This window comes from Benincasa hispida, chromosome 11 (genome assembly GCF_009727055.1).
Source record: "Benincasa hispida cultivar B227 chromosome 11, ASM972705v1, whole genome shotgun sequence".
Classification (NCBI taxonomy): domain Eukaryota; kingdom Viridiplantae; phylum Streptophyta; class Magnoliopsida; order Cucurbitales; family Cucurbitaceae; genus Benincasa; species Benincasa hispida.
In genome coordinates, this window is record NC_052359.1 from 82468857 (window position 1) to 82531091 (window position 62235).

General features: G+C 36.7%; 1 protein-coding gene and 2 pseudogenes across 1 annotated transcript; all 3 read right to left on the reverse strand.

The window, feature by feature from the left end:
* Positions 1 to 28110: 28110 nt before the first annotated feature.
* LOC120091883 (AAA-ATPase At3g28580-like) lies at positions 28111 to 29602 on the reverse strand. The gene has a single exon (XM_039050040.1). The coding sequence runs from the start codon at positions 29596 to 29598 to the stop codon at positions 28153 to 28155; it is 1446 nt and encodes a 481-aa protein (XP_038905968.1). The 5' UTR covers positions 29599 to 29602; the 3' UTR covers positions 28111 to 28152.
* Positions 29603 to 39820: 10218 nt separating this feature from the next.
* Positions 39821 to 41008, reverse strand: LOC120090903 (annotated as a pseudogene).
* Positions 41009 to 51116: 10108 nt separating this feature from the next.
* LOC120090904 lies at positions 51117 to 53303 on the reverse strand (annotated as a pseudogene).
* Between the last annotated feature and the right edge of the window lie 8932 nt (positions 53304 to 62235).

The following is a 62235-nucleotide window of genomic DNA, read 5'->3' on the forward strand; positions in this document are numbered from 1 at the left end:
TCAGGTCTGGTAGTGGCATTGGCGTAGGGAAAAAGCCCATCTCCATCAATAAGTCATCGTTCTCCTTTTTTCTTGATGGACGTACATTTACCAACGTGGGCTTGCTACTCTCTTCGACTACTTTGCCCTTTTCATTGGTCAACGCAAGGCGTGATTTCTGCCTTTGTTTTCTTTCTCACTCCTTGCATTGTTCCTCTTTTTCCTGTTCAGCAAGTTTTTTTCCTTTCTTCTTTGTTAAGCGCTGCATGTTTGCTTGGCGCTTCTTCTCCTTCTCTTCCTTCTTCTTTTCCTCTTCTTCTGCCTTTTTTTTCTTTTCTTCTTCTGCCTCTTCTCTCTCTTCTGTTTCAAACTCTCTTTCAAACTGCTCGGAGGCCACCAAAAGGTGTTGTTCCTCTTCGAGCCTTCTTATCTTCTCGATTCTCGATATTTCATTATTGCAGTGCATCTCCTCATCTTGTAATCTTTTCTTTCGACTACCTTCTGCGATGATGAGTTGTGCCCTTGCCATTTTTTCCTTCTTCTCTTCTTCCACTTTTCTCCTCTTCTCTTGCTCTTCTAATGCGTCAATCAAAATTGGAGGGTTCACGGTTGACCCTTGCGGTGCATTCTCCTTGCGACACCGCATCAAGGGGGTAACATCTCCTTCTTCTCCTTCGTCAGTTGCAACTATTTGCATTGTTTCAGTTTGTACTGTTTCTGTAAGTTACACTGATTCCCCCTTGTCCTCCCTTACGGAGGTGGATTCACTGTCCAGCTCTGGGCTTGCAGCCCTCTTTTTCCTTTCTTCTTCCTTCTTCAAGCGCCTTTCCTCCCGCCTGTGTTCTTTTCTCTCACTCTTTTCTTGCTTTTTCTTCTCTCTGGCCTCCTCATCTTCTTCATCCTCCTTCTCTGCTCTGCTTAGATGGGATGGCTCATCTTCTCTGGCCTTCTTTTTCTTACTCTTCTTTTTCTTCTTCTCTTCAACCTCTTCAAGTTTCTTGTCGCTGACGTTTCCTCCAAAGCGACTTTGATGGGTCCTTCATAAGATTCTACTTGCATAGTTTCCTTTGGATCCTCGATGACTAGAGCGCTTCTCCTTGACTCCTCTTTCGTCACCTCCTCCGTAGGCAGTGGTTGGTTCACAACCCCAGCCTTAGGAAGTCCTTCTCCTTTCTCCAGGTTGCTGAGAATGCTCCCAAACACCTCCTTATTGTCTTGTCTCTTTTTCTCACTTTTTGAGGAGAGTGTTGGTGTTGGGAGTGGGGTGCTTTCAGAACTCTGTCCCCTCTTGAACTGGAGTGGCCTGGCTGCTAAGGGGTTTTGCTGGGGTTTTTGGCAATTCGAGGAATAGTCTGTGGCTGAGCAGTGAGACGACGACTGGCAGCAAGGAATGCTGCCTCTCGCATGGTAAGCTGGGTTGCCGAAGGTGATGAAGGTGAAAAAGATGGTTGGGAAGTTTGGTCTGCTATGGATGCCAGAGTAAAAGAAAACTGGAAATCGTTAGGGTTTTGGGAAGGAAGAAAAGTTTGGTATGCAGAGACGATTTAGGGTTTCTTTTTGCAAAATGAAGCAAGTAAACATCCTAAGACGAAGAAAACCCGCTCTTATAGGTTAGGCCTTGATGGGCCAAACGCAGATTCTGTAGTGGCAGGCCTCGAGCTACTAAAAAAGCCTGTCGTTTGCACTCCTCACATTTATAAAGTTGTAAAGTCGTACGTCCTTTCAACTACAAATTCATCATGTCCTTGGAAGCTGAAGCGATTAGACCTCTCAGTTTGCAAAAAGAATTTTCTTTGAAGTTTTATTCGAATGGGTGCAAGGTAAAGAATTAACGCAATGAATTCATCAATGAAAATGCATCTTTGCAGAGGACGGGCAACAACACATGTATTCCCACAACATACCCCTTAACTCAATGCATTTCTGGAGGACGGGTGCACGGTATTTCTACCAACGCATCACTACCTCAACATAGTGCATCTTTGCTAAGGATGGGCAAAGAACACATACGAGCGCAACACACCCCTCAACGCAATGTATTTGAGTTGGATGAACGCAAAGTGTATCTTGTTGGTACAAGACGCACCCATTAATGCAATGCATACTGGGTGTTGATTGTTTTGTTATTAAAATTTTATTTTTATTTCTATTATTATATTTTTATTTTCTTTCATCAATGCAAGCCATAAAGACCTTGCGGTAATTATTTTCTTCTTATTAACCAATCATTCACCAAGTTTGAGAATAACACATTTATGACAGAAAGTTAAAGAAATTAAAGAGAGTACAGAAATGAATGCAAGAGAATTAAATGAATCATAAATTCATAAAGCATTAAAAGATAAATGGAATGAAGCAGTAAATGACAAAGTTTGTAAATCAATAAAGACAGGAATTTAAAAGAAAGCATGTAAACTTAGAATTGAGATATGGACCGGAAGATAGTTTCCTTTTTTATGAACGCAATCCACACCTCCACAGGAGGTCCAACTTAACTGCCCAATGTCTTCAGGAACATTGCTCCTTTTCATAAGATCCCGGGGCTTCAGAATTACTGGGCAACGTCCTAGGTGTTCTATTTCGAAGTTCGGATGCAGCTGCGCCATTTGAACCTCCAACTTTTTTATTGAAGATGCCTGCGCCTGCATCACCGCATCATTTTTATCCATGTATTGCTTGAGCAGGGCCTTCAATGAATTACTAAAGGTGTTTGAAGATGAGGGTTGTTGATTGTGCGATTACCTTTGTTGACCCTGATTCTGATTGTGGTGAAAAGGTGGAAGGTTTCCTTGATTCCCTGAATTGTTATTCTGATGGTTACTTGGCCCACCTTGGTTCTGATTCCCTCACCAACCGAAGTTAGGGTGACTCCTCCAACCAGGATTATACGTGTTGCTAAAGGGGTTATTCTGAATTGCACATACTTGCTGCATGTTCGATGGGCACATTTTCGCTGCATGGCCTCCTCCACAATTAACGCAACTAATTGCGGCCACTTGTGCCGGCGCATTGGATTGTGCTGTTGTTTGGGAGAGGGCACCTTGATTAAGCACCATCGACTGGAGGATAGAGGTTACTGCGGCCATTTGGGCGGCCAAAGTAGTCATTGTCTCTGCAGGGACAATGACATTTTCATTTCTTCTTCTTTCAGAGTCTCTTCCTCCATATCCATCGTCTACCCAGTCATCCATATTCTGCGAGATACGGTCAAGGATAACCTTGGCCTCAGTATATGTCTTATCCATAAAACCTCCTGCCGCGGAGGCATCAACAATAGTCTGCGTTGATCTGTTCAGGCCATTATAAAAGGTCTCCATCAGAACGCAATCGGGTATCCCGATATGCGGACAATTTTTCACCAGCCATCTGAATCGCACCTAAGTGGTGCTAAAGGTCTCATTATCCATTTTTTCAAAGTTCAACACGTCCTTCCATCGCCTTGCATTGATAGTAGGAGGGAAGAACTTCTTCATGAACCGTTCAACCAACTAATCCCATGAAGTAATCTCATTTGGCTTCAGTGAATGAGCCCACCTCTTGGTCTCATCCCTCAAGGTGTAAGGGAAGAGATATAATTTGATACCTTCAAGGGTAACGCTAGGTATTGAGAAGTTGCTACACATTTCAATGAAACTGGTTAGGTGGGCATGTGGGTCCTCACCTTACAGACCCCCAAACTGCCCCGCATTCTAGATCATTTGGAGCATGACCGGTTTGATCTCAAATCTTGCGTTCTCCTTGACGATCGACCTTAAAATTCTGGGGGAAATTTCATATAGATTGGGTGCCGCATAGTTTCTCATCGGAATGTTGCGGTCAGTGGCAAGAAAAATGGGATCTTGCACTGGTCCTGTCTCTTATACACATCTAGATGTGTATAAGAGACAGGAATGTTGCGGTCAGTGGTATGGAAAACTGGATCTTGCACTGGTTGTCCCATCCCTTGATTTTCTGCAGGAGCCACATTGTCATTATTATTATCTGCCATGTTGGCCTTCTTACGACTTGCTCGGTTCTGGCGTGCACTTGGCGAAATGTATGCTCGATCTCTGGGTCAACTCGAATTCTGGGTCAGTCCCAGTACTCATTAACTGTCAGACTACTCTCCGCGATGAACAGCCAGTACAAAGAGATCTGTCTTGCAAAATATCACAAACATACTCAACAATAACCGTTACCAATCCCTGGCAGCGGCGCCATAAACTTGATAATAAAGAATTTATCTTATGTCATACAACGCATGGATGATTATAATGCAAGTTTATGACATATGTTACTACATCTAGATGTATGCGTTATTAATGAAATGCTGGTAGTATGCTATGCGTTGTCACAAGTTTCCTTGCATTGAAACCAAGTATAATTTCATCGCAAGTTTTTCGGAGTGATCCAAGGTCGAACACAGGGATTGCGTAGTTAATGCGTTACGTTCGTGATATATGCGATCGAAGGTTTTTCAATTAATAAAAAGTGTGTGTGTGTACAAGTATCTAAAATTGCAGTAAAGTAAAATATTGCGGTAAAGTAAAGTTGCGATAATAAAGTAAAGTGCATAAAAGTAAACCTAAGCTAATATGATACAAGATACATGATACTGAGTTTGAGACTGACTGTGAAGATTATACAAAGGGTCGTGTTATGTGGTGGTAAGTCTTTATGTATGAAACAGAGATAGAAAGGGTAATTAATATAAACATCGCAAGTTCATTAATTGCGTTAAAGATATAACTCTCGGTGATCGGCCGTGTTCCTACATCTCTGTGGTGAAACAGGGATGAACGTAATGAATGCAAGGTTGCTTCCATCTCTAGAACTACTTCTCACTTTAGTTAACATATTCTTCCAACCTTCTCTCGACAGAAGGAATGGCATCTTCACTTCTGCTCTCACAGGTGAAGATGCTGTCTAGCATGCTTTAGCTAAACATATTAATTTCTTTAGCACAGATTAATTTACTTGTTAGATTCATGCTAATTACCAAGGAATTAAGAAAACATCATGGAGAAAGTGATTAATGGAGGAACGGAAATAGACAGAAAGATGGAGATGAAAATGATCATGACATTCAATACTAATATTTAACGTCTGATACATGGTGCGAGACTAAGAAGATGAATACAATTGATTATAAAGAGATAGAACAAATACAAAAAAGTTCCAACGTCTTGACACAGATCTAGACGGTGGATTTGCTTACTGGCGGATGGAGTGAATGTAGAGAAGAGCTTCCCTCTCAGGCTTGCTCGTCCGGTAGAAGTGACCTTGGTACAAAGCTTCCACGGTGGGGATTGAAAGGATTTGCCCTGAGACTCACCTCTTGGCCTTGTCTCTTAAATCTTCTCCTATCAGACTCTTCAGACCGGTCTCTCTTTCAATATACAAATATGAAAATATGTCCGTATCAAGTATATTTTCCAATAGAATTTCAGAGGCTATTTATAGGCTTAGCTTTGACTCTCTGACTTGTGGACTCCACTTTATTGTTATGAAAATTTCGAAAATGGTGGAGTGAATATTCCTTCTGTTACGCGATTAATCCCGTCAGAAATGCACAACGGTCAGCTGTACATGTGTCTGGATCCTTCGCAATTGCATTGCGCTTTTGCATCTTCAATCGTTTGCCCGCATGCGGAGTTGTTTTTTAATTATCACATGTGGTTGAAGTTGCGTTGATTGCTTAGCTCTTGATCGATTGTCACATGCGCAGTCGTTGCGTTGACTGTCTATTCATTTTTGAATGATTGGCGCAATGTGATGTAGATGCGTTGTTCTTTTTCTCTTGAGCCATGAACGCATGCGGTGACTTGATTTCCTGCAAAACAAACTTGAAATATCCTTTTCTACCATCGCAATGGTGTCAGTGGGTGTATTAACGATAATTTATAATTCTTGCATTTCTTTTTGGCCGCAATATCTAAATAAAGCAGAATAAATAAATTTCTCTACAATTGACGCAACTTTCCTTCCTTTTGGCTGCAATATCTAAATAAAGCAGAATAAATAAATTTATTTCAAAATGTTATCAATGGACATACCTTGAATGAGACAATAGAGAAGTTTAACTCAATCTTAGGTCACATCGGTCAGTCTGAGTATAGGCATCAATCTGGAACATACAAAAGCATGCCTGATTTGACCTACTACAGACATGTTCATAGATCTAAATCTAACTGCAACCCCATTAGAACGTCTCCACTGAGCTCCTTGCCCATAGAGGGCTTCTATAATCTCTTGTTCATCTAGTGGTTGAGATAGAAATCGACCATACTAATCATCAAATTGAGCTAGACTGAAGGTTTCATTAATTCTGGAGGAAGAGAAAGAGACTTTAACACCTCTCACTAACGAGCCATCTCTGTCGAGGTCAATGTTGGCGTAGAATTCTCTTACTAAAGGAACGACAACCTCACTAGGATTAGCTACTAGATTTTCCCATCCTTCCTCCCATATTTCGAAAGTGATTTGAGGATAGAAATTTGGCTCTAAGGTCAAAGCTCTTTCTGGTACTAGGTTCCTAAGAGCTACCACTTGATGGTATCCACTCTCAACCCCTTCAGAAACAAACCTAGGGTTATTAGACTCGAGTTTTAGAGGAGAATCCCTACCACTAGAACTGGCAACTTTCTTTCCCTTCTTCGGCTTAGGACCCATGAAAAATATTCTAATTAAAGATCACAAAATAGGGGTTAAAGCCTAAGAGAATCCTAATTCACTCATCTAATAGATTTCTCAATCAAAATAATCTCACACCACTATTTGATTTAGCTACCTACAAATAGAAAAATCCCAATCATTTTATTTCTAATTATCCAAGATTCAACAATTCAAAAACAAAATAATTTCTTCCAAGCAAGTCATGCATCCATTAAGCAAAACTCAAATACTCATCAAGCACAACACAAATACAACCTAGATAATCATCAAAGAGTTTAAACAAAAAGGAATGCATTGCCTTGGTTTGGTTGAAGCCTTTGTTTGAGAGGAAGAGAAAAAGCCCTAAAAATGGGTATTTTGGTGAAAACCCCAAAAATTTCAAGGACGAAATCCTTGAAAAGTGATGAAAATGATGAGATTTGGAAGAAAAGTTGCTTGGATTTGGAGTTGGGAATGAAAATCGATGAGGGGTGGGAAGAAATTTGAGAGAAAATTAAGTTTGAGAAGAAGGATTTCGAATAGGGCCTTCTTTAAATGACTGAAACTGCTTTAAATTCGAGTTTTTGTCTCATAGCGTCGCGACGCTACTCACAAAGTGTTGTGATGCTACTCACACAGCGTTGCAATGCAGTGCCCTAATTTTTTTTTTTTTTTTCTGAAATAGAAATTAAGACTATCCTAGTTTTATTAAGAACAAAAAAGTAAAAAAATCTACAACTAAAATTAATTAAAAAAATGGAAATTAAAACTATAAGAAAACATGTTTTATTTTTGACATCTGGCTACCTCCCGGAAGGATAAATTTTTAACATCGATTACTCAACGTGACTCGTCTTTTACGCTTTTCAAGGTACATAAAAATTTTCATACTTCTCCAGCCTCTCTTAAATGAATCTATATAGCCTGAAAGGGCTATAAAAGAACTCACCCGTTGACGAGAACCAGACAGGTCAAATTTGGGTTTTCTAATATTTGGTAAAAAAAGAGAAAATGAGAAAATCAAAAGACTCAAATGACTCAAAAGAGTCGAAAGAAAGAAAAGACTCAACAAACTCATAAAGAAAATATGAGTAATAATCAAAGATGCAAGAAATACCAGGACAAAGTATGGCTCTAGGCTTGAAAGCCTCTAATTGTTTTACCTGAGATTCCTTAAGGTGTGGTACGGGCTAATACTTATCCTTACTTACTTGTGCTGAAGATAGCGTGGGATACATCATCTTCATTGTTGATCCAGGAAAGTTATTTATGCTTCATTTTTAGATTATGCAACAATAAAAGGAAGAAAATGCATCAGTCATGGTTAAGTTTATCCAAAAAAATCAAAGTTGCGCTAAGCTACTTCAAACACACCCGCTGACCGCATTCATGGGCAAAGTATGCCAAAGTTTGTGTCTTGTAGGAAAGCAGGGATCATCACATGCGCCAAATACTCAAACAATGCATACCTCAGGATTTCTGAAATCGTACAATAGATATTATGACATACGTCCTAATCGTTGACCATGATGCAACGCTGACATTCTCACCTACCTCGAAAAATGATAGCAACTAATAAGAGCGGGAGTTTTAAGGTAGACAAGTGCATAGCTATATAAATAGAGCCTCAACACTTCAAAGTAGGGGAACAAGATCAGAAAAAGCCTAACTTTGCAGGGAACCTTCTATTCCAAAATTTCCAATCCTTATATAGAAGGCCATCGGAGAATTAACCTAAGAAGGAAGTTCACCACTCAACTCCACTCATCACATCAAGCCGGAAAAATTTCACCATCAATATTTTGTGTCAAGAGATTGACATTGATCACATAACCATTCCATTTTATCTGTATTATCATGTTGTAGAACCTCATTAGCTAAGACATTAGCTAATTTGTGTATGAACTATTTACTATTTAATATTATTGGCATGTTCATCTCTATTCTTATCCATGTTCATCCATCTTTCATTTATTCACTCATGAGTCACTAACCCTTAGGGTAAGGGGGAAGGTTAATCTCATGATTTAATCCATATATTAAGACGCTATCGTGTTTTCTTAACATATGTTGTAAGGTATACTCACTTGCAAAAGCAAGGATGAGTATGACGATCAACTTCTTGAAAGAGACAAATGATAGAACCTGTTAAGCAAAGCAAGAAGTACTTCTAGAGATAGAAATAACCTTACGTTCCACAACACTTCCTTTTTCACATCATAGAAATATGACTAGTGAGGTAACCACCGAGAGGTGTGCTCCAATTGGAAGTAGGAACCATGATAGTATCTTCAATGTGGTTTATCAATTTATGAACAACCTTCCCCCTAGCCCATCCATTTTCATAGAATCTGTTCATTAGTTTGCCGCATCACTCATCCATTTACCTCCTGCATTTAGTAAGCTTTCCGAGACTTAATGTTGTATTGCCGCATTTTACTTATCACATCACCAAATGAATGCATCTTTTGACATCATCGCATGATTTACTAACTTTTAACACTATCGCATCAAATACCCATGTTTGACCTTAGGTCATCCTAAGATACTCGTTGTTAGGTTACACTTGGCTTACTAACGAGAAAACTTGTGATAAGTGCATGACCCTTAAGATTGATTGCACACAACCGTTATCGCATAGTCTTGTTAACTTCGAGATTAACGCATCTATTTACATAATAGCATGGTGCTGTGCCTAATTCCGGAGAGCCTAGGAGTCACAAGCATGGGAAGCATATAGAGCAAAAGTATCATCTCATCCGAGAGATTATGCATTGAGGAGACGTGATTGTCACACAAATAGCTTCAAAGCACAAAGTTACTGATCCCTTTACAAAGCCTTTCACGACTAAGGTGTTTAAGGGTCACCTATAGATTATGGGTCTATGGGACAGGCCATGTCTAGATTATGACTATGACAAGTGGGATATTTGTATTGGGCGCATATTATGCCCTAGTTTATTTTTTTTGTACTTTGTATTTTGACTATATTGTACACCCCACTAGCTTTAGGTCAAGTGAGAAATTGTTGGGTTGATGCCCTAAATCTTGTAGGATTCTATAGTTTGTAAATTTATTGAACAAACTCATTGTTTATTTAATAAAACATATGATATTTTATTCAAACTCATTGTCTATTTAATAAAATATATGATATTTTAGTCCATTTTTAGTTGCACTAACCACAAACCAATAAACTAACATCCAAGGTTATCTAGTAACTTAAACATATATGTAGAGACATACGTGTGGATCATGTTTAAGTGATAATTTAAATGGTCTGTAGTAGATGGATAAGGTTGGGTACCTTATCCTTGTGCACTACGAGTGTGGCCTGCTTTGTAGATGTTACAATTGTTGTAAAGTGCTACAAATGATCTGATCCTGATCATTCATGTATAGAGATGTGAGCGTGGATATTCTATACAAAGGAGTTTGTATAAGAGCGGACCATGAAATATTTAGTCTCATTATATAATACCATTCATAATAGAGACTAACATTTTATCAGGATGATCATAGGTAACATGACCTAAATCCTAAGTGAGTTGTGAATGTTGGGGATGATGCCCTAAACTCTCGTTGGGTCCTGTAGTTTGTAAACACCTGTATCGAACAAACACTTGTGATGTAATAATATATGATATTTTATTCACTGTTGTCTATGAAACATGAGATGTTTTGTTTTCTTTACCACAAACCAATAAACTAAGATCCCTGATTGTTGTAACTTAAGCATGTATGTGGAGACATACAGGTGGATCATGCCTTAAGTGATAACCAAAATAATTTGTAATATATGAATATAGGAGGGAAACTATATCCTGATGACACTATGGATGCAACCGCTTTATAGATAGTTCTAAGTGTTGTGACGTGCTACAGATGGTCAAATTCTGATCATTCATATGGAGACATGCGAGCGGGGGCGTCCTATACAAAGGAGTTTGTATAAGATCGGACCACGAAATGTATAGTCTCGTTATATAACGCCGTTCATGGCAGAGACTTCACTTCACTAGGATGACCATAGGTAACATGACCTTAATTCTGAGTGAGTTGGGAACTCCTGCCTTTGAGGGCGGTCCTTTGATTTGCATGGTGCGAGTGGCCAAATTGCTGATGACGGGCAGAAATGCACGTCATTATAGGCCTTTTATTTAGAATTATGAGTGCTATTAAGAAGAATATGCGACGATTATGTTAGGAATTCATGAGAAATGAGTTTGCGTCGATCGACACTAAGAACCTCAGCTAACCCACTATTATGCGTTCAATTGTTTATTTTTGTAGCAATCGCAGAAATCGAACGCATACGCGGGAGCAGGCTATCATGGAGACGATCGCATGTGCGATCGTATACGCTCGATGCATGAATATTGTGCCCATCTACCGCATGCATCCATCACATGGATGTTGCGGCCATCAAACGAATGCGGTCATTGCAGAGAGAATACGGTTACATAATGATGACCATGATAGAAGGGTGACCGCAAGGTTGGTGGAGTGCAACATGAACGCATACCTTGGGAGTATCAAAAGATGATGTTGACATTTCACCTTCCACGCCGTTAGCAGAAGAGATTCAGAAAAGGACCATCACGCCGCGAGTGTCAAATTCAGAGTAGGTCCATTAATGCTGTCGGCGATCAAGCTCTATAAATAGAAGACGATGAGCAGAATTTCCAATCATCCAAGTTTCTACCTTAGGGTGGATCCTTGTGATCCAGACCAAAGCATGAGAAGATAGCTTGAAAGTTCTTCATCTCCTTCATCCATTCCGAGTGACGACTGAAGCCTTCGTCGGAGTTAGAGCTCGAGAGAGTCAACTCCACCGCCCGTCTATGGCACCACCGGCAGCCTTGACACACATTTGCTGGAAGCAAGACATTGCTTCCAGCTGGTTCTTCCATTTCTCTTCTTTTCTTGTATTGTATTACATTTTGGCTTAAGAAATTAATACATTTTGTGATCAATGCATTTCTATATTTCCTTCGATTCCATCTCCATCTTCATTTACTTAATATCCCTTACTTTCATTGCATCATTGAGTTAGATTACAAGAGTATCGCATACTTAATCACGTGACATAGAGATATGAAGCATGTAGCAAACCACCAGGAGGTATGCGCTGCACGAGTGTTGTGAGAAAACCTTATTTGCTTAATATGAAGCTGTGGCAACGCTTGTCTATAAGCGGACACAATGCTTGTCTATGAGTACAATCAGCAGCAACTAACTGCCTGGGAGGGTAAGTGGTTGGTCGCATTTAGCAATGTAAGCAAGTGTTCACTAGAGATAGGAATAATCTTACGTCAGCCAGGTTTATGCAATTACCTTGTCTTATGAGTGCATCATTCATCATTTAGGCATACTTGGGAGAGTAGTCTAAAACCCAAATCTAAGACTCGAGAGAGCGGATTGGATCGCATAAGCAAGAATGGGGAACTTAGGAATAAGTTTCGTTTGCTATTACACAGCGTATGCACCCTACGGATAGGATATTGCTTGCGTCCAGAAGTAGGATACGGTGGTATGTGGTCATCTTGTTAATGTGTGGGAGCACATGAGTAGGAATAGAGACTTAGGAATAAAGCCTCTCGACACTATCGCATATACATCGCATGCGTCCTAGAATTAGGCACAAGTGTGTGTAGCATGATCACATAGCTTGCACTGGCTGGGGTTTCCCTTACGGTTAAGCTTAGTGTTGCAGTGAAGACATCCTCACCTTTTTAATTTATTTTTCCATGCATTTTACTACGCGTCAACCGTTGTCGTGTCTCTACCTCTCATTCATACTTCCACTGCTTTGTTTGTTAGTTAGGAGTAGGCGTAGTGCTTAGCTTATCACCCCCCATCATTCTTTTATTTATCAGCCGCAAACACAATATCACATCCCTTTTAGCTACAAGTCCCTGAGTTCGACCTCGGACCACCCAAGAAACTTGCATTCTCGTTATACTTGGTGAGAGCATAAGAAAACTTGTGACAGGAACGCATGGTCATTGCATATGAGATCAACACATACATTTCATTCCAACACATGACCACCGACGTATGAGAATAAACGCATAACCTAAGACATGCATCGCATAATTGCATTCTTCCTAATTTTACGTCACCAATTGCCGACTCAAACCTACCACTTTGGGGATTCATCTGGTTGGAGAGCTGGGAACTCAGTTACACAAGATGGAATTCACTCCTTCCTTGAAGTATGGGTAAGTAGATAGATTTCTCCCTTGAGGGCTGATTTTGAGGCTTGAACGATGTGGTGCCATACACCTTCTCATGGTTCGAGAAGTGTCTACTTATAGTAGGACTATGAGATATTGTTCATTAGAGGGATCGGTGGTACTTAAGGAGTTAGATGTAACTACTGGGGAAAAATGGTAAATTGGCCCAGCTGTACTTACGAGCATTTGTGAAGGGTTATCGTACTGTTGATTGGTTATATCCGATAGACACAGAAATATATCTGTGGTGAAAAGAGTGCAGCTGTCGGTCTTTAATGGAGTGCCTGGCAGTTAACGGATGGTGGATCTCATGGCTAAAGAGTTTAGCCAGCTATTCACGTACCGTTGGAGCTTCAAGTTATAGGTTCATAAGGTCCCCTTGGTAGCTCAATGGATTCAAGTTGAGAATCAATTTTTGGGTCAATTTGAAGTGTTCAAATTGACAAGAGGGAGTTTGATTATATATGATATAGTTGACATGATGTATGAGATACAATAATTGGAAGAAAATGATATAAATATGATTTATATCTAGTAGAGGAGAAAAGAACTATAGTTTAAATGTTGCATATGATGTGATATTAAAACTATAGGTTATAAATATAATATGATAAGTTAGTTATTATATTTATTTATAATTAAAACAATTATAAGTTAATTGTTGGTGGTTTTCACAATAACCGTGCGTAAAAAACAATCTCCCCACTTGTCCTAAAGCGAGTGGGATGTACATTATAACAAGTACAAAACAATAAACTAGGGCACTAAGGCCCAATACAAAAATCTCCCACTTGCCTTAGTCCAGCCATGGGCGGTCCCGTAGACCCATGCTCTGAAGTTAACCCTAAAAAACTATAGTCATGAGAGCCTTCGTAAACGGATTAGTAATGTTGTGCTCTGAAGCGATCTTCGTGACTATCATGTCCCCTCGATGCACTATCTCGCGGATGAGATGATACTTTCACTCTATATATTTATCATGCTTGTGACTCCTTGGCTCCCTGGAGTTCACCACAACACCACTATTATCACAATAGAGGGTGATGGGCCTAGACATGTCTGGAACAACTTACATATCAGTCAGGAACTTCCTAAGCCAAATGACTTCCTTAGCAGCTTCACAAGCTGCTACATATTCAGCCTCCATCATGGAGTCGGCGATGCACCCCTACTTAGTGCTTCGCCATACTACAACTAATGCTTTATTTTTATGAAGTGTATTATGGATGATATGCATTGATGAAATTGCGTTGTGCACTTAAGTTTCCTCAGCGGAATCCAAGTGTAAATTCCACTGAGTTTCCTGGTAAGTTCAGGGTCGAACACAGGGACTTGTGAAAACAGGTTGCGTTGGTGATTTTTAGGAAAGCTTTGTGGTAACCAAATAAATAGATTGTTGGTTTGTTGTTAATGAGAAAATAACAAATGGGGCAGATTTGACAAAAGTCAGCTGTATGATAGATGCACTGAGTATGCGATGAACGGGTTGAGAGATCTTTAGCTAGCGTTACTTGGGAATGCATCAGACTATGCGATCATGCTACAACCATGCACAACAAATCATTTTCCAATGCAAATACGATGCTCCTAAGTTTAGGACGCATGTGTTAAATGCAAAAGTGTCCATAGAGCTTATCCTTAAGTCTCTACTCTTGTCCTATGCGATGATGCAAAAATACATAAAAGCCAGGTGACCGCATACAATCATATCCTATCTCCAGGATGCATACGGTGCGTTGATAACAAATAGTGCTTATTCCTAAGCTCCTATCTCTTGATTATGCGTTCTAATCTGACTCTCTCGAGCCTAGATTCTAACCTGACCTTCCCAAGCCTAGATCCTGTCCTTAGACTACCCTCCCAAGTATCTCTAATAGACGAATGAAGCATACATAATACAAGATAAATGCATAGAATGAAGATTCCCTAGTTGTGCTAGCTAAATGCTTCCAACCCATTCAACTAATTTAGCTACTCATGCGTAAATAATAAAGAGTGAACAAATATAGAGAAGTGGATTCCATTTCGATAAATGAGTGGAGTACAAAATACAATGGAAGTTAAAGGTAGAGAGCCTGGTAGCAATTCCTTGCTGACCGAGGCTTTTATACTGTAAATCTCTATTCGGTTCCAAAGATGTTCCTGCTTCCACAGGCGTCGACCCTCTCTCTGTCCTTGAAGCTTCCGGCGCTCTCCCATGCTTACCGAAACGATCTGTCGGTACAACCTCCTCTCTCGTGTTTGCCTTAAAACGAAAGAAAACTATGAACAAAGGCGTGAACTTGTGGAACTGAATAACTGATCAACCCCTTTTCTGAAGGCTGCCCTTGGTATTTATAAAACATCTAGGGTGAAAGGTGGCTTCTCTCTCATGATTGTACAAATGGGACGGCTTTAATTCCTGACTGATGCGCCGAATATTTTTCACCAAAAAGCTGAATGCACTTGTGATCGTTATCGACTGTCAACTTAATTCGGATTCGACCGTCATCAGCTTTCTGTCCCATCGTGATTAATTAGCCTTTCACCCAAATGCGCCCATCATGTTGCGTTGACCAAGTTACGGCAATCCTTCTCGAGCAAATATTTGCGAGCATAATCATCGTAAAGCCTTGCGGTGAAGTTGTGCTTGACCAATGATTTCCTATGATCGCAATTTCCGCCTTGCGTCAACGCATTTTCTGCACAAAAATCAACTGTTCCTATGCGTTGAATGCATGCGACCGCAATATTATGAAATTGATGCTTAATGGATGCAATTTAACATATTTTATCAACGCAAGCTTGTTTAAGAATTTAGCATTATGATAACGTGAAATTCTGCCCATTATCAACAACCCCCTCTTTCTTTCTACTTTTTTAGTTCCATACACAAGCATGTAGCCCTTCTTTCTACGAAGATACTTGAGGACGTTCTTGACTACAGTCCAGTGACCTTGTCCTGGATTAGATTGATACCTACTGATGTCTGGTCTAATATATAGCATCGCATACATTAAACTTCCAACGGCATATGCATAGGGAACCCGTCTCATCTCCTCAACCTCTTAAGGTGTCTTAGGACACATTTCCTTAGAGAATGTAACTCCATGCCTGAAAGGCAGTAGGCCCCTTTTGGAGTTCTACATCAAGTACTTGAGCAACATCTTGTCAATGTACAATGTCTGAGACAACGCTAGTACTTTGTTCTTTCGATCCCAAAGATCTGAATACTAAGAACAAATTGAGCCTCTCCCAAATCTTTCATTTGGAATTGGGTCGCAAGCCAGTTTTTAACTACAATCAATAGATCTACATCATTTCCAATGAGTAGGATATCGTCTACATACAACACTAGGAAAACTACTGAACTGTTGATGATCTTCTTGAAGACACAAGGCTCATCAACATTTTGGTCAAAGCCATACGATTTGATCGCAGTATCAAACCGAATGTTCCAAGATTGAGATGCCTATTTCAGTCCATAAATGGACTGATTCAGTTTGCAAACTTTTTCTCTTGACCTTGGGCAATGAATCCCTCGGGTTGCACTATATAAATGGTCTTCTCAAAATTATCATTCAGAAAGGCAGTCTTGACGTCCATTTGCCAAATCTCATAGTCATAAAATGCGGCAATGGACAGAAGGATGCGGATAGACTTCAACATGGAAATAGGCGAGAAAGTCTTCTCATTGTCAACTCCCTCCACCTGGGTATAACTTTTTGCCACAAGTTTAACCTTGAAGGTTTGCATCTTCCCATTGGCACTCCGTTTCCTCTTGTAGATCCATTTACAACCTATAGGTTTTACCCCATTAGGCTGATCTACAAGATCCCATACTGAGTTGAAGTACATCGACTCCATCTCGAGATCCATGGCTTTTACCCATTCATCCCGGTCAACATCCTCTACTACCTTCTGATAAGACAACGAATCCTCAACCTTGTCATCGGCTACCATAGCTAGGATTTTCGTGAAATCCATATAGCGAACAGGTGGGTTTGCAACCCTCCCACTATGTCGAGGTTCCCTAAACTCTTGAAGTGGAACTGACCTACCAGATGAACTACCATCAACAACTCTTGCTGATGGAGCAGGCCCTTCAACAACTCTTGTTGAAGTTTCAGTAGTTTCATTGGAAAACTCAAGTAACACGATCTTACTACGTGGAATGTGCTCCCTCATATGATCCTCCTCCAGGAAGGTAACGTTCGTTGACACAAACACTATGTTTTCCATAGGATCATAAAAGTAACCTCCTCGTATACCTTTGGGGTAGCCTACAAAGAGGCACAACCTTAACCGTGGTTCCAATTTCTTTGGATTAGCCTCAAGCACATGTGCTGGGCAACCTCATATGCGAAAGTGACACAGAATAGCTTTACGCCTATTCCACAACTCCAAAGGTGTTCTTGCAACACTCTTGGAAGGAACATGGTTGAGGATATACACTGTAGTCTCCACTGGAAACCCCCAAAACGAGTCAGGTAAGGAAGCGTAACTCATGTCGACCGAACCATAACTCATCATCGACCGAACCATGTCCAACAAGGTTCTATTTCTCATCTCTGCTACACCATTCTGCTGAGGTATACCCGGTGCTGAGAGTTAGGAAACAATTCCATGTTTTATCAAATAGTTCTGAAACCTCGAACCTAAAAACTCTCTACCTCGATCCGATCGAAGTGTTTTAATCTGTCTATCCAATGCGTTTTCAACTTCAGCCTTGAACTCTATGAACTTTTCAAAGGATTCAGACTTCTGTTGCATCAAATAAACATACCCATATCGAGAGTGATCATCAGTAAAAGTGAGGAAATAATCATAGCCTCCCATGGCTTGCACATTTATCGAACCACAAAGGCCAGAATGTACTAACTATAAAGGCTCTTTGGCTCGATAACCTTTTCTAGTAAAAGGTCTTTTAGTCATCTTGCCTTCAAGGAAAGATTCGCACACTGGTAAAGAATTTTCCTCTAACTTTCTTAGAAGTCCATTCTTCACCAACCACTCAATCCTATTGAGATTGATGTGCCCTAGTCAAAGGTGCCAAATTTGGGCATTTTCTTTTGGAGAAACCTTTTGTCGTTTATTTTGAGTTATGACAGTTTTAAACATCTCTATGTTATGGAGGGAACTCGTTACTAACAGCCTTAACACATACAAGTTCTTTTCCAGATTTGCTGAACAGATTTCAACTCCATCTTTATGAGTAAACACTTTATTCAAATTAAAATTAAGAGTATAATTACACTGTATTAGACACTTTACAGAAATCAAGTTTCGCCTTAACTCGGGAACTACATAAACATCATTCAAAATGATAAACCTTTTTTATAAAGTCAACTGGAGCCTTCCCACTGCCATAGATGAGACGATGTATCCGGTGCCTACTCGCATCATCATATCTCTAGCCTCAAGCTACCGCTAGGATCTAATTCCCTGAAAAGAAGAACAAACATGATTGGTGGCCCCAGAGTCAATAATCCAGGTAGAATCATCATTCTCCACTAAACAGGTTTCTGAAACTAGTAAATCATATATACCTTGTTTTGCCTTAGCCTTTTCCTTTATCTTCTCCTTTATCTAGTGTGGACAATTCCGCATCCAATGCCCATCTTGGTTACAATAGAAACACTTTTCTTTACCACCGGGCGCTGGTCGCCTTCCCCGCTTAGCGACAGGCTATGGGTTAGCAGGTGCCTTCCCCTTCCCCTTACCACCCGTTTTCTTCTTCCACTTGGAAGCGTTAGAAGTAGAAGGTGTAGACTTCGTTCTGGAGGTCGAACCTTTATGGAATTTCTTTGATGACGAAGTAACATTTGCCTTACCAACCTTTTTCTCCTTACTTTTTAGCAAGAATTAGAATGTCTGCAGCTCGTTGAGGAGAGTTGTAAGGGTATAGTTCACTTTGTTCAGTATCGTATTATTGACAAAGTGCAGAAAGCTTTCTGGCAACGAGTGCAGGATGATGTTAACCTGACTGCCTTCATCGATGTGTGGCCCATTCATCTCCGCCACATTGAAATGGACCATCATATCCAGCATATGTTCACGAATAGAGGTGCCTTCCTCCATTTTGGAGTTGAAGATGCATTTCAGAGCTTCATGCTTGAGCTGTCCGGACGGTTGTCCGAATATCCCCTGTAAAGGACTCCATGATCTCATGCGTTAAGACCATAGGCTCATGCTTCTTGGCTAAAGCGTTGTTAAGACTAGCCAAGATATAAGCTCGGGCTTTTTCGTTTGCCTGTGTCAAACGTTCATAGGCCTCCCGAACATTTTGAGTGGCATTCTGAGGTGGAATAGGAGGACACTTCTCCGTAAGGACGAATCTCAAGTCATCGATGATCAAAATTGTTGTGATCATGTGTTCCAACTAGTGTAGTTCTCACCAGTCAATTTGTCGGTGCTTAATAGAGCCAATGTGGTTGTAGCCTGTTGAAAAATGAACAAACTTAATAAGTCTATGAAATACCACATTTTAACACCAATTTTAGTTTTAGCAAAATAGTTTCCATGTACCCTAAGTGAAAAGACATCTATTTCGCAATGATGCCCCGGTGAGGCAAGACAAACGTCACCGGTGGGGTGTTCAGATACCCCTTCACTGGGATGAGACACTCTCAACCATTAGGCAGAAATAACTCTTGTACCCTAATAGTCACCATTTTTCGGTATAAAACTATTAACTTGTAACAATTCCGCATAAATGTAACCCTTCATTTTCAGCCCTAGAGTCCCGCCCTAATGCGCCCACCGTAGGAAAAAAGCAGATTAGGACAAGTGATTAAAGCAACCTTATCCTATACAGGAGATCAAATAAAGAGTCGTGCAAAACTACCATCCTCTAGAGGGACACTCCCAGGGTGCCTCAAGGCGATGCACAGAAATGTTATCCAACCTAACGAGAGAGACTGTGGGATATGCTGCCGCACGTCCCACTTCCACTTACTATGAACATTATCTCCATTCACCTTGATATTGATCTACCTAAACACTATCCTTTAGGGAGACACTCCCAAGGTGCCACGAGGCCGAGGATAAATCTCACGGTGTGAACATAAAGGGAGAAATGTGAAGAGGTTTAAATGAAGTATCATATACCCCCAAGTACCTCCCACTGAATGTTCTACCTAAGGGTTCATTAACTTAGACCATCCGACTACTAATTTTATCTAAGTCAGTTTAATTTGCTAAAAACAACACTTGTCTTTGAAATTAAACAAGTTTAAGTAGTCCCATTAAGTTCTTTAATGGACTGTCCTCAAATTTGCATGCATGCATCAAATCTATCTAATTCACCTTTCCAGGTAGGTTCCCAGGTAGGGTGTTCTATTTCTGTCAGCTTAAGTGCCCCAGCCTAGACAGAACCCGCCTTAGACAAAAGGTCCATTATAGATAGATTTACTACATATTTAATCTTTTATTAGTCAATTTAATCCTATTAAATTGATTAAAGATTATACCTTATGTTACTAATCTTATTAGAACCGTGATCTTAGGTTTATCTTCAACAAGTTTTAAAACTCTTTTAAAACCATGATTCAAGCCAAAGTTCGCATGCATGTATTTCTTATTGATTTTAGTTCTAATTTTCTTTATAACTCTTATAAAAGAAACAACCAAAACCCATACACATTTTCATGCACAACTAGGTATTTATAACTCTTATAAATTTAACCTATGTGTCATGCTTCATGCAATGTTTATTCATTACTATGTATAACTTTTATATACTTGTAATGAACTAAGCACACATGCTTCCTTACACCTTTATACTATAACACTTATAATATAAAGATGATGCATGTCTATGCTTAATACATGCATAAATATAACTCTTATATTATATGATGCATGAGCATGTTCTTATGTACTTTAAGTCATACAAACTACTATATCATAACACTTACAATATAGAGATGATGCATGACCAATGCATAACCTAAGGTGGCATTTCAACTATATGACATACCATATGACATATAATCAAACATACATATTATGTACATTCATCAAAGATTAATGGACCGAGATGATCAGCCTCAAAATCGGAAATAAAATTCTATCAATTACATAACTCCAACGAGCAAACTGGTTCACAGGCGAACTGGTTCTTAAACCACCTGGGCGAAGCCTCCCTGATCGTTTAGTAAACTGGCTAGGTATCCACAATCACTTAGCTACGATCGAGTACCATTTACAATGCGATGAAGCATGAGGCACTCGATCGTTTAGCGCACCAAATTCAAACACACAAGTATAAACGATCGTTTAGACAAAGACGTTGTTGTGAAGAACGATCGTCTAGACGATCATAGAACAAGCGCTTAAGTAACATTTACTCCGTGATTGTGTAGTCAGGGACTAAGTGATGAAGCTTGCTGAGTTACACGATCGTTTAGTGCGCGCACGTTCACCTTACTATTGAGTATCCCATACTCAACGATCGCTTACCCTATCGTTTACATGATCAGACCAACACTTGGTCGTCTTCATCCTTGAAGTATAATGCAATTCCTTTCCTTGAAACTTCATCACGAGTAACTCACACTAACTCAAACTCTTTAAATTACAGACTCGATAGCAAGCTAATACGCCCAAAAATACAAGGGCTCTTACAATTAACTTTGAATGTAAAAGAATTAAATAACCAGAGGCATCATCCCAGAAAACTCCATTAATCCACATCCCGAAAACTATTTAACATTTAAACATAATGTAGACATGCTTCACCCACCAAGAATGTAAATGCTATTTTATACATCATTGGATTTGGAATATCAAAATCTAGCTCTGATACCAATTGAATGAACTCTTTTCAAAGAGGACTTATGAGCGGAAGCAAGATCGTTCCAAATTCATTGTGACAGAAATACAAGCATCCATAGTGAACTCCTGCCTATGAGGGCGGTCTTTTGATTTATATGTTGGAAGGTACCAATGCGCAGTGGAAGTGACCAGGATCCATAAGCACCTAAATTCATTAATTTTGGTAGAAAAGAAAACATGCTTCAACAGAAATAAATGGGTTTCATGACATACCTTTGAAGAACTTCCTCTAAGCTCGAATTCAACTGCAAATCTCCTCTGAATCTTGTTGTAGACCAGCCCAAGAGCTTTCCTACTATTCTCTTGGTACTATAGATTGAGTAGTGGGACTCAAAATAAGCTTGAATTAAGGAAATTTGGAGACTAACTCATTGTAGCAACTCAACGTGAAGAACAACTTCTTCTCTCGAATTTTTCAGAAAAATTGTTTGGTTGTATTCACTTCAAAATACTCTAATCTCTTCAATATATTGCAGACATTCATGCAAAGAGATTTGCTGCAAGAAATGCAGCTCATGCTTGGAGTTAATGAAGACTTAAAGTGGGTTGTTTAGTGAGCTACTACATGAAGACAATGGAAAATGCTTGATTTCCATTTTGTGTTTTTTCTTCTTTTTCAATTTTGATAAATTGATTTCATAAATCAATTTCTTTTAATAAAATTGAAAATATTATTAATTTTAGAAAATTAGTTTCTTAATAAAATTAATAAATAATTATTTAAATAATTTAAATAATTCTAATTAATTTAATATCAAATATTAAATTAATTTTACACAATACCATCGTCAAATATTTAAATCATATTTAAATATGATTTCTCCAGTTTCATTTAACTCCAATTTGAATACTTCAAATTAACTTATCATGCTATTCTAGAGCTAATCTATTTACGAGCTAGTAAGGGGATCTCACAGACTTACAGATCATGGGCTCCAACGATCCAAGATTAATCGACTAAACTCATTAGACCGATCTAACCCCCATTCGTTAACTAATGGGTGATTCCACTAAAGCCCATAGATGAACTCTTCTCACTGTAGGTATATTATGTCCACTCGATATAACCATGATTAATAAGTTATCCCTTAACAGATTGCTCATAATAACGGCTGGGTTGAATCTCTGTTTTACTCCCGAAATTACCTCTTGTTCCTTAAGTCCCAATGATCCCCTAATGAAAAATTGATTTGTGATCCAATCAATAAATCAAATCCCTCTCAGGTCAATGAGAAGGTGAGGCCTCTTGCTCAAGACCCAGAATCTGCACTTGAAGAAACAACCTTTCTACTAACCCTAATTAGGTAGGAGTGAATTCCGTCTTGCACCTTATATTCCCAGCTATTCATTTGGTCTTATCCTCAAAATGGTAAGCTTATTGAGAAGAGGCAGTTGGTCTACTCTCATCGTTTGCAGATCAAAGAATAATCCCGAACACACAGGAGTTCATAGTTAGCTCAGGATTAAGGTCAAGTTACCTAGGTCATCGCTTTGAAATAGTCAGTCTTAAATTGTAAAGAGCATTATAAAGTAAGAGTGATTGGTTTCGTGGTCCAATCTTGCACAAAACTCATTTGCATAGGACACCCCCACTCCTCATGTCCCAACATGAACGAATTAGGATCACTTCGTTTGTAGCACTTTACAACTCTTTGTAACAACTACAGAGTAGGTCGCATCCAATAGTGTTACCAAAATAAGGCACCCAATCTTATTCATATACTATAGATCATTTTGACTATTTACTCGAACCTAAACCATTTGTATGTCCCCACATAAAGTTCAAGTACGCATATAATAGTCAGGACTTTGGTTTATTGGATTTCTAAAAACAAAACAATATATTCAACAACAACTTTATTGAATTTTCAGAATAAGTTCTATTGTTTACAACCCACGAGTTTTAGGACATAAAACCCAACATTGTATGGGTGAGAGTGGCCAGGTCACCGACTTAACAAGCCTACGATTTTGGGGATTCATCTGATTGGAGAGCTGGGAACACAGCTACACAAGAAGGAATTCACTCCTTCCACAAGGTAGGGGTAAGTAGATAAATTTCTCCCTTAAAGGCTGATTCTGGGGCTTGAACAATGTGGCGTTACACCCTCTTCTGGCTCGAGAGGGGTTTAGTCATAGTTGGACTATGATTTATTGTTCATTAGAGGGATCAGTGGTACTTAAGGAGTTAGATGTAACTGTAGGGACAAAATGGTAATTTTGACCTAGCTGTACTTATGAGCAATTTGTGAAGAGTCATTGTAGTATTGATTGGTTATATCCAATGGACACAGAAATATATTTGTAGTGCGAAGAGTGCAACTGTCGGTCTTTAGTGAAGTGTCCAACAGTTAATAGATGGTGAATAATTTAATTAAAGAGTTTAATCAGTTATTCACATACCGTTGGAGCTTCAAGCTACAAGTTTATGAGGTCCCCTTGGAGATGTGTATAAGAGACATATATATAAGTTAGTTATCATGGGGGAGGGAGTTCCTCTTTTCTCTTCACCCACGTTAGTGGGTAGTTATTGTATTTGGTTTTTGAAAGATAGGAGAGAGTCTCCTTCTTCTGTTTCCTTTTCGTTTTTGATAGTGGGGGAAAGACAAAATCGTTCTGTAAGTTTGAGTTGTTGGTGAACAATCTCAATTCATCCTCTTCTCTACTAAAAATTCCTTCATTCCAAAACAGTCAGAGCCCACCACTCCTAGGTTCTCTGCCTGAAAATACCGAGGAAACCATTGTGATAGTGTTTGTGTACTTGATTGAGGAACTCTTGAAGAAATTCTTCAAGGTATTCGTATACTATTTGAGGGATTCTTGAAGATTTGTCTTCAAAGGTAATGGTTTTCTGAAATCCTAAATTTTTTTTTTTTTGTTAAAGCATGCTGTATTTTTTGTAAATGCATATCTTGTTCTTTATTTACTATAAAAAAAAATTACATTCAATGAAAAATTGATTTGGGACAATCTTTCTTCCGCTCAAGGTTCTCTCCTATCAAAGTTCCTTCATTACCTTGATAGATTGGCTCTACTGGATTATTGATGTGAATTTCTTCACCACTTAACTCAGTATTCTCAGAAAATGTATCTTCCAAAGATTCCTCGACTCTCCCAACCGAATCGGTGATCTAGGTAACGAGGTCACACAGATTCTGAACGTCGAATTTGACTTCATGTCCGAAATAAAACCTATTCTATTGGAAACTCGATGGTTTTTGAGCAAGATAAGAATGTTGTTGCACAAACACACAAGAGCAGTCAGAAAGTTCCTCAACTGAATTTTATGAGGAGTTACCTATATTGGTAGAAGGAGATAGCATCGATGATGGAGTTTGGTTGGGCTTCTCCTATGTTGGGTAGTATTCGCGTTCAAGACCATGTGGAACTTGTATCTGTTCAGTAAGCACAACTCAAACAAGATATGTTAGTTCATTAATTTCACTCTTAAGATCATTAAATTCCCTTACATCTTGTGCTCTCCAATAGGCCACATACTTCACTTGAAGCGTGTAGTAGATGTTCATATCAGCCATATTAAAACAAGTAGACACAAAAAGAAGAAAATATTTTTAGTGTTTTAAAGTTTACTAGTCAAATTTAGCTAAGAAAACTATTAAATGGTTAGCCATTTCCCCACCAACGACGCCATTTTGTTCGGAGCTAAGTAAGTGTCGTTAGTTCTACCTAACCCGAAACAAACAATATTTGTAAAGCTCAAACAACAACCTAAACTAACTCGTAGTTAAGTGGAAGTAAGAGGTCGATCCACAGGTAAAAGTTATTTAATCTTTTCCTTAACCAAGCTTAATTATGAAAGCCATAAAATGGGGATTTTTTTATTAAAGCAAGAAATATACTAAAAATCAAAAGACAAAGGATAATTGCAAACAAGTTTAGAACAATCTTGCTTCTAATCCAAGTTAGACATTCAATGCAATTCCATCATTGAATTTTACAAATTTAATTCACAATCGGATTGAGCTCATAACTACCTACTTAACTAGATTAAACTAGTCTCTACAAAGGTGGACAACTAGCATTAACCTAGTCAAGAAAGCGTCCTAATAATTAATTAAGGTTGGATAGCCCTAACCCTCATCAATCTACATGCTTCTACCTCCATTGGGTTTGATAGCAGCCATATAGAAGAGAAAACATGCTCATTAAGTTCTAGGATTCAATTGCATCGATTAATTGTCAAGATAGCTTACTCAATTAACCGAATTTTCTTCAAATCTAGTAATTAGTGCATCCTAGGATACCCATTAAACACATAATTACTATTGTCTCTTGTAGATCTTTGCTAAAAATTCTATCAAACACATTAAAAGCAACGCATTCAACCATGATTGTGACAAAACCAAGCATCTAGGCTAAACATGTTCAAGATATAGTTCAACATGCTTTAAGAATTAAAAACAGATTCAAGAATGCTCAAATCAGACTGCAAATGATAAAGACAAGTAGAAAATTCAAAAGAATTGCAAAAACTCTTGAAATAAAAATAAGATTGATTACTTCACAAATTCATAGACAAATTTATGAAGAATTAAAAATTGTTGATTACAATCCAAAAAGAAATTAAAATCTAACCTAAGTAGGAAACGAAATTACCATAGAGACTAATTGATACAAAGAGAAATTCCAACCTCCATCAAAATCAAGTTTCCTTCTTTTGCAAAAGTGAAAGAAAAACTATTTATACTTGTAGGATAGCGTCGCGACGCTGAGGTTAGTATTTCAATGCTAAATCGCAAAAAGAGCCAAGAAGTATTGCGCTTGAGACATGACACTGGCCTTGATGCTGCGTTGCGTGAGGCGCGCGCGGAGATAGTCGCGTCAAAATCTAGAGCGTTGCAACACTGTGAGGCCCTATTTTGCAGCAAAAGTAAGCTCTCTATCTTCATGCTTTGCTTGATGCTTCTCCTGGGGTCGTGATGCTGGAGCTTGATGGCATTTTTGTAATTTATCTGATTCTCTTCAACTTTGTTGACTTTCTTGGTCATTTTTTTTATCCTTTTTGGTTCAATTTCTCGGAATGACTCCTAAACGCCTCCGAGATTGTTTTACCTATAAAATGAGCATTAATCAACATAATTTTGGAGGAATTAACATAGAAAATATATGTCTTTTAAAGACCTAACAGTCAACTTAATTATTTTTTGGGGCTTGAGATATAGACTGTTACTAGAGGTCTTTTTGTCAATCAAACTAAATATCTTCTGGATCTACTCAAGTCTTCTAGAATTTCTACTGCTAAGCCTTGTTTGACACCTATGTCTACAACGGTAGATCTTCATTCTTCTACTCCACCTTTTTCTGATATCACTCTCTATAGAGAATTGGTGGGCTCCCTTCAATACCTCACATTCACTCGCCTTGACACTGCCTTTGTTGTTAATCGTGTTAGTCAGTTTCTGCAACGACCTATTGTTGTTCACTTTTCTGCTATCAAGCGCATTCTTCGCTAAACTCTTGGGATCCTATTCCAACTTGACAGGTTACATCTCCAAGCCTTTTGTGATGTTGAATAGGTAGGTGATTCTTTTGACCGTCGTTCTATCTCTGGTTATGTTGTATTTTTTTGGCTCCTCTCCTATTTCATGGTCTGCAAAAAAGCAACCTATTGTGATGTTTACTGGTGTTATTGTGTGATCTCCATGTTTTCCTTCTTGATCCTCCAGTGCTATTTCTCTTGCCAGTAATCCGATCTTTCATGCTCGGATCAAGCATATCGAAGTCGAGTATTACTTTGAGAGAAGGTTGTTCAGAAAGATCGACTTGTTCACTAAAGCACTCTCTTTGCAATCCTTCCTTTGCCCGCTGTTCTTCCAAACTCATGGCTTCTCTACCATCATGCATTTGAGGGGGTATTAAGAATATGCGTGATTTCCTTGTAGATATAGTTAGATTGTTTAGATTTGATTATTAGTTTGTAAAGTTAAATTGTTGTAACCTCTCCATGTATTAAGGAAAATTTGTTGTACATACCCTAGAAATTCCTAGTAAAATAAAACACGAAAAGCTCTCAATGGGTACCCCTCCCTATAATTTGTTTGAATGTTTTTGAGACAACAGATCGTACTCTGTGGAAGTTGGTGTGGACTATTTCAATTCTTCCACTCTTTTGGTTTTCTGATCCTCCTTCCTCTGGCTGGACCGCTATTTCACTTGAAAGTTTGTTGCGGCAAACCATTTCAATTTTCCATATAACCCTCCTTTAGCTGAAGTTCTGGCTATTTTGAAAGGTATTTATTATTATTATTATTAGCCTATGAGATACATAAAGATAGTTGATTGTCATAGTATTAATGACTAAAATTAAACATTCTAATAACAGAGAATCTAGAAAATGGGAGTCTTTTTATATATATGGATCAAACAGATTATTTTAACCGAAGAAATGTTTAGAACTAAACTAATATACATCAATGTGGACATTTTCTTTTGCCTCTTTAGCTGAAAGTCCATTGCAACTTTCCTAAGGGTTCTCTTGGCAAACTATTTTCTCTTTCTTCTTCTTCTTCTTCTTCTTCTCAGCTTCGTCTTTGGCACTCTCAAGAGCTTCAATCAATCTCTTCAAACACTCCTCTGTTTTTTCACCTTCATATTTCGGCATCAAATTCTCAGCCACATCCGCCGAAGTCATTTTTGTTTCCTCCAACAACCCACGAATTTTATCATATGAATCATCCCATTCAACATCCAAGTAATTCATTGCAAGAATTGTGAATGCTTCGAAACCACAATAAGACATCTCTATGTGTTTGTCCATTCTTCCTCTTCTAATCAATGCCTCATCAAGCTTTTCCTTCTCATTCGTCGTGAAGATAATCAGCCTCTCTCCACCGCACGCCGACCATATTCCGTCAATGAAATTCAACAACCCAGAAAGTGTCGTCTTGCTCTGTTTCTTCTCCTTTTCTTTCGCCATCATAACAGGGTCTTCCTCCGTTTCTTCCTCCTCCTCCTCCTCCTCCTCTGTTTTCTTCTTCTTCCGTTGGCCAGTGAGATCAAGAGTGCAATCGATGTCCTCAATCACAATAATCGATTTATTCGAAATCTCAATCAACAACTTCTTCAACTCTGTATTATCCTTAACAGACGTCAGCTCAAGATCATAAACATCATACTCCATGAAATTGGCCATGGCGGCGATCATGGTGGACTTTCCAGTTCCCGGCGGACCGTAGAGAAGATACCCACGTTTCCAAGCCTTGCCCACCTTCTCATAGTACTCTTTTCCATTCTTAAACTTGACCAAATCATTGATTATCTCTTGCTTCTTCTTGGGATCCATAGCCAGAGTTCGAAAATTTGCACGATGCTCAAAAGGGACATGTCTCCAACTACTTTTATGCCACCAATCTTTGTCGGAGTTGTTCATATAAAGCTTCCGCTTCCGGTTTTGAATCTCCACGACCTTGCCTTGTTTCATGATGTGATTAATAAAAGAGCCAAGAATGATGTCTCTGTTCCGGCGGTGGAAAGTGAGGTTGTAGAATCGTTTCTCATCGGAAGAAGGGTGATAAGAAATGGTGTGGGTTTTGGGCGTAGTGGTGCAGGAAGTCCACCAGATTGTGACGCCTTGAAATTCGTCAATGACTTCTTGGTTATCATCCATAGTTAGAAGTAAAGATTTGGTATCATGGACGGCCTCTGCTCTGAGGCGATTGGGACGGATGGAGGTTCGTGAACGGAGGTAGTTTTGGATGGCAGTGAAAGCTTCACTCCGGCAGAGAAGTTCGCCGGTGTATTCAGGGAAATTGATTGTAATGTATGGATAAAAAGAACCGAGGAATTTATAGAAGTATCTTTGTATTGGGCGATGAAGTTGGTACGGAAAGTACTGTTGAAACATTGCCCAAATGAACATGATGGTCGCCATAAATGACCCAATTTGAGTCCAGAGTTTCATCATCGCCATAGCCATTCGCTGATCAAAAGGGGTTAGGGTTTATATAGAGGAGGGGAGGAAGAAGATGTGTGTGACTTTCCATTGCATTTGCAACGGTGAAAATTGAAGGGGAGAATCTTAACAGCTTAACAAATTTTAAATTTGTCACTTGATATTAATATATTTTTTCACATGAAATTTTTTATTAACTTTTTTTAAGGAAAATTCTATCAAACTCTTGGGAAATTAAATTTTGCTATTTGAGAGAAATAATTTCCGTTATTTTTCTATTTTTTAAAATTCTACATTTAATTATTTATATTCATTATTTTTTAAAAATTTTTTATCAAATAATTTGGATTAAACAAAATAAATTGTGATTTAAGGGATCAAGACAAATAGATCGTGACATTTTACTATATCCTAATTTAAATGCAATTCAGATTAAGTATGTACCGTAATTTTGAGTTTATAAGTTTTGATCCTCCACCTCACATATATAATTTATCAAAAAGTTGAGGATTGTGAATAATTATTTCTATGATAAGTTTTCTTAAAGATTTTTTTTTTTTACAAAGAGTAAAAGTTAAAAAATACATCGGTTCCAAAACTATTTTTTTTTTTTTTTTTAGAAAAACAACTTACATACACTTTTAGTTTTTAACAATGTAGTTGATATATTTTCAATTTTGTAATAAATTACTCCATAAATTTTAATATATAACAATTTAATAGATAACATCTTCAAATTTTTAACAATTTAATCATCCTTTCATTAAAATTAAGTATCTAGATAATGACTTAATCTTTTTTTATTTTAAAAAATACATTTAGTCATAATCAATTTTTAGATAGTGCTAATCAATTTCTTAATATACAAATATAGGTAACAAATCTTATTAAATTTTAACCATATCAGTTATGATAGGTACTAAACTATCTGTCCCGAGCAACGAATTATTAATTACAGTTTATTTAATAGTTTTGATAATTTTAGCGTTTTTCAGTTATATCTTTTTTATGATATTTTACGCAGGGTTATTTTTATCTTATATTATGAACTTTGACGTGGTATTAGAGTTTTATAATAGAGGTTATTTAAAATCTTGCCCTTAGGCTGTTTTGATCAGTTAAGTTTAGTTTTGCGATTAATCGAGTTGAAGCGTTTATGCTTCTTTCAAGTTTAGCCAAGAGCGATTATTCTATCTTGTGAAATATTCAAATCTTGATCAAGAATCTATTCTTTGTCTCAAGATACTTGATCTAATGTAATATCTAACTCAATGTTTAAGATTGAAATTAAATTGATTTGAGATTTTTAATGATTGAGAATTAGGGATTCCCATCCCAAAGTAGAAATTCTAAGTTTCGTGTGAGTGAAAATTTTTCTTCATGGCTTTAGTGTGAATATTCAACCTCCTTTTTTTTTTTTAGCAACTCCAAGAGAAACATAAAAATACGAATAGATTTTACCATGGATCTAATAAATGTAATAAATCAACAATCAATTTGCAACCACATAGATCAAATATATGAAAATTAAAATACTCACCATTTTTTTTTTTGGTAACTTTACGTTCTAAATACCTCAAATAATATTTGAGTAGATTTTGAGTGTTCTTAGTATCCCAACAAATCATTTTTAGTGTTCTTAGTATCCCAACAAATCGACTCCAATTGGAGACTCATGCTAATAACGTATTATGAAACAAGAGAATAAGAACAAACTAGAGAGAAGAGAAGTATAGAGTAAATGTCTTCCATATTCAGTTGTATCTCTCAAAGGTCCCAATGACCACTATTTATAAATATTTTATTACAAGAATTTTAGGCTTTAATGTCGATTAAAAGTAAAATCGGATGTATAATGTTGGTTTTGTTTTTTTCAAAAAGCGGATCCCCCATTTCTTTTTCCTTCCGTTTCCTTTTTCCTTTCATTCTCCATAACAATCCATCTCCAACTTCTTCTCCATCGTTACTCACTTGGTAAATTTCTTACTCTTTCATAAATCTCTCATGTTTTCTTTGATTTTCGTTAGTCTACAGTTAAACCCTCCTCTTTTGTTTTTTCTTTTAGCTAGGGCTTTATTTTTTTCTCCAAAATTACTTTATAGGATTTTTTGTCTCTTCTTTTATTTTTTTTTTTTTTTTCCTTTTAGCTTGGTCTTTATTTTTTTTCTCCAAAATTACCTTATAAGATTTTTTTCTCTTCTTTTCTCCTTGCAAGTGAGGTAATTCAATTGGTTGGAATTGATTTGCAGAAAAACAATTCTCAATATATCTTTTTTCTTTGTTTTTGACATATGATTTTTGGTTTTCACACACACATCCCTCAATTTACAGATAGTTGAAACGAAGAGAGAAACAACATCGAATTTCATCACAATCCAATTTTGACCTTCCTTCTTTGTTTTCCAATTGATTCTTGGTAAATTGATTCCCCTTTTTTCTGTTNATCTCTTTATTGTAAATGTTATAATTTAGAGAAGCATGATTTAATTATGTAAGAGTATGCTCATGCATCATATAATATAAGAGTTATATTTATGCATGTATAAAAAGCATTAACATGCATCGTCTTTATATTATAATTGTTGTAGTATAAGGGTGAATGGAAAGCATATTTTCCTTGGTTATTACGCGTATATATAAAATTTATGTATAGTCACTACAAGAATTTTAGGCTTTAATATCGGTTGGAAAAAGTAAAATTGGATGTATAATGTTGGTTTTAAACCGACATTGTAGGTATACTTTTAATGTCGGTTTAATCCACCTTTTAAAAAAAAAAAAACCAACTTTCATCCTCCCCCCTCCCCAATTTCTTTTTCCTTTCATTCTTCATATTCATTCACAACATCTCCTTCTCCTCATGCGTTTGAACAATGATCCATCTCCAGCTTCTTCTCCATCAATACTCACTTGGTAAATTTCTTACTCTTACATAAATCTCCCATGTTTTCTTTGATTTTCGTTAGTCTAGCGTTAAACCCTCCTCTATTTTTTTTCCTTTTAGATAGGGCTTTATTTTTTTCTCCAAAATTACCTTATAGGATTTTTTTTCTCTTCTTTTCTCCTTGATGTTCCATTTGAAAGTAGTCGTGATTTAAATTCCATAAACTAATATTCAGTGAATTCATTGGAAGAAAGGTCAGAAAATTACATCAGAGAAATCAAAAGAGGAAGAGAGGTAATTCAATTGGTTGGAATTGATTTGCAGAAAAACAATAGGTGAGATATTTTATTTGATTTTAAGAATTTAGGGTTTCCTCGTAATTTATGGGATTTTGCTCAATTTTTAGGATTTGGGTTTTTTTATTAGGTTCCTTTGATTATTTTTGGCATTCAATTTCATAACTGATAGCAAAATTGAGTTTATGCCGTTGTAGGTTGGGCGAAAAATTATATTTTCTTACTTTCCTATGTGTTTTTGCTTTTTCCCTATTGTAACATTTTCCATTTTTTTTATTTTTATTTTAACTTTTGCAATGTCATTTTATTCTCTATAAGCATGAAGAAAAATTGTATCATAATTGTATCGAGCTATAGGTTATGCTATATTCACTTCATGATGCAAGGATTTTCTTGATGTCCCAAATTTAGTTATATACACAAAATAATTTCAACTCGCACACATATGTAATAAGAATATTTATTATCTTTTTATTTGTTGCATTCGATGATCTGTGTTCAAGATGATTATGTGGGTACAATCTTCGTTTTTTGTTGAATAGGGTTGCGAGGTTTAAAAATGTATATTGTTTGTTGATCCAAGTTACTTTTAAGAGTAAAGTATTTCACCCAAATATGAATAGTGACGGAAGCCTTTGTCTTGTCGTCCTTAAAAAATAGTGGAGTCCTACATTTATGTTTTTTGAAAGTTGAATTTTTGGCCTATCTGTGATTAAAGTTTAATTTTGAGCCTATTGTGTTTGACTAAAGTTTGATTTATATCTCTTTGTGTGATTAAATTGTTATTTTGAGTCTATTGTGTGTTCGAGTGTCATTTAGGTCTATTTTAAAAGTTAAATAAGTTGGTTAAGTTTAATGATCTTTATTATTTTTGGTGTAAAATAAGATTACTTTGAGTGTAAGGTAAGACTACTTTGAGTATATGGGAGAGTAGGGGAGTGCTCAAATGAGTTTTACTTGATTTTCTAACTTTTGAATGCAAATATCCAATAATGGGGTAGCAAGAATGAAAAGCCCCCTACTCTTCCTTGCAAGGACACTTGAAAGTGGGGCTTTGTCACCATCCATATGGTTCCTACTCCTTATGGTGCTAGTATTGTCCCTTTAGTTCTTGCTTCAATATTTACACTACCCTTGAAAAAATGTCTGATTTATCTCTTTTATTTATTTATTTATTTATTTATTATTGAACTTGGTTCTTAGTTGTTATCTTTGGGCTTGTTTATGACTTTGAGGCTCAAGCCTTTTTCATTTTGGCTATTGTGCAGTAACTTTTAGTTTCTATTGTGTTTTCATCATCGAACATAAGCTGGCTATTTGCACTCTTAGATAAAACTAAAGAAGTTTTCAGAAACATTATTTTCTTGTCTAAATTGATGCCTTTACTTTTATTTTCTTCCTTGGTCTCTAAAAATCACAAAATTTAATGTATATGGACGTCTAAAGTCATCGAATATGAAGAATGAACATTATTAATTGTGTTACAGCATTTGTTCCAATTTTCTTGTTATTGTTCACAAATTTCCCAGCTTCATTGTTGGTTTTGAAACATTAAGAGCTAATTCTTTTTATATAAATTTACATGGAGGAGGCTATCGGTTATTGTTGTTGAAATTCAGTTGTTTCATCCATGAATATTATAGAGTTGGAAAGTTGTTTTGTCCATGAATGGTTGTGTTTTTTGGTTGTATTTTTGTTTTGCTTATGGATTATTTGGGTACAAGGATCTGACTGTATTATTTTTATTGGAAGGTTTTAAGGGTTGTAGTTTTCTATCAGTGAAGTACTAGAGGTTTGAAAATAGAACACCTCTTAATCATTAAATGTAGTTTTCTCTATAAATGTACTAGCTCCAGTTCTTCTAGCTCTATTGACCTTTATTCTTTGTTGGGGTGTTGGAGAGTCTTCTACTGTAAACTCCATCACGACGTCATTAAAGGTATTCTTCTACTCAATCTATTAATTTATTGGAATATGATAGTGTGAATTCTCTTTGTTTCTCAATGTATACAATACTTGTTGTAGGAGAAAAGAGAAGGAAAATTTTAAGGAACAGTGAAATTAACTTAATTACAACTTGGTAATATTTTGGTCTTTGCAGATCTTGTTGGTACTTAGCAAGGGACTCTAGTGTGGTTAGTTTTTAGAAAGATTCCATAGTTAGAAAGATTTGTGAAAGCTTTTTATAGTTTTATGTTCTATCGTCGTCTCAACATTTTAGATCTCATTCTAGACAAGGGTAGATTTTCTTGGTCGAATATGTGGATTTGTGTTGCTTCTTGTAGGTTAGACAAGTTTTTCCAATCCCACAAAAAGTCCCTCATAAGTTTTTACAGTCTTTTACAAACCAAACACGGAGATCTAAAATATTGAAGTCAACAACAGGATTGGATATACTTGTTCGATGAAGATTGTAGAAGTATAAGGCTGGAAGAAACTTATGGTTAATTCTTTCACAATTTATATTCAATATTTCTTATAAGAGAAAATACAAGCAAAAATTTCGGAAAAAAAGAAAGAAAACTAATTATATTTGGACAACTCCCCCTTTTTTATTTTACATTGTTGATCGTCATCTAATGGAACTTAATATTTATGGAAAAACATTTTCTGTCCAAAACTGCTTTTAATTTTTGTTTTACATTGTGCTAATCTTTAGATGCAAGGACTAGAGAAAGCTTTGATGAGGTTGAAAAATATATGTAAATAAACTAATGATAAACTAGTGATTATTTCATATTTTCCTGGACTTGTAAAGCTTCTAGTTTAACTTTTGATCAGGCGGTTCATTTCAATATCTTAGATCATATTGTTGGCATTGCAGATTTTTCGATTTATGATTTGATTTGATTTGATAGGGGTTTTGTAGACAAAATCATGCATCTTGAGGATTGGAAGGTGAAAAGGTTTAAGAAGAACATTTTAAAGAGGGGTTGTGCCTGAGACTGCTATAAAGAAGGGAAAGGACTAAACTATTGGCCCTATTCTTCTTGGATTCTTCATTTTTGTCACTATTGGATCATGTGAGTTTTAGATTTTGAATGTTAATTTCCTCCTTTCCTCTTTCATATGCTTATGCTTATGTTTTGGCATACTTTGGATCATGTGGCATACATGGTTCTTCTTTTCAGGAACATGGTGAGTTTATTTGCAGCTTGTTTCTGGTTTGATTTTTTTGCTCAATCTCTTGGCTTTAAACATGGGGTTATTTCAATATTATGGCTCCAGAACTCCTTCCCCATTTCTTCTTTTCTTATGTCTTCTTTTGCCCTGAACTCCAATATCCGGCCTACTGTGGCTAAAGCTCATGCTAATTTATCTTCAGCTTATAAAGATAGGTATTTCTTCTCTCCCTGTAAAGGCAAATTTTAACTATGCCCCTAAAATTCCCATGCAATTTTGTCTTATGGATTCCATATTTTTCCACGATTTTTAGTTGATCAAAAGGGATATGGATTGCATATTTTTACTGGAAGCATGTGCTGTGTAAAAGATGATCCATAAGCACAGGTTTCACTCATCTCTTTTTAGCTTGTTTTATAAGTAATCCTAGTTTGGTGCTTATATGAATTAATTTCTTCCATTATAGTTTTTGACATCAAAATTTTGCAGTCGTAAGTTCCACATATTTGTTGCTTTTGTTAGGAACTCTTCTGATTCTATGTTGTTGTCTATATATTCTCCTATTTGCGACATTTTGGTCAAGGGTTGTTGAGAAAAGGCTTGTGTTTTATGATGCATATGGTACTTGGTTCCCTAAGTTTTCTGCATCAGAGGCAAAATTCAAATTTGAAAATTGGTGTAACTTTTATCCTTGTTTTGGCCCATCCCAATGAACTTCTTAAATTTAGAAATTGTTCATTTTACTAAAGTTGTTGACCTACAGTTATGTGAGCAATGACTTCGATAGTCACCCCTTATCACATCTTATGGGATCTATTTTTGGCATGAATAATAGAGAACATGTTGAGGTCTGATAATTTATGGGTACTATTTATTTGTAGTTTAGATTTGATTCAAGGTGCTTGAGTTAAGGTTTAAGGTTGCTTTGGGTAAGATTACTCATTTTGAATACTTTTTGGGAATTCTGATAGTTCTGTTGAGAACAAGTGGTTGTGAAATTTTTTTGGGAGTGTGTTTCTTTGAACAAGTTCAAGGTAAATTTTTGGTTTTGTTGTGGTAGCATCATTATGTTGCCGAAAATTTTCCATCGTCTTTGTATCTCATATCTAGGTAACCAAGCTTCTCTTCTTCAAGATCTTGAAAAAGAATAATCTCCCATTTATTCAACTATTGAGTTTTCTTGTTTTGCACGTGTAACAAAGGAGTAAAGATTTGGTATCGCAACCTCTTTATGTTTTTTTTTGCGAAACTCTAGATCCAACATATTCACTACAAGAATTTTGCCTTGAATGTACCATTTATGTACATTCCCAATAAACACGGTTAGTTGAATATGAATTCTGATCACATTTTCGCTTTCAATCCTTTGTCTTAAACCTTTTTTGTTTGTGATCCTTTGAACAACAGTGGTCAGAGAAATATGCTTATAACTAGACACTATGAAGCTGGGGGAGGGTCTGTTCAAGAAGAATTATGAAGGGATTTGGTAAGGGACAGTAAACTCATAGTATTTATATTATTTGTAATTTGTGTTTTCAAGGTCTGAATTATTGTATGACCTTTTAAATTATAATTTTATAGCAGAATTTGCGGATTAAATGTAATAGATTTACAATCCAGACATGAATAATATGTCGTAGCCACAGCGTTCGATGATTATGTGTCATGTTATATTTTTTTACCGAAAAAATGGATTCGGCAACGGAATTTAAAAAAAAGCGGACAATAATTGATAAAACTGACAGATTCTGGGCTTCAATGTCAGTTTAAAGGGCTTCATTTGATTCTTGGGCTTCAATTGCAACCGACATTAAAGATAGTATTATTAAAGCCCTTTAATGTTGGTTCCAAACCGACATTAAAGACAACCGACATTAAAGGGCTTTAATAACACTATCTTTAATGTTGGTTGTCAATTGACATTAAAGCCCTTTAATGTCAACCGACATTAAAGCCCGAAATTCTTCTAGTGTTTATAGAGTTGACAAGATATGGAAAAGGTAAATATATAGGGAAGATAATAAAAAAATATTTAGGTATATATAATCTATGAACATCTATATTTAATTCAAATATTTATAACATTTTATAATTTTTTTAAATATAAAACATACTCGTAAAATTTATGAAGTTGGGTTAGTTAAGACTCTGGATCAAGAATGATATCAATTTAAATTTTGAACTTTCATAAATGTATCAATTTACATCCTTCATTATATTCTATTTGAAAAAAAAATCTTTTCAGGATATAATGGTGTCAGACTATCAATTAGCTCCTAAACTTTTATAAGTAAATCAATTTAGTAATGTAGAATTTACTTTGAGAATCGTTCATGTATCAATCTTAAGGTTTACTTTATAAAACGACATGTAAAGGAAGTTTACATAGGTGTGAGAATTGATGCATGAATGATTTTCAAATATAATTATGAAGGATTTAGATTGATTCACTAATGAAAATTTAAAAGTTCAATTGATATAAATTATAAATTCACACTGCACGTGTAAAATTTTACTTTTTTTTTCCTCCCCTTTCTTCTTTTCCTTTCCCTTTCTTCTTATTAAAAAAAGACATACACACAAGGAGTGGGATCGTTCAAGAGGAAGGAGAACCAAGATTCATAAGGAGGAGGGGAAGAAAGAAGAGAGGGAAAGGGATTAAACAAAAAGTAAGAAGTTTTTATTTATTTAGAAAATGATAAAATAGATTTTTGTATTGAAAATTGAAAAACATATATTCTTAAGGTTTTTTTTTTTTTTTTTTTTTTTTGTATGAAAGGCCCTTTTTTAGGGGACCAGATGAAAATTTTCCCAAAATTCAAATTTGCTCGAAAAATGGCTTTCTACTTACATCAACCACGTGTGAAGTTACCATTTTATCCCTAGATCGCGTGCGAGGGCTTGGTGCTCAAACGAATTCTTGTTTATTCCTCTTGCCTCCTCTCATTCCTTATCAAACAACTATAAGTTTTTTTCCTTTATTTTTTCCCTTCGTTTGAATTCTTCCTCTAGCTTCTTTGTTTGAATTCTTCCTTTAGCTTCTTTTTCTAGCTTCTTTATCTCGCTTCTTCTTCTTCCTTCTTCCTCTAGTTTCTTTCTCATTGAAGCCCAATTCTAGGTACTACTATGAAACTGGGCTTTAATGTTGGTTTAAAACTGGCATTCTAGAGGTACAATGTCGGTTGAAAACCGACATCAAAGATCATGCTATAAAAGGTCTTCAATGTCAGTTGTCTTTAATGTCGGTTTTCAACCAACATTACACATGCCCAACATTTCAATGCCAACTACCTTCAATATTGGTTGTCGACCGACATAGAATACCATCTTTAATGTCGATTTTTCAACCAACATTGGACATCTATCTTCAATGTCAGTTTTTCATCTACTTTTGTCAATAAATTGTTTGATATTAAATATTTGTCATCGTTTTGTTATTGGAAAATTAAAAAAATATATGTTTCTTTGCTTATGCACGTGCAAATCAATAACATTTCTCTTTTTTTTTTTTATATATACACTGGGAAATCATAAGATACCTGGCCAACCAAAAATAAGATAAAACAATGTAATCAATATATCATATGCTCACCAGTGATTACAATTTCAATTCTCTTTTAAAGTAACTTCTGTAATTTATGTTAGAAAAAGAACGTGGAAGACAAATATAAAAAATGAGAGATATATTTTCCATTCAACTAAGCATACCTTTATATAGGCTTACAAACATAACCATAGGAATGCCAATGGTTACAAAAGTCTCATAACTCACATAACTCCTATAACTTAAAAATGTCATCAAATGCTCATAACTCACATAACTCTTATAACTCATAAATCACTATTGGTTACAAAAAACTAAAAGTTACAAAACCCAAAATTCACACTAAATGTCACAAATAAAGTTTAATAATGACAAACGTTTCAACACCCCCCCTTAAACTTGATTTGTTAGACCAAGTAAACTCCTCATTTTGATAAAAGTCTCCAACTTGAGGGGCTTTGTGAAAATGTCCGCCACTTGGTCTTGTGACTTGATATATTTGAGTTCCACTTCTTTCTTCGTAATGTAATCCCGAATGTAGTGAAATCAGGTATCAATGTGCTTGCTCCTCCCATGAAATACCGAATTTTTGGCTAAGGCAATGGCCGATTTGTTGTCCACAAAAATCTCCATTGGATCTTCCATTTGAAACTTCAACTCCTTCACTAAGTTTCTTAGCCAAATTGCATGACATACACATGAAGTTGCTGCGTCGTACTCTGCCTCGCATGTTGATAATGTGACTATGGGTTGCTTTTTTGACATCCATGTGAACGCCGTGTCACCAATAAAAAACACAAACCCCGTAGTGCTCTTTCGATCATCCAAATCACTACACCAATCACTATGACAATAACCAACAATATCAAAATTGCTAGAAGAGACATAGGAAAGACCACACCCAATCGTCCCTTTAATGTAGTGAAGTATTATTTTTTCCATTTTGCAATGTGTTACTGTCGGTTCCTCCATAAATCGGCTAATAATTCCAACCGAATAAAGAAAATCTGGTCTTGTACATGTCAAGTATCTCAAACTTCCAACCAAGCTTTTGAAATATGTACAATTTACCTTCTCTCCTCTATCTTGCTTGGTAATTTTGACTCCACATTCCATCGGTGTTCCAACTGGATTAGCATCATTCATATTGAAATTCTTGAGCACTTCTTTAGCATAACTCTCTTGGGATATAAAAATCCCATCTTCACCTTGTTTGACCTCGATCCCAAGATAGTAACTCATGAGACCAATGTACGTCATTTCAAACTCCTTTGCCATCTCTCTTTTGAACTTATCAAACATGCTAGGATTGTTTCCGGTAAATACTAAATCATCAACATATAAACAAATGATTAGTATGCTTTCACCTTACATTTTGATGTAGAGGGCATGCTCATAAGGACACTTCATATACTTCTTCTCTTGAAAGTACTTGTCAATCTTCGAATTCCATACTTTTGATGCTTGCTTTAAACCATAAAGTGCCTTCTTCAATTGAAGCACTTTATCTTCTTCACCCTTGACTTCATAACCCAATGGTTGTTCCATGCTTCTGTTCAAGAATTCCGATTTGACATCCATTTGATGTATCTTCTAATGATTATGGGCTGCCAGAGCAATAATCAAACGAATAGTTTCAAGGCGAACAACAGGGGCAAATACCTCATCATAGTCGATGCCATGTCGTTGGCTATGCATAAAAGGATAATTCCATTGTGCAGCTCTATCAACGCTCATCGAGTGAAGACAATGTTATACTAGATCTTATTCTGTGAAAGAAACAAAAACATTTGGATGTTTACTATTAAAAATGTAGAAGACACCAGACTATTTCATAAGTTGGAGCTTAGCTTGAAGCAATTAAAAATCCCCCTCAAAGCAACACCAGAACTTCAAGCAACTAAAAAGCACATCAAACGGATACAAGACTTCAATTAAATGAAACCACAAAAAACGTCTCGAACTAAAAAATGCTATCGTGGGTGATATTCTGATGGGCCCAAAAAGAAAAAAGGGATGTCAGGCCCAAAAGTAATTCCTTCTTGTTTAAACTGATCCAAAAGCACTAAAGATTATCTGCCGTGTGTGGTTTTTCTTTTTCCAAGTTACTCACAAAGAGCCAAAAAAAAAAAAGTAAGTAAATTTCTTTCACTCTTTTATTTCAATTTCATTTCGATAGAGAGTTGTTCAGGGCTAGGGTTTGAAGAGCCTTTCTCCTTATTGTTCTGTATTCTTCGTTTTGTAGGTGTATTGATGGAGATCTTGAGCTTAAGAACAATGATTTTGAGCATGCATGATTAGGGAATCAAAGAGGAAAAGAAGAAGGCACACAGAAATATAGTGGTTCGATTTTTTGATCCACCTACATCCACTGTTGAAATAGATCTTCAAGATTTTATTCAAAATACTTCAGGATTACAAAATATACAGATAAGTTCTCTCATTTTCTCAGCTCCCTCTTTCAAAATATTCTCTAACTTCTCTTACAGAAAGAATGAAACACGGACTATTTTAAGATAACTAGAAACTATTTGTAACAACTTTCTAAAACTGCCTTCTACTTGTTTTGGACAGGTACTGAAGAGATAGAGAGTTGAGGAAAGAGCAGGGTTTTTAGTTCACATTTTTAACAAATCTCCCTCTTGAAGTGAAAACACCTTAAAGATCTTCAAAAATTCGTTAATCATTTTTATTTATTTAAGTCTAAGATTTTGAGTAGATTTAGACAATGATTGAACTTAGGTCTTGGTAATGCTTTAGATGATGTCTCAATGATGTATAACAACTTTCTAAAACTGCCTTCTATTTTAACCTTATGTATAATGAATGTTCCTTTCTCAATGATGTCTCTGACAAAGAATAGTTTTACATCAATGTGTTTTTTCTTTTGTTATGATATTGTTGATTTTTGGTTAAATGGATTGCACTCTAATTATCACATAACAGTTCTACTAATTTTTGTATGTAGCCTGGCTCAGTAATTAAACCTTGTAGCCAAATTGCTTCTTTGGTTTCTTTTGTTACTGCCATGAACTTAACCTCAGTAGTTTATAGAGCAACTACTGATTATAGGGTAGACTTCTAGCTTATAAGGTTTCCTCCTAACATAAAGAAGTAACCTGTTAGAGACCTCCTCTTATCATTGTCCCTTGAAAAACCTACATCAACATACCCTTTTAGGAGTAGTTAGGTTCATTAGAAACTGTATATAATAGACTTCTATTCACAAATCCCAATAGGTATCGAAATACCCACTTGGTAGCTTCCTAATGATTTTTTCCAGGGTTACCTATGTATCTATTGACTAGACTTGAACTATAAGCTAGGTTAGGTCTAGTGCACAACATCAAATACATTAAACTCTCTATGGCATTAGAATAAGGAATATTAGGCATGGCTTGTTTCTTAGTTGGATCTTTAGGGGAGTCCTTGGAAGATAGCTTGAATTGATAATCCATAGAAGTGGTTGCTGATTTAGCATTACACATATTAAATATGTCTGGCACCTTTCGAGCATAAGGACTCTTTGTCTGATGATTTCCATACCTAGGATTCTTTTAACTGACCCTAGGTCCTTCATTTCGAATTCATCCTTCAACTGATCTTTAATCTCATTTAGCTCAGACATACTTTTCCTTGCCAACACATGTCATCTGCATACAATAATAAGTAGATTAGACTACCATTTGGAAGCTTCCTATAATAAACACAAGGATCATAGGGCTTCTCACAAAGTTTATTTTGCTGATGAATACATTAAATCTCTTATACCAGCACCTAGAAGATTGTTTCAGTCCATATAAGGACCTATTCAGCTTACAAACAAGTTCTATCTTCCCTTGAACCTCAAAACCCCTAGGTTACTCCATATAGAATTCCTCTTCCAAGCTTCCATGTAGGAAAGTTGTAGTAACATCCATTTGTTCTAGTTCAAGGTTTTCACAGGCCACAATGAAAAGAAGAATCCTGATTGAGGTGTGCTTAACCACTGGAGAGAAAATTTCTAAATAGTCAACCTCTTCTTTCTATTTAAAGCCTTTGGTAACTAGCCTGCCTTTATACTTCATTTCTTGACTGCTTTCTCCTAAGAACTTCTTATAGACCCATTTACAAAGAATGACTCCTTTGTTAAGTGGTCTATCAGTCAGTTCCCATGTTTTATTTTTGTAAGGTGAGTGCCTCATGTAAATTGTCTCATTCAACAGCCCATGTAGAAAGGTTGTCTTTACATCCAACTAGTTTAGCTCCAAATCCTTTTGCACAACTAAGGAAATGAGCAGTTTGATGGAAGTATGTTTTACAACTGGAGAAAACACCTCATTGTAGTCAATACCTTCCTTTTTAGTGAACCCCTTAGCAATAAGCCTAGCCTTGAACCTAGACTTTTTCACATCTGGAATCTCTTCTTTAAATTTATAAATTCATTTGCATAGGATAGGTTTGTACCCTTTTGGCAAAGATACTAGTCTCCAAGTGTCATTTTGGTTGAGGGACTTCATTACATCATTCATTGCCTCAATCCATTGTCTAGCATCCAGGCTATTTGTTACTTCGTTAAAGCTGGTAGGTTCATTATTACTCAATGAAATGGTAGCACTCAATGCTACACTAGCAAAATCAGACTCTTGGTATCTAGCTGGTGGTACAATAGTTCTTCTAGGTCTGTCTCTTGCCAACGAATAGTTATGTAAGTCTCCATGTGTTTCAACTTGTTCACTTGACACATGCTCACAGGTTTTAGTAGCCTCATCACCTTCTAACTCTAGATTTTGAGAGGAAGTAGAAGCTCCATGATCATTTTTAGGCTCCACCTCAAGTCTCGTACTACTTGTCTTTGTCATCGAAGTAGATGGTTGTTCAGACATCATAAACATATCATTTTCTCTGAAAACCACATCTCTACTATTCACACACCTCTTTTCAATTGGATGCCACAGCCTAAAGCCCTTTACTTCTGGTGAAAAGCCTAAGAACATGCAATTTATAGCCCTTAGTTTCAACTTCCCTTGGCTTTGATGCACGTAGCCTACATAACCAAACACTTTCAAGTGTACCAGCTTAGATGGTTGTCCTATCCACCTCTCTTCAAGAGTCTTTAGCTCTATGGATTGATGTGGGCATCTATTAAGAGTGTATATGGCGTAGGAGACAACTTTAGCCTAATATTTTCCAGGCAATAAGGCATTGGACAACTAACATCTTACTCTTTCCAGCACATTTCTATTCAACTTTTCAGCTACTCCATTTTGTTGAGGTGTGTACCTCACGGTTCTATGCCTTACTATTCCTTGCTCCCTGCAAAACAAATTAAACTCCTCTCCAAAAAATTCTAAACCGTTATCAGTTCTCAAATGTTTAATTTGTTTAGAGGTATGCTTCTCAATCAAGGTCTTCCATTCTTTAAATCTGCTATACACTTCATCTTTGGATTTTAAAAAATAAACTCAACTCTTCCTTGAGTAGTCATCTACAAATGAAATAAAATACCTTGCTCCATTTAGAGATGGAGAGTGAGCTGGCCTCCACAAGTCTGAATGCACATATTCAATGATTTCCTTTGAAGTGTGCTATTCTTTGGGGAATTGTTATCTTGTTGCTTTGCCAAATATACAATGTTCACTGAATTTAAGGCTGTCTCCAACATCCCTTGGAAGAATCCCCTATTTAGAGAGCACTGACAACCCCCTCACATTGATATGAGAAAGCCTTTTGTGCCAAAACTCATCTTCAGTAGGTTCTTCATCAGTTGCCAACAAGGTCGAGTGTGCCATTTGTACATCCTTGATGAGAAACAAACCATTTACCTTGGTTGCCACCAGAACTACTTTAGAATCCTTAATAATTCAAAGGTGCCTCTCACACCCCTATACTCATAGCCTATGGCATTGAACATCCCCAAAGATAAGAGATTTCTCTTCAAAGTACGAACATGCCTCACGTTCCTAATTAATTTCACTGAAACATCCTACATTTTCAAGGACACAAATCCTATTCCAACAGCTCTGTAGGTGTTATTGTTTCCCATATAGATCAGCCCACCATCTCACTTCTTGTAGGTGCAGAACCATCCCTTGGATGGTGTCATGTGGACTGCGCAACCAGAATCTAACACTCAATCTTGAGTCTCCATAGTATTCTAGTCTCTACCTTCTTCATTAGTAGCTAAAGCATCTGAATAGACTAGAAAATTCTCCTCTACAGTAGCCTCGGTCTGTTTACCCCCCTTGTTCTGTTGGTTCAATTTTCTCTTCAAGGCATAGCAGTCCTTTTTCATTTGTCCCATGTTGTGACAAAAATGGCACTTTATCTTGGACTTATCATCCTTGTTATGTTTTCTCTTCTCGTTGTTCTTGTTCCTCCCCTTTGAAAACAAGCTTTCACCTCCTTGTTGATCCTTCTTACTCATTTGCAACTCAAGTTCTCTGACTCTCACAAATGATATGATAGCTTCTATTGTAATTCTTTCTCTACTATATTTCATTATAGTCTTTACATCTTTGAAAGATTTTGGTAGAGAATTTAATAGTATGAACGCTTCATTCTCTTCCCCAATATTATCTCCGATTGATCTAAATTCAGAAGACACTCTCTTGAACTCATTTAGATTATCCGTGAGGGACTTTGCTGCATCTATCTTATAGGTGAAGAATCTTTCCCTCAAGAAAGCTTTGTTGGGCAGGTCTTTGTTAAGATATATCTCATTCAATTTAATCCATAGGGCATAGGCAGTAGGATGGTATATAATCTACCCCAAAACACTGTCTGTGACATTTAGGACAATGGTTCCATATGCGTTTACCATAATTGGTTTTCATGACTGATTATTCTAAATCAAGAATTCAAATCTTAGAGCTTTCTTGAACTATTCACTGAGCTCTGATACCACTTTTTGTCCCAGTGTTGGGTTTTATGTCCTAAAACTCGCAGTGTAAAATGATAAACATTTTCTATTATCAATATACTTATTGTTGATTTTATAAATTGTATGAAAGTCTAAATCCAATAAACTAAGACCAATGACTATTACATGAGTACTTGAACTTTATGTTGAGACATAAGAGTAGATCAGGTTTGAATAAATAGTCAAAATGATCTATAGTACATGAATAAGGTTGGGTACTTTATTCTGGTAACATTATTGGATGCCTCATTCTCTGTAGTTGTTACAAAGAGTTGTAAAGTGCTACATACAATGTGATTCTAATTCGTACATGTTATGACATGAGGAGTAGGGGTGTTCTATGCAATGAGTTTGCATAAGATCGGACCAAGAAATAAGTCACTCTTACTTTATAACGTTGTTTACTGTATGAGACTGACTATTTCACCTAGATGACCTAGGTAACTCGATGTTAATTCTGAGCTACTATGAACTCCTGTTTATTCAGAATTATCCTTAGATTTGCATAAGTGAGGGTTGCCTTAACAGCGTCGGCTCAATAAGCCTCCGATTTCAAGGTAAGACCTAATAGATAGCTGGGGACATAGAGTGCAAGACGAAGTTCACGCCTACCCGATTTAAGGATAAGAGAAAGGTTGTTCTCTCAAGTACTTAATCCAGGTCTTGAACAAGGGGCCCCACCCTCTCACTGGGCTGGGAGAGTTTGGTTTAGTGATTAGATCACAAACCAGTTGTTCATTAGAGAATCAGTAGGAACTTGAGGAATAAAATGCAATCTCGATGGTCAAATAGATATTTGATCAATTGTTATTACGAACAACTTGTGAAGGGGTCGACTTTTTGATTATGACTAAATCATGTGGACATAATATATCTACAGTGAGGGGAGTGCAATTATGGGCTTTAGTGGAGTGCCCCATTAGCTAATGAATGGGGGTTAATTTGGTCAATTGGTATCAGAGCTTCATATAAGCATTCAATTCGGTTTAATTTTGGTCTGGTGGGTGTTTTATATGAGAAATATGAAACTGATTGCACTGATATGGGTTTCTGAGTTTTGGTTTTTAATTTCTCTTTGATTTCTCATTTAAATTTGTAATTGGCTCTTGTTTGATGAGCTTATATGTGTTCTTAAGAGTGTAATTTATTTGGAGTTATTAGAGTTGAAATTAAGTTGTAATTGAAGAAACAAGTGAAAAAGGTCGAGCTGTTGTTCTAGTTTTTCAGCTTCTGCTCAAAATCATTGTTATGGTTCAGTTGCTAAGCGATCGTCTAGTTCCAAGCATTACACGATGTGAAGAAAAGCTAGACGATCGTATAACAATGGACATTGGTCGTTGTGATGATGGATGCTAAGCGATTGTGTACCTACGGGAGCTAGAAGATGTGTTGATATGCTATACGATAGCACTATACAATCGTTTAGCTTTTGCGTGGGATCTAAACGACACGTTGGAGGTGCTATACAATGGCACTACACAGTCGTGTAGCTGCGGCACGCATTAAGCAATGCGATGAAGTGCTAAGCGATCATTTAGCTACGGTGCTAAATGATGCGATGAAGTGCTACGCGATAGCACTAAGCGGTCGTTTAGCTGCGGCGCTAAGCGATGCGTTCAAGTTCTATGTGATGGAACTAAACAATCGTGTAGCTACTGTTGGGTTTTATGTCCTAGAAACTTGCAGTTTGTAAAATGATAAACATTTTCTATAATCAATATACTTGTTATTGATCTCATAAATTGTATGAGAGTCTAAATCCAATAAACTAAGACCTATGACTATTGTATGAGTACTTGAATTTTATGTGGAGACATAAGAGTGGACCAGGTTCGATTTAATAGTCAAAATGATCTATGGTACATGAATGAGGTTGGGTACCTTATTCTAGTAACACCATTGGATGCGGCCTACTCTGTAGTTGTTACAAAGAGTTGTAAAGTGCTACATACGATGTGATCCTAATTCGTACATGTTATGACATGAGGAGTGGGGGCGTTCTATACAATGAGTTTGCATAAGATCGGGACCAAGAAATAAATCACTCTTACTTTATAACGCTGTTTACAGTTTAAGATTGACCATTTCACCTAGATGACCTAGGTAACTCGATCTTAATCCTAAGCTAACTATGAACTCCTGTTTATTCGAGATTGCCCTTAAATTTGCATAGTTGAGGGTTGGCTCAACAACGCCGGCTCAATAAGACTCCCATTTCAGGGGTAAGACCAGATAGATCGTTGGGGACATAGGATGCAAGACGGAGTTCACGCCTACCCGATTTAGAAATAGGAGAAAGGTTGTTCTCTCAAGTACTGAATCTAGGTTTGTAACAAAGGGCACATCCTTCACTAGGCTGAGAGAGTTTGTTTTGGGTGATTGGATCACAAACCAGTTTGCATTAGAGGATCAGTAAGGGACTTGAGGAATCAGACGATGCTAATCTCGGTTGTAAACCAGATATTTGCCTGACCCAGGCCTACGGTGTACGTAGTACGGATAATCCAGTATTGTGAAGATGTCGATCGTAACTTGCTAATTATGGTTCAAATCTATCGTAACACTCATTATCTATAGTGAGGGGATGCAACTATGGGCTTTAGTGGAATGACCCATTAGTTAACGAATGAGGATTAATTTGGTCTAATGATTTTAGCCAATTAATCTTGGATCATTGGAGCCATGATTTGTAGGTCGCGAGGTCCCCTTATTAGCTCGTGGACTAGCTCTAGAATAGCGTGATAAGTTAATTTGAAACGTTCAATTAGAATTAAGGGAATTAGTAATTATATGAGATATAATTATATGTTTTATTTTAGAATTAAATGAAATAGGAAATTATAATATTTAAATATGATTTAAATATATATAAATGGATATGTGTTAAAATTAATTTAATATTTGATATTAAATTAATTAAGTTTTATTTAATATTAATTTATGAAATTAATTTTATAAAATTAAAATTTTCAGTTTTAAGATCAAAATGGTTTTTTAAAAATGAAGTTTTGATTTTGAGATAAAATTGAAAAATTTGGAAAAACAAATACACAAATGGAAAACAAGTTTTTCCATTATCTATCTTTTACTTGCCCACACAAAATCCATCGCCATTACCTTTTGTTACTCCAAGCATGAGCTACAACTCATGTAACTCTCTTCCTTGCATGATGATCTCGCAATATATGAAGAGTTTGAAGTGAATTTCGTGCATGCAATCTAGAGAGAATTTTAGAGAAAATTCATGTTTGAAGAAAGTGTTCTTGATTGTTTGTTGTGAGCAATTATCCATAATCCCTTGATTCAAGCTTGTTTTGAGTTGCACAACTCAATCTAGAGCACCAAGAGAATAGTGAGGAAGATCTTGAGATGGTCTGCAACAAGATTCAGATAAGATTGCAGCTGAAGATCGTGCTTTGAAAGGTTCTACAAAGGTATGTCATAAAACTCACTTTTTTCTGCAAGAACATGCTTTATATGTTGCCAAAATTAATGAATTAGAGTGCTTAAATGATCCTTGTTGCTGATACATTCCTATACTAGATGACAAGATTTTCACGTTAACAATCACAAAACACACTGAGATGTAATGATCAATAACAATTCAAGAGTCAGGGGAGGTAGTATGTTGAGGCTTGAAAATTGTCAGTCGTTTACCAAATGGCAGCTCTGTCGTGTAGATGATGCTCCAAGAACTAAACGAATAGTTCATTTATGTAAACGATTGGAATAAGCGCTAGACGATCGTGTAGACGAGAGTTAAGTGGAGCTAGACAATCGTGTAGACGACAGCTGAAGAGCTAAATGATCGTATAGACGATTGGATGCGGAGCTACACAATCGAGTACACGATGCGATAGGAACTACACAATCGTGTAAATGATGCTTTAGTAAATTCTAAACGATCGTAGAGATGAGAAAGAAAAGACATGAGAGTTTAAGTGATTCGGCCAAAGGCCTACGTCCACTATGCAAATCGGGAGGTTCTCTTTTATTACTCTTAAAACTATTATAGAACGAAGAAATGTCTTGCTCTCTCGTTTTCTTATTCACTCTTATATTAATCTCGCATTCGTTTTTCTTTATATATGCAGGCGATATAGTCAAGATGAAGCTCTGGTGGTTACAACATATAACAGAAAGATGTCGACAACGTTCAACTGTCAATTGTGATGTACTTCTTAATTTCGAGTCTTTCTGTAACAAAGAAACACAAAAAAGAAAGACAAAATGCCAAAAAAAAAAAGAAAAAAAAGAAAAAAAAAAAAAGAAAAGAAAAAAGGAGGAGGATATCGGGGGTTAAATTGGTAATTTTACATGATGACAACATAAACAAAAGGTCAAAATGATTGGTTTTGAAACTCTTAGTTAATTGCAAGTCGGGCCCTATAAAGTGCTCTCTGTGCAATTATTTCAATTTCAATATGCTTCTTGTATATTTGTTTAGTAGTTGCAAATACGTGAAATGAGTTTGAGAATTTTGATTTTGAAATGAGTGTTGTTCATACATGTAATATGTAATGTTCTAGTTTTTTTTAAAAAAAAAAAAAAAATTTTAAAAACGTCGTTTTCCATTCGTCTTTAGTCCAACTCTACCATGGTTACTCATTTTGCCAATACGTTGCAATTATATTACATCAATTTATACAAGAAGCATTTTTCAAACAAGCATAACACTATTATGTATTCTTCTGCTTTCTTCTCCTCCTCTTCCTTCTCCTTTTCTGCTATTTTTGCCGCTTCAGCTTCTTCCTCTGCTTTCTTCTTCTCAGCTGTATCTTTTGCACTCTATTGAGCTTCAATCAATCTCATAAAACAATCATTTGGTTCTTCACCTTCATATTTCGGCATCAAATTCTCTGCCACATCTGTAGGAGTTATATCTGTCTCCTTTAACAACTGCCGGATTCTGTCGTAGGAATCATGCCATTCAACACCCAAATAATACATCACAAGAATTTTGAATGCTTCAAAACCACAATAACACATCTCTATATGTTTGTCCATTCTTCCTCCTCTAATCAAAGCCTCATCAAGTTTTTCCTTGTGATTTGTCGTGAATATAATCAACCTCTCTCCACCACACGCCGACCATATTCCATCAATGAAATTCAACAACCCAGAAAGTGTCACTTTCCTCTCTTTCTTCTCTCCATGTTTAACCTACTTCTCAATGCCTTTTTTCTTCTCTTCATCTCCCTTCTCTGTTTTCTTCTTCTTCCCTTGCCCAGTAAGATAAAGCGAACAATCAATATCCTCAACCACAATGATTGATTTATTCGAAAACTCAATTAAAAGCTTCTTCAACTCTGTATCATCCTTAACAGACGTCAGTTTAAGATCATCAACATCATACTCCATGAAATTCGCCATCGCAGCGATCATGGTGGACTTCCCTGTTCGCGGTGGACCGTACAGAAGATACCCACGTGTCCATATTTTCCTAAATAGTTTTCGTAATCACAATATTAAAAAAAAACTCCTTCTCCTCCTCCTTATTTTTCTTTTAATATTTTCTTTGTTTTATTTTTATATTTTTTTAATTCAACCAAATTTATTTTTATTTTAAAAAATGGTAAATTTAGAATCAATGCTTAAAAAAACGTTTTAGATGTAATATTTTTCTCTCTTTTTTTCGTCCATATTTTTTTCACAACTCAGAGTTTTGAATTTGGGTGATACTTTGTTTGTTAAATTCAGTTATTTTTCTTATTTTTTATTTTTATTTGATTATTTTTAACTTTTTGGTGTGAATATGCTTTTTTTTAATTATAAATTAGTCAAGTCAAGTCAATTTGACAAAATTTCTAAATCATTTTTTTTATTTTGAGTTTATCCATTATGTTAGTTTGATTTATATTTTTTTTCATGATTTAATGAGTTGGATTACCTAAGTCACGCTCTTGCACTAAGAAGTCTGTCTGGTTGCATATGAACCTTGTAAATCATTCAAACTAGCAGCATAGCAATGGATAAGAACATTGTAGTTTAGTTAATTAGTTAATTAGTTATAGTCAATTAATTCAATTAATTGATTAATTATAGACTAAAACTACAATTACAATTAGTTTTAGTAAATTAATTATAGTTGTAGTCAATTAATTCAATTTCTATTTCAATTAATTCAATATATCATGGATAAGAACATTATAGTTTTAGTCTATAATTGTGGAAATTTGTACTTTATATTTGAATTAGTTTTGTAGAAAACAAGATATGAATGAATGATTTTTTGTGTGTCTCTATTGATCAATTGTACAGGTACAAATAGCTTGGTACAACACTAAAATTAGCTAACAAAAATCCCCTAACAAAGCTCAACTATTTAAAAGAAGGAGACTTGACTTTGCAACTTGAAAATCCTAACAAAAGAAGTTTACAATTTAATATCAAAGTTTTCAATTTAACATCTCCCCTCAAACTTAAGGTGGGAGGGTAGAAACCAACTTGAATTTGCACAGTAGCTGAAGAAAGCGTCCAGAGGGAAGGACTTTGATGAAGATGCCGGCCGGTTGCTCAGTTGTAGGTATGGATTGAAGGCGTAGAGTAAAGTTTTGAAGGTGATGGACAAAATGGCATTCAGTCTCTATGTGCTTTGTCTGTTCATAAAAAACATCAATATGCACTATCTAAATGGCACTATGATTGTCGCAGTGAGGAATAGTGGACGAATTTTGAGGTTGCATAAGACCTCTGAGGTTGCATCAGCAAGTGCATGATACTTCGATTCAGTGCTGGATCGAGAAACAATCGTTTGTTTCTTACTCCACCAAGAGATGAGAGAATCACCCAAATACAAACAGTAACCTGTGGTAGACCGTCTATCTTAGGATCACTCGCACAATCAGCGTTAGAATATCCAGACAGAACAAAAGAGGATTTAGAAGAGAATTGAAGTCCATGTCCTAGCCCACTTTTAACATAACGTGGAATACGAATATCAACTGTGAAGTGGATAATGCAGGGATTGGACATGAATTAACTGACAATATGAACCGCATAAGCTATGTATGGGCTAGTTACTGTTAAATATATAAGGTTGCCACCTAGTTGTCTATACAATGTTGGATCCTGGAGGAGAACACCATAAAAAGAGGTTAGACGGACATTGGAATCCAACGGTGCCGGTGTTGTGGCAAAATCAGTGATATCTGAACGAGCTAACAGATCTGCTACATACTTCGCTTGAGATAGGTAGTATCTATCAAAGCATAATGAAACCTGAAGACCAAGGAAGTAACTGAGCGGTCCCAGATCTTTCATCTCAAAATGTTCTTCTAGATAGCATCGGAGATCCGAAATAGCCTGAGAATCACCAGTAATGATCATATCATCCACATAAAACAGAACAGAGTCATGCACGTTGGAGGAAAATCCAAGCTGAGTAACAGTAGAGTTGAAGGTTGCAAACCAGGCACGAGGAGCTTGCTTGAGCCCATATAATGCATGGTGAAGAAGGCAGACCTTGTTTGATGGAGAAGATATGCAGGTGGTGGCTGCATATACACTTCCTCAGACAGTGTGCCATTGAGGAAGACATTCTTAACATCCATTTGAAGAAGGGGCCACTGCCCGGCAGCTGCTACAACTAATAGACTCTGGATAGATGTCATTTGTGCAACTGGAGCGAATATTTCCTCATAGTCAATACCATATTCCTGTGAATATCCTTTGGCCACCAGATGAGCCTTATAACATTCGACAGATCCATCAGAGCAGATCTTGATTTTATAGATCCACTTACATCCAATAGGTTTCTTGCTAGGCGGTAGATCAACATACTCTTAAGTGTGAGTCTTGTCTAATGCCTGAAGTTCCTCATCCATAGCTTGCTACCAAAGAGGGTTAGTATAAGCCTCATGATAGGACTACAGTTCAACTAAGGACATAGTAGTGGAAAAACAATGATAGTCCTATAGATATTGTAGAGCTTCTCTTACCCGAGCAGACCGACGAACAGGTGCAGGATCATGATCAGCATCAGGGACAGATGAAAGGTCTGGAAGTGCAACAAACGAAGAAGGTTGACCGAGCTTTGAGACGGGTGGGATGAAAGACGCAAGTTTTGGTACGGTGGAGTGGCTGACTCATGCCCTAGAATGGGTGGAGTGGGAGACTTAGATGAAGATTCACAGGCGGGAAATAGATCTGTGGTAGGACCAATTGAGAATGATTGGGTACCAAGAAGGGAGGCATGGAAAGAAGAAATACTAGAAAACATACGATGTTCTTAGAAGGTGACATGGCGAGAAATACGTAACCGATTGGATATGGTGTCCCAACACCGGAATCCCTTGTGTTCAATTCCATAACTAAGAAAGCAACAGAAATGAGCCCGTGGTTCAAGTTTGGAATGTTCATGGGCATGAAGTAAAATAAAGCAGGCACAACCAAAAAAATTGAAAAGAGAATAAGAGGGTGGAGTGCTATATAATCGCTCAAAAGAAGATACATTGTGGAGAATTGTAGAGGGGAGGCAGTTGATAATATAGACAGATGTGAGTGCAGCTTCTCCCCAAAACTTTTCAGGACAAGATGCAGAGAAAAGTTGTGCACGGACAGAGTCGAGAATAGGGCGATTCTTTCTTTCAGCTCAACCATTTTGTTGAGAGGTATAAGGACATGAGCATTGGACAAGAGTGCCATGTTGAGTTAGGAAGGAAAACAAGTGAGAGTCCTAGCATTGTTAGTCCAAAGAATTTTGATGGTTTGAGAAAACTGAGTTTAAATCATTTTAGCAAATTCAATGTAAATTTGGGGTAAAGATGAACGATTATTAAGAAAATATATCCAAGTAAAACAAGAGTAGTCATCAATGAACAAAATAAAATATCGATAATCATTTATTGTAGGGGTGGGAGTAGGGCCTCAAACATTGGAATAAATAAGGCCAAATGGTTTATCACAGAGAGATGTTGAAGTGGGAAATGAAAAAGCAGTTTGTTTTACCAGTTTGCAATGTAAATAATCAAATGAACAAAGTTTTGAGGCATTACTTAAGGTACCAACAGAAATTAGGCTACGAAGTTTGTCAGATGATGTATGGCCAAGATGAAGGTGCCACTGATACATATAGATATCTGTGACAACTGCAGACACAGATGGCAGAGCAGAAGGCTGAAGAAACGTGAGCTCAAATAATCTTCCCACCTTGCGATCCGTACCAACCATGGATCTTGGACCTGACAACCATGAGAGGAAAAGACAACAGTTAGTCCCAAGTCACACAGTTTTCCAACAGAGACAAGATTGAAAGTCAAGTGCGGGATATGATAAATAGTGGATAGACTAATACTTGATGTATTGACAGCCTCAACATGTGAAATAGGCATGTGGTTACCATCAGTAGAATATATTGGAGGCAGGGTATGTACAGGGGTGGAGGAAGACAATAAGGCCATATTCGAGGTCATGTGATTGCAACAGGCTGAATCAAGAAGCCAAGATGTACCTGGTGTGACGGCAAGGGCAGGAAAGTTGGGAGAGAGCACATGTTTTAGCAAGTCTTGAAGATCGCTGATCTAGATACTTGGAGGATTAGGGGGTACCATATCCGAGGTAGTGGCAGCTGTCACGACAGATGGAGAACCATGTTTAAGGGAATTCTTGGATTTATTTATGTATCCTAGAGGCCGAGGTGGTTTGTTAGGACAGTTGTCCAAGATATGACCTCTTCCATGACAGTATCTGCATTCAATGGTGGGGCAACTGGAAAACCTGTGATCATGTTGTTTGCAGTTTTTGCAAAAGATCGACTTAGTTGGAAATCGTGAATGGCTGATTGTGAGAGCAATGTCCGGGGAAGGAGATGAGACTAACCCAAGTTGCCTTTCCTCAAAGAGAATTTCCTGAATCACTGCATTAAGAGATGGTAGTAGACTGTGGTGTAACAAGGCAGCACGAACAAACTCATACTCAGGACGAAGCCCTATAAGGACTTTGATAAGTCGTAGATGATCTGGACTGATTTAGCCTGGTCTAATTGAGTCCAAATAGATTGAAGAATAGCGAGATACTCATTGACGGATTGTCCGATCTCCTGACTTGTGCCAACTAGAGTAGTATGAAGTTGATAGTAGTAGGAAAGTCCCATAGTTTCGAATCGTTCGGACAGAAAATCCTAAAGTTCTTTAGTTGTGTCAAACACTGTAGAAAACAAGATCTGAATGAATGATTTTCTATGTGTCTCTATTGATCAATTGTATAGGTATAAAGAGCTTGGTACAACACTAAAATTAGCTAACAAGAATCCCTTAACAAAGCTCAACTATCTAAAAGAAGGAGACTTGACTTTGCAACCTGAAAATCCTAACAAAAGAAGTTTACAATTTAACATCGAAGTTTACAATTTAGCATCAAATTGAGTGTAAATGGCTGGGATGGAAGTATTACCCAACCAGGTGATTATCTGATGGTTCTTGCTGTCCTAGTATTCTATTTTGTCCATAAGATTACTGTCTTCTTCAGTGGCTCCTTGACAGGCTTAACGACACCACCTGTTACCACTCGACACAATTTACGACCAATCAGGAAGCTCTTTGTCACACCCCCTCCCAGATTACCCTTTTATTCTAGAAGAGGATTTGACCGTGGTAGCTACTAGCCCTACTGCCAGCACTCACCACCCAAGCCTTCTAATCTAGATATCAACCTGTTCATCTTTATTAGTAATATACGTAAACATCTAACCTCCCTTAAGTTCTTATGAAGATTACATAATTACAAGCATACAACTAAGACATTACTTTTATAGAAAAATATTCACAGGTGGCACAAACATTCCTACAGAAACCCTAGTCCCTCACAAAACATGTGTACATAAACAGATTATCAACCTAAGTCTTTTAATAAGCCAAGTCTTTCGATGGCAAACAGTAAGAAGATCAACCTTGAGGAAACTGACCGCTACCTGAAAAGGAAAAACATAGAAAATCTGTGAGCTAAAAGCTCAGTGAGTGACTATAGAATCGTAAAGCAATAAGCGTAGCATCACTATAAACACGTAAATATACCAATGAGTAAACTCAAGCAATTGTCTCTATATGTAGCTGTAAACCACTCTCAGACATCATTAAACATTATTATTCCCTAGTTGAGAACGAGCCTAAATGCTCTAGCTCCTAAACGTTTATTACCGACTAAGAGACCCATACTTTGGTCTCTCATTCATAACTGCCTACGTGCACGTGGCCACACTAAATACCATCATATTTTAGGTACTTCCGTTCAGATACCTTCTCAAATTTGTCCTTCAGTATCGAGCTACTATGATACCTTCTCATATGTCATTCGGTATCAAATTGGCCAGATACCTTCTCAAATGTCCTTCGGTATCAAATTGGCCAGGTACCTTCTCAAATGTCCTTCGATACCTAATTGGTTAGATACCTTCTCAACATCCTTTGATATCAAATGTGTATTTTGTAACATTAAATTAAGTTCCATTGCCTAATATTTACACAAGAGTTGTTCCATTGCCATTCATTTACACAGGAACTCATTCTCTCATAGCTTTCCTCTAGGAAGCATATACCAAAATCAGAAACATAGCTTTTGTAATGGTTACACAACATACCTTGGCCTATGTTACACACATACAAGACAGGAAACATGCATTAAGTTATTCTCCAACCATTTTTTGCTTGAGGAAGTATAAATACATCATTAATGTCACTGTGTTTTACTTGATCATATATGCATGAGTATTGGAAACCTTAAGTTTACTGAGTCACTCACCGTTCGTCAGGCTCTTATTGGTTTATACGCTTCCCCTAGCTCTTCTTGGCCTGAAAAGATATAATTTCCAATTAAACTACTTAGAATTCCTAGTAAAATATCTCAAATATTTCATTTATTAAAAGAACTTCCATCAATACAGACAGCTTTACTGGCAAGATCCCCCTGAGCGAGGTCAGCGAGATCCCCCCGAGCGATACCAGCGAGATTCTCTAGAGCGAGATCAAGCTTTTCCTGTGAAATTCTTAGCGATACTCACCTCAATTCCTAGCGAGATTTTCCCATAGAGCGAGATCCTCATTACAAAATCAGTGAGATTTCCTTTATAAACGAGATCCTTATGCCCAAATCTCGCTATAATTCTCCACGATGAACTGCTTACTTGTTCCTCACAACCAGTTGTCTGCTTATGCACCAATTCCCTGTTATAATTTCAAAAATTCATAACTCAAAATCCATAGCTCTTTTCAAGAAACTTCCTTCTACAAACTTGTTTAGATTTGAGTAACTTACTTACCTTAAAATTTCAGCCCAGAATTTTTTATAGTTTGACTTGGAACTTCCAAACTTCACCTCGGGCCCTGATTAATCTGTGGTTCTACCTCTTCTGTAAATTCTCCACTTTTGTTCTTCTTCTCTTGCAATCTTTCTCTAACAGGACAACCTTTAAAACTAGATTCTCCCAACTTTCAAATGGCACTGAATTCGCTAAATTTGCTATTTTCAATTGCCAAAACCATGCTTTTGAAGTTTTACTCCCCTTTTTAATCTTTCTGCCGCTTCCTGAGTTCAAAGAATAAATTGCCACGTCACCCTACACTTAGTGCCTCCAGCCAAACTAATGATTGAGTTTCTTCATTTGATATATTTTCCTTCCCTTCCTTCATAATCCCTATAAACAACATAAATTTCTATTTAATAAATATGTAATATAACATTCCTTTGGCTAAACATGCTTATCTAGGGAACCTAAGTTCGGGGTTTACACTCTTAATTTGAAAAGTCTAGGTAATATCATTGGTGCCATCAAGGATTGTGCTGATAGAACGAAAGATGTCATTTTTCTTCATTTAAATTAAGGATCGACGGGTAACAGGATCAACTCAAAATAAAACAAAAGGATCGGTTAAGGATCAACTCGGATTCGGCTCAAAACAATAGGATTGGCTTAGATTCAGCTCAAAACAATAGGATCGGCTCAGATTCAGCTCAGCTCCCTCCTCGACTCGACGGCTCGACCTGATCCCGGCTCGACGTGCAATTATTCACAGGCTTGGGTACAAGTCATGAGTTGGGTGGGGGTTAAGATTTGGGTCAAGTCTGATGTGAAGCACAAACTCGAGTCAGCGGGGGGGGGGTCTATTTTCACGGGTTGATTCTTCTTCACGCTGAATAGGGGATCTGGGTGGTACTTCTTCATGCCAAACAGAGGATCTGAATGGACGATGGTGCAATGACTGGACGGCACGAGAAGGATGACGACGACTGACAGGGATCTGGGTTGCTTTCACTTGTCCGTTCTTTGGCAGCAATGAACAGACAAACGGTGCAAGGAGGAGATCTTGGTTGACGAAAACAATGATAGAGAATAAGAAGAAGAAGAAACTAACTAGCAACGCTCTGATACCATTTAGAAAACAATATGTGAATGAATGCTTTCTATATGTCTCTATTGATCAATTGTATAGGTATAAATAGCTTGGTACAATACTAAAATTAGCTAACAAGAATCCTTTAAAACAAAGCTCAACTATCTAACAGAAGGAGACTTGACTTTGCAACCTAAAAATCCTAACAAAAGAAGTTTACAATTTAACATCGAAGTTTACAATTTAACAGTTATAATTAATTAATCATTTTAGCTATTAAATCATGAAAAAATTAACTAATCAAACTAACATAAAACTAAAAATAATAAATATAATATGAATCATCTTTAAAAAAATGATTTTGAAATTTTGTCAAATTGAATTGGCTTTACTAAATTATAATTACAAAAGAAGCATATTCCACACATAAAAATTAAAGATAATAAAATAAAAATTTTAAAAAAATAAGAAAAATAATTGAATTTAACAAACAAAGTATTACCCAAATTTAAAACTCGAGTTTGAAAAAAATATGAACGAAAAAAAGAAAAAAAATTAAAACAGCTAAGAACGTTTTTCTTAAGCATTAATTCTAGATTGATTTATTCTTTTAAATAGAAATAAATTTGGTTGAAAAATAAAACAAAGAAACCATTAAAAGAAAAAGGAGGAAAAGAAGAAGGAGAAAGTAGGGAAATTTGTACGGATGACCCAATTTTTGGGTCCAAAATGTCAAATGACCCATTTTTAAAAAATAATGTTAATTGACCTTTTGCTTACGTCATCACAGTATGGGATTACATGAATTTCCCCTGATAACCGTCTCGCTCTCGCTATCTGTTCATCTTCCATCGTGATGTGATTGTTTGTCATTGTATGATTGATTTGACAATTTTCACGAAATCTGTCTACAACTTAAAATCATTAACATACAGAAAAATATGTAATAGTGATTTCTTTAAAATATAAACTTCATTTAAACTGTCATTTTGTTGAACGAAGATTTATTGAACAAGATTTTCTAGAGCGGAGTTTTTCAGAACCAAATGGAGTTTTCAGAATGGGTTTTTCAGAATGGAATAGACTTTTCTTGATCTTAGTTTCATTAGTGTTTGTAGAAACGTGGTCTCAAAAAAGGTATATAAATAGACATTGTAAAATAGCATAACAAAAGGGGTGTGAGAAAGAGCGACAAAGAGAAAGGTGGAGAGAGCGACATTGAGCGACAATGAGAATAGTGGAGAGAGTGACATTGAGCGACAGTGAGGGAGTGAGATTGAGCGACAGCGAGAAGCGCGAGAGCGAGAGCAAGATACAATGAGAGCGAGAGAAATTGGGAGCGAGAGCGAGATACAATGAGAGTGAGATAAATTGGGAGCGAGAGTACATGGGGCGACAGCAAGAGAGATCCATGTGTATTACTATCTGCTTAATAAAAAATGTTCTCTTGCTTTGTAGGATGACAGAAAAGTGTGTACTAATCCGATACGGAGGTCATTAGGATGAGAACTAAAATTTGTATATTGGAGGCGAGCTAACAGGAATCATTGTGCCTATTACCTTGAAGTATCAAGAACTTAAAGCTTACATTTATAGGGTTGCAAATGTAAGTTGCTCAGAGTTTGATGTTGTTATGAGAGTTAAATATAATCTTGACTTTGAAGCCCATTCACAGTACATACGAAATGGTGGTGAGGTTTACTTCCTTCTTTGCCGGGATGATCTCTCTAGAGGTCAACTATATGTAACACTAAAATCATACCACGACAAAAATGTGAATATGAGTCGTGATGGTATAGGTGTAGACAGACAATACGAGACATCATATGAGCTTAATCGAGAAGAGAGTGATATTCCATTGTCTATGAACACTCAACCAACATTATCAATAGACAATGACACGTGCAGTGGACTTGGAAAGAGAAACTCAATGTAACAGATCTGTGCTTGGTAATGAGAGATCAGCAGGCTTGAATTTTATGAATTGTGGTCCTTCAGAAGAGCGTGATCCTTTCGTGGTCGATAATGAAAGATCAGTAGGATTGAATTCTATGGACTGTGGTCCTTTAGAGGTGCATAGACCTGCAGTGGCTATTACTGAAAGATCAGTAGGATTAAATTCCATGTCTTCATGTCGTAGAGGGAAGTTGATTATGCCTGACACCTCTTCATCCGAGACAGATGTTGAAGTTGGTCAAATTTTTTTTAGTAAGAGTGATTTAAAAATGAGATTGTCTATTCTGTGCATAAACGATAATTTTGAATATAAGGTAAGGAAGTTAATTAAGTCTTTGTTTACTGTTAAATGTATAGAGATAATTGTAAATGGAGCCTTCATGCAGTTAAAATTCCAGGGTTTGATATATTTAAGATCACGAAGTATATGCAGTCGCACACATGTTCTATTGGAATTTTGAATCATGACCATAGACAAGCAACGACTATGGTAGTTGGTGAACTAATCAAAGACAAGTTTACAGGCATAGGACGTGTTTATAAACCTTGTCACATCGTTTAGGATATGAGGAGAGAGTACGGCGTAAACATAAGTTACGATAAGGCGTGGCATGCAAGGGAAACCG

What these genes read in the sequence shown, in the direction of transcription:
- LOC120091883 (XM_039050040.1), bottom strand. Translation starts at nt 29,598, where the DNA reads ATGGCGATGATGAAACTCTGGACTCAAATTGGGTCATTTATGGCGACC.